Source organism: Schistocerca americana, chromosome 4 (genome assembly GCF_021461395.2).
Source record: "Schistocerca americana isolate TAMUIC-IGC-003095 chromosome 4, iqSchAmer2.1, whole genome shotgun sequence".
NCBI classification, from domain to species: Eukaryota; Metazoa; Arthropoda; class Insecta; order Orthoptera; family Acrididae; genus Schistocerca; species Schistocerca americana.
The window spans coordinates 364,717,336-364,789,424 of NC_060122.1; positions in this window are offsets into that span (position 1 = coordinate 364,717,336).

Genomic DNA, 72,089 nt, shown 5'->3' on the forward strand with positions numbered 1-72,089 from the left:
TAATGTGTTCGCAGAATCCGTTCAGTGTAATTAATTTCACCCCTCTCAGCTAACGCTGTCGCCTTGTCGCCGTACAGAGCCACAACTTGCATGTGTGATCTGGTAAGGGCTCTCATCACCTATCGATTTGTTTGTAATAGTCAGGTGCAACGTGTTAATGCATTCTATCACTCACAAAGTTTGTAGCGTTCTGCAGTGTGATAGTTGTGCCCACTCCTGTAGGCGAATTCAGCCAACATGTCATTACCCAAGTTGCATTGTTCTTATTTACACTCCTGGAAATTGAAATAAGAACACCGTGAATTCATTGTCCCAGGAAGGGGAAACTTTATTGACACATTCCTGGGGTCAGATACATCACATGATCACACTGACAGAACCACAGGCACATAGACACAGGCAACAGAGCATGCACAATGTCGGCACTAGTACAGTGTATATCCACCTTTCGCAGCAATGCAGGCTGCTATTCTCCCATGGAGACGATCGTAGAGATGCTGGATGTAGTCCTGTGGAACGGCTTGCCATGCCATTTCCACCTGGCGCCTCAGTTGGACCAGCGTTCGTGCTGGACGTGCAGACCGCGTGAGACGACGCTTCATCCAATCCCAAACATGCTCAATGGGGGACAGATCCGGAGATCTTGCTGGCCAGGGTAGTTGACTTACACCTTCTAGAGCACGTTGGGTGGCACGGGATACATGCGGACGTGCATTGTCCTGTTGGAACAGCAAGTTCCCTTGCCGGTCTAGGAATGGTAGAACGATGGGTTCGATGACGGTTTGGATGTACCGTGCACTATTCAGTGTCCCCTCGACGATCACCAGTGGTGTACGGCCAGTGTAGGAGATCGCTCCCCACACCATGATGCCGGGTGTTGGCCCTGTGTGCCTCGGTCGTATGCAGTCCTGATTGTGGCGCAAACCTGCACGGCGCCAAACACGCATACGACCATCATTGGCACCAAGGCAGAAGCGACTCTCATCTCTGAACACGATACTTCTGCATTCGTCCCTCCATTCACGCCTGTCGCGACACCACTGGAGGCGGGCTGCACGATGTTGGGGCGTGAGCGGAAGACGGCCTAACGGTGTGCGGGACCGTAGCCCAGCTTCATGGAGACGGTTGCGAATGGTCCTCGCTGATACCCCAGGAGCAACAGTGTCCCTAATTTGCTGGGAAGTGGCGGTGCGGTCCCCTACGGCACTGCGTAGGATCCTACGGTCTTGGCGTGCATCCGTGCGTCGCTGCGGTCCGGTCCCAGGTCGACGGGCACGTGCACCTTCCGCCGACCACTGGCGACAACATCGATGTACTGTGGAGACCTCACGCCCCACGTGTTGAGCAATTCGGCGGTACGTCCACCCGGCCTCCCGCATGCCCACTATACGCCCTCGCTCAAAGTCCGTCAGCTGCACATACGGTTCACGTCCACGCTGTCGCGGCATGCTACCAGTGTTAAAGACTGCGATGGAGCTCCGTATGCCACGGCAAACTGGCTGACACTGACGGCGGCGGTGCACAAATGCTGCGCAGCTAGCGCCATTCGACGGCCAACACCGCGGTTCCTGGTGTGTCCGCTGTGCCGTGCGTGTGATCATTGCTTGTACAGCCCTCTCGCAGTGTCCGGAGCAAGTATGGTGGGTCTGACACACCGGTGTCAATGTGTTCTTTTTTCCATTTCCAGGAGTGTATATTCCATTTAGTATTTGTGCCTCGCAAAATTTTACGAATTCTCGCAATAAATCACTTTGTGATATCATAATCTTTGTATAATTTAGTAGTTGAATCTCACCTTTATTATCGGGGTCCTTTGCCAGATACGAGTGATACGCTATTAAATTATCATAAACAGAATTATGCCAAAGGCTCAACTCTGAAACTGACCCCAAACAGTGCCACATTATAATTTCCTCCATGAATTATCTGTTGCCTGATAGTAACTGTGGTACTTAATGGGGGGTGGCGTTGAGTGTATTAGCTTAATGATTTAGGTGGAACGTCCACCTGTCAACCCCGGTACCTAGCGTTTGGCGAATTGCGCCCAGCATCTCTCCAGTTTGGCTCAGAGATGCAGTCAGCATTTAATAAGGTCAAGTATTTCTCTCTCTTCTTTTATTTTAACTTCGCCACAGTCTAAGAATCTGGCGCAAATTTATTAATCATAGCATTGCTCTTTTTATTTGTCTTTTTTTTTTGTCGTGGACGTGGTTTTATACCACATTCCATGTTTTCTGTATGTTGATACCCGGGGTTGCTAACAGCGTTGTACATGAATTTTGGAGGGGTTGATAACTTACAAAACAAACTGATGAGACATTTATCGAGATACTAGGGAACGTATAATAAATTTTAAAATTTTTAGCCAATGTCGAGCATTACATACACTACTGGCCATTAAAATTGCTACACCACGAAGATGACGTGCTACAGACGCGAAATTTAACCGACAGGAACAAGTTGCTGTGATATGCAAATGATTAGCTTTTTAGAGATTTCACACAAGGTTGGCTCCGGTGGCGACACATACAACGTGCTGACATGAGGAAAGTTTCCAACCGAATCATTTATGTAGATAGAAAACCACAATGGACCTCGTTCCAAAACATCACTTCACAATATAAAACATATTTGAAAATATCTTCCTCACTGTTAAAGTTCACATTTCATAAACTAACTAAAATTGGCGTCTTTTTAACATGACTACCAAAGCTTGACACTCTAATAACCGCTTACGCGCCCAAAAATCAGAGTTACAAGTACGTCAATGATCATAGTGACAAAAGAAAGAATACATATAAGAATAATATCATAGCAATATATACATATCGATGTATCGAAGTACCTCTACATTAATGAAATCAAAACTGAATGTTGTCACAGAAACACAGTAGAATATTGCTGGTATCGAGAGGTTGAGGTGAGGTGCCGTGATGGTTACATAATTCAAGTACCATTACAATCTCCAGTGCACGCTGATGAAGCGCACTGTCGACACTACACTCCTTTCGTGTTTCAGTCTACCATGCCATCGACCGGACTGTAAGCACAGTGCAGTTCGTGGTAAGGAATGTGGACAGCTGTATTTCTAATACAATTCCTCCTCTCCCAGTGAGAGTGAAAGATGAACGATATACGATGAATGACTTGATCTGCAAATCAGCTTTCAAGTCTTTGTCGCTGACTAGTGTTATCATCCCATCCACGCCCCTCTTTTCCTTGCTCAGCACTGAAATAACCATTTTCTTTCATCTCGTAAGATAGCTGTCTGATAATACTTCATTAGCCCATATGAGGTGATGTTCAAAGAGAAAATGAGGCATATGCTGTGTTTCATTCACGACTGAGACACCCACGGAGACTTACTGCAATGGCTGACAAAATCTCCCATAGAGCAGTCTACATCTGATGATCTACCTTGCCACGACGCGAGCCACCTGGTCCGGCTGCAGGTATTCTGTAAATTCGGAACTATACCTGATGCTACGCACTGGTACCTGTCCAAGGTGCTTCTTACGAGGGACAACTGGCGGATGCCTTGCCAGCATCCATACCTCCTCCTAAGAGCGCGATAATCCGACATCAGCTAGCATCCCTGAACCACTGTCACAGAGGAAGAAGACCCGTGTGAAGTGAGTGGAAGTATGAAGTGTAAGCATGTGATATGTTTTTTATTTTGGTACCGCCAATGGAGGGATATCATAGTCCTGGAAAACATAGCTCCCTTGTCAAGACGAGTTGAACGTTCGTCAATCTTGAGATCGTAATAAACTGGGTGTTGTGATGTTTGGTAATCTTGTTATTTTCAAGTTTATCAGTGTGTTACGTAATTTTCCTTTTTAGTTTTTATACAACACAGGGTATTGGAGACACGATACCTTTCTGTGCCTCTAATGCATCTGAACTCAATTTCTTAATTTATTAACTTGACAAGTCTTCTTAAAAAATTTGTCAAGACAGTTCTGTTTTTTACTTAAGCTTTGCTATATCGATTAAGAAGGAAACCTTCAATGGATGGCCCTCCTCGGAGGAATTTGTACAACACTCGCTGTCAAAGCCTTTTTGTTATTGAAAAATGGTTTTCTTTTTGTGTTTCATCCTGGGAGTGTACATTTCTTACATGTATTTGATGCCTATGTAGCAAAATATTTAATTCCGTTGGGTTCTCTGTTTTGATATTGTTTTGATCCTTCGAATTATGTTATACTCTGAAGAGCCAAAGGAACTGGTACACCTGCCTAATATCGCGAGAACGCGAGAACGCAGAAGTGCCGCAACATGACATGGCTTGGACTCGACTGATGTCTGAAGTGGGCTGGAGGGAACTGACACCATGAATTCTGCAGAGCTGTCCATAAATCCGTAAGCGTACAAGGGCGTGGAGATCTCTTCTGAATAGCACGTTGTAAAGCATCCCGGACACGCTCAATAATGCTCATTTCTGGTGGGTTTGGTGGCCAGCATGGGTGTTTAAACTCAGAAGAGTGTTCTGGGAGCCACTTTGTAGCAATTCTGGACGTGTTGGGTGCCGGATTGTCCTGCTAGAACTGTCCAAGTCCGTCGGAATGCCCAATGGACATGAATGGATGCAGGTGATCAGACAGGATGCTTACGTACGTGTCACCAGCCAGAGTCGTTTCTATACGTGTCAGTGGTCCCTTATCACTCCAACTGCGCGCGCCCCATACTGTTACAGAGCCTCCAGAAGTTTGAACAGTCTACTGCTGACACGTATACGCCCATCCGCTCGATACAATTTGTAACGAGACTCATCCGACCAGGCAACATGTCTTCAGTCATCAACAGTCCAATGTCGATGTTGACGGGCCCAGGTGAAGCGTAAAGCTTTGTGACGTGCAGTCAGCAAGGATACACGAGTGGGCTTTCGGCTCCGAAAGCCCATATCGATGATGTTTCATTGGATGGTTCGCACGCTGACACTTGTTGATAGCACAGCATTGAAATCTGCAGCAAATTGCTGAAGGGTTGCACTTGTGTCACGTTCAACGATTCTCTTCAGTCGTCGTTGGCCGCAGCAGTGTCGGAGATTTGATGTTTTACTGAATTACTGATAGTCACGGTACACTCGTGAAATGGTGGTACGGGAAAATCACCACTTCATCGCTACCTCGGATATGCTGTGTCCCATTGCTCCTGCGCCGACTATAACACCACGTTTAAACTCACTTAAATCCTGATAACCTGTCATTGCAGCAGGAGTAACAGATCTAACAATTGCGCCAGACCCTTGTTGTGTTAAATAAGTGTTGCCGATCTCAGCGCCGTAGTCTGCCTGTTCACATATCTCTGTGTTTGAATACACATGCCTATACTAGTTTCTTTCGCGCTTCGGTGTGTAATATTATGCGGCTGATGAGCACACGTTTTGGAAGCTACAATTTCTGGTGTAGACTTGTTCCTGGGGGGACGTTAAAACAATTTTTTGATTTCTGGGTGGCGAGGAGTACCTGACACATTTCCTCGAGTGTGCCATTACTGCCCCGTACCCACCCTCTGTTACACGTTTGGTGTGGGGTGTAAAATCAAATAGACACTTATGTACGTACGTCTAGGATGTGGGATGCACTTACAATAAGTAGTATCCGAGAATGGGGTTGTATCTATAATAGGAAGTATCCCAGGGTGGGGATGCATGCTTCTTAAACTTTAATGTCACGTTGTGTCATACTGCACGACATGACAAATGTCATGTTGGATGACATGGAGTTATGTTATCGTGTTGTATGATATGACATGTATCACGTTACTTTACTTGACAGGATGAATTGTATTACATGACGTGTCTGCTAATACTAAAATGTAAAAAAGCGCAATTATATTAAGATGTTTCGATTTAGATGTCTTTTGAAGCTGTCAGATAAGTCGAAAATCTAGTTCCCATCTTTTACATCTCTAGCTCTATCCAGGAAATATTCGCCTTTTTTGTGCTATTTAGGAGCATTTCTCATATCTTCCTCCTGTATGATGAATATAATTTAAAAAAAAGACTGAGGGCTATTTGTTCGGTGATATAACGTCTGGACCCTTGTTTCAAAGCAGATTCACCCTTTCATTTTCTGAAAGTTTCCTCGTTCTCACGAACATTTTTATCACAGTATTTAGTCAAATTCATCGGTCAACTACTACCGAAAAGTGGCGTCAATCGCCACAATAGACTGATGTCCATGGCACCACAGTTTAATTTTGACGATGAATAATTTCATTAGTGCATGCCGACTCACAGTCGTTTACGATTTTAAAGCTTTTTATCAAAAAAGAAACTGACTTTTATTCATCGTCTGTGGAATTTTCTCTTGCTCGCATCAATATTCGAGCTATGCAGAATTTCGTACTATTCATAGTATGGTGACTTAATGAGAAAATCTTTTATTGACAATCTTTAGAAAGAGGAGGAGGAACTCATCAACCTCACACGTTCCGTATGTACTGACAAGACTGAGAATATTTTGAGGACCATCAATACTGCTTGTCAGTATTTCTGGTATGAAACTTCCTAGCAAATTAAAACTGTGTGCTGGGCCGAGACTCGAACTCGGGACCTTTGCCTACCATCTGAGATACCAAAGCACGACTCGCGACCCGTCCTCACAGCTTCAATTGTGTCAGTACCTCACCTCCTACCTTCCAGTTTAATCTGCCAGGAAACTTCATATCAGCACACACTTCGTTGCAGAGTGAAAATTTCATCCTGGAATATTTCTGATACTGACAATACGTCGATAGGCAACCTCAAACGCTGGATACACTGAGGCGACAAAAGTCATGTGATACCTCATAATAACGCGTTGGACCTCATTTTGCCCTACACAGTGCAGTTGCGCGGCATGAGATGGATTTCTCAAGTCGTTGGGTCTCCCATTCAGAAATATAGAGCCATGCTGCCTCTGTAGCAGACCATAATTGCGAAAGTGCTGCTGGTGCAAAATTTTGTGAAAGAACTGACCTCTAGATTATGTCCTATAAATATTCGTTGGGATTCATGTCGGACGATCTGGGTGGCCAAACCATTCGCTCAGATTGTCGAGGTTGGTCTTCAAACCATTCGTGAACCATTGTGGCCCGATTACATGGCGCATTGTCATCCATAAAAATTCCGTCGTAGTTTGGAAACATGAAGTTCAAGAGTGGCTACAGATGGTCTTCAAGTAGCCGAACATAAGTAATTCCAGTCAATGATCTGTTCAGTTGTACCAGAGGATCCAATCCACTCCACGTAAACACAGCCCGCACAGTGCCTTGTTGACAATTTGGGTCGATTATTTCTACATCTACATCTACATCTACAGGAGTACTCTGCAATTAACATTTAAGTGCTTGGCAGAGGGTTCATCGAACCACAATCATACTATCTCTCTACCATTCCACCCCCGAGCAGCGCGCGGGAAAAACGAACGCCTGAACCTATCTGTTCGAGCTCTGATTTCTCTTATTTTATTGTGATGAACATTCCTACCTATGTAGGCTGGGCTCAACAAAATATTTTCGCAATCGGAAGAGAAAGTTGGTGTCTGAAATTCCGTAAATAGATCTTGAAGCGTCGAAAAACGTATTTGCTTTAATGACTTCCATCCCAATTCGCGAATCATATCTGCCACACTCTCTCCCCTATTACGTGATAATACAAAACGAGCTGCCCTTTTTTGCACGCTTTTGATGTCCCCCGTCAATCCCACCTGGTTAGGATCCCACATCGCCCAGCAATATTCTAACAAAGGATGAACGAGTGTAGTGTAAGCTGTCTCTTTAGCGGACTTTTTGCATCTTCTAAGTGTGCTGCCAATGAAACACAACCTTTGGCTCGCCTTCCCCACAATATTATCTATGTGGTCTTTCCAACTGAAGTTGTTCGTAATTTTTACACCCAGGTACTTAGTTGAATTGACAGCCTTGAGAATTGTGCTGTTTATCGAGTAATCGAATTCCAACGGATTTCTTTTGGAACTCGTGTGGATCACCCCACACTTTTCGTCATTTAGCGTCAACTGCCACCTGCCACACCATACAGCAATCTTTTCTAAACCGCTTTGCAGCTGATACTGGTCTTCGGATGACCTTACTAGACGGTAAATTACAGCATCATCTGCGAACAACCTAAGAGAACTGCTCAGATTGTCACCCAGGTCATTTATATAGATCAGGAACAGCAGAGGTCCCAGGACGCTACCCTGGGGAACACCTGATATCACTTCAGTTTTACTCGATGATTTGCCGTCTATTACTACGAACTGCGACCTTCCTGACAGGAAAAACTGCGCCACTCTACCACTACCTTCAGCTCTTACCAACTGAAATCGGGACTCATCTGATAAGACCACGGTTTTCCGGTCGTCTGGGGTCCAGCCAATATGGTCGCTAGCCCAGAAAATGAGCCGCAGGCGATGTCTTGCTTTTAATAAAGGTCACGCAGTCGGTCGTCTGCTGCCGTAGCCCGTTCACGTTTAATTTCGCGGCACTGTCCTAACGTATACGTTCGTCATACGTCCCACATTGATTTCTGTGGTTATTTCACTCACTAAGTGTTGGCTGTCTGTTGGCACTGACAGGTCTACGCAAACGCCGCTGCTCTTACTCGTTAAGTGAACTCCATCGGCCACTGCGTTGCCCGTGTTGAGAGGTAATATCTGAAGTCTGATATTCTCGGCACGCTCTTGACGCTGTTGGATCTCGGGATTTTGAATTCCCTAATAATATTCTAATTGAAATGTACCATGCGTTTAGATTCAAGTACCATTCCGCGTTCGAAGTCTGTTGATTCCCTTTGTGTGGTCACAATCACGTCGGACAGCTTTTCGTACGAATCACATAAGTACAAATGAAAAATTCGCCAGTACCTGCCTCTCTAGATTTTGTGTACCCGATACTACAGCGATCTGTATATCTGTATGTCGGTATCACGTGACTTTCGTCACCTCATTGTATAATGGTGGTTTGACAGTATTATTGTACGTGTGGAGGCCTCTTTAGACATTCGTGATTCATTGATTACGATGTCGTGGCACTGGCAGGGCGGGCCGTGGGTTTCTGTACGGTGCCGTTAATGCAGATGGGAAGGCCAGATGGAGCCCTGATGAGGCGGCTGATGGCGGCGCTCTGAGGTAATTACGTGGCCGCTGCAGCGGCGGCAGGAGCAGCAGCTGCAGCAGCGGCCACAGAGTTTTTCTGCGGTCGCCGCGGCACAGGGCAAGCTGCGTGCGTCTTTATCTGAGGCGGCATCGCCAGCCGGCCTACTTCCATCTCCGTCTCTCGACAGCAAGATGGCAAGTTTCACCTGTTTTCAGGAAATAATCAACCATAACTGAGCCACTGACTCGGGCAAACATGTAAGTCAGATAAAATCGATGAACAGCATTTTAATGGGTAATATAATATGAAACAATTCCAGTGGCATTGCAAAGTTAGTAATTCGCTAGATGAAAGACTTTAGTTTTTGCAGCATTCCAAAGTTGGCGTAAGTATTATGTCTGAGGGCTTTTGAACAGAGACGCTAATACATCCACGTCAAATGTTGATTGAGTCTAATCTTTGCTGTCAAGTTCTCAATAACCTTAACCCCACTGATCTGGTTCATATGGAGAGCTTGTGCAGGGCATGACTAGAACTCCAACATATGTTAACAGGAAGATACAACTTTCAACTGTTTTCAAGAAAACTGAGTTTGAAAATTTTGGTCGTGCTTATCTACCGGATGGTTATAATTAAACTTTCGCTTTTTAACACGCTGTAACACGGAAACTAATTACAGTATTAGTGCCTAATTTCGTAGCTTACTGTCAAGGACATGGGAGAGAGAAATAATGCCGGCCGGAGTGGCCGTTCGGTTCTAGGCGCTACAGTGTGGAGCCGAGCGACCGCTCCGGTCGCAGGTTCGAACCCTGCCTCGGGCATGGATGTGTGTGATGTCCTTAGGTTAGTTAGGTTTAATTAGTTCTAAGTTCTAGGGGATTGATGACCTCAGAACTTAAGTCGCATAGAGCCATTTGAACCATTTAGAGAAATAATGCAGAATTAATTCAATTGAAGCACTTTTAATGTGCCGCTACGGTATATCATACCATCACATACCGGTACCATTACTGCTACAGAATACGCTCAGTATGGCTCCTAGCAGTGTCCAGAAGAGTCTGAAAGCACAGGACTGCATCCTGCACAGCAGAACGAAGCATGTCGGTAGGAATACTGGCTACCTCTCTTGATATGCTGCGCTTCAGATCAGGACATTTGTGAATGTTCCCTGGTAAACCCTCTCCTTTAGGTAGCCCCACAACCAGAAATCACATTGAATGACATCAGGTGATCGTGCCGGCCTTGTATTGGAAATGATCGGCTGATAATTCGATCGCTTCGAAATGTGTTTCGGGAAAGCGGGTGAACTTCACGAGCGATGAGCGTCGGGGCCCCATCCAGGGTGAAAATTGTTGAGTTCAATGCGTCTCTCTCCTGTAGGGCGGGCATGACATGCTGGCGGAGCATATCGAAGTAACGGTGGCCAGCCGCAATGCATGTCTTTCGTTCTTGAGCGCCAACATATTCAAAAAGAGAATGAACCAATGATGAACGTAGCCGTGAAGCCACACCATACGGTGACACGTTTCCCATACACAGGAATTTCATGCATAGTGACCGGAGGTGAAGATCACCATACTCGGCAGTTCTGTATGTTCACCTCATCCGTCAGAGTAAAATGAGCTTCGTCTGTCCATATGATGGTACAAGGCCAGCCAGTGTCAACTTCCATCCTTGCGAGGAAGTGGAGAGGGAAGTCAACACGTCGTTGTGCATCCTGTGGTGCAAGCTGCTGTACGATATGGTTCTTGTACTGATACCATATGAGAATGGTTCACAGCACCGTACAGTGGACCACGGGATGTTCAACTGTCGCGACACTGCAGCGTTGTCTGCTATAGCAACGGCGATTTCGTCAACCATCTATGGTGCAATCGGTCGTCGGCCTCTTCCCGGAGCGACGCCCAGTTCTTCAGTTGATTCGAACTACTTCATCATGCTCCGCACAGCAGGTATAGAGAGAGGACCCTTCCATAAACCTTTCAGCCGGCGATATTCTCGAAGCTGAGCTGCAGCATTACTGTTGTTATGATAATAGAGCTTCGGTAATAATGCCCTGCTCCTTTTGTCGAAGCTGATGTTCACGCGTCAGCAAGTGCACTGCGACTGGTCATGTGTGCCGATGAATCACATTGACTGATCACGGTACCTGGTGGCCATTGTTGGAAGTGGAAGTTGGCGCTATGACGCACGGAAATCATGCTCTCCATACTCTGGACATTAATGCTGTTGTGGCGTAAAGTCAAACGACGGCTCGCCATTCGGGAACGATAGAGAAGAGATGGCTTTGAGGATACGTCAGCCAATCGCACGCTGACCGACCCCTCTCCAGGACGGCAACGCGACAGCAGCGTCCCCTATGTGAAGAGGACATAAGCGCCGTGACCGACTGGTGACGCACAGTGAAATAGCAACTGGAAGACTAGCGAGTTCTACAGCAGTGTCAACTCTAGCAGCTTCGCTTGTAAACTCTATGCAGCACTGACATGGAACTGTTTGTACTGAAGAAGACACATTATTTTATGTGTCGCCCTTTGCTTGCGACACATTTGTAAAATTGCAAAAGATAATTATTGTAATTATTATTTTGTAATAAAAATCAAAAAAATGATTTGTTTAATTTTTGGTCTAGTGAACCGAGTAACATGTTTCCTAGACACCACATATTTTACGACGAGCATGGAGACATAATAAATGCTACCAAATTTGGTTTTCGTACTGTAATCAGTTTTCATGTTATACCGTGTTATATAGAGAAAATTTAATTATAGCCGCCTGGTACTTTGTATGGGCCCCAGTATCAAGCGGGTAGCAGCCTAGCGAGTAAGCGCTTAGTGTCGTAAGAGCGAGATGTCGGGATTGAAACTCGCTGTCAGTTTTTTTATTTTATTTTATTTTTTATTCCCACGTAAACTTTTCAAGTTGTAGATGGTCTGCCCACCTGCAGCATTAAAGTAATTCCTGCAAAATGTATTTCGCTGGTGCAGTCTTACGACGTTTATTTGTTATAGGCAGGTAAAGAACCTTATTAAATGGCTACAAAACTGCGCGTACATCGTCTAACGCAATAGAGATAGCTTCAAAAGAAGACTGCATAAACATGAAATCAATCGTACGTCATCAGTTACTAATCTGCACCAATACACTTCGACTTGCGTCGTACACACCGAAACTGCGTGATGACCGAGAACCGTATGAACGTAAAGGATGTTTGTTTTGCAATAGGGACACTGAAAAAATCAAGCATATACCAAAACCTGGTGTTCATTAGACGTGCTCTATGTCGCAATAATAATTGTTTTTCATTGATCTGTGATCAGCATCATCCAGGTGTGATAATCAATAAAGTGTGTTGAGCAAAGTTTATATTTTGAACTATAAAATCAGTTTTACACCATTATTAAAAAGGCTATGCAGAGACGGACTCTTTGGGAAACATTTATGGATATTGATAAACATAAATAGGATTAAATAATTACTCTGTTGTTCGCAACAAGGACTGACGTAACTGAAATTCTACGGAAATCTATTATTGACAGTCACCACCACAGCTTAGTTCCTCCAACCGCATTCCCTTATCTATGGAAACATAAAAAGTATGCGAAATGAATTAAGTTCTTTTTCCGATTCTTTATGAGAGTGTACAAAGCTAGTCTTCATATTTTCATTATTCTTAAGCTATGTGTTAGGCTCTAAGACGTAATTTAATTCACGCTAAGAATTATCACTGATTGTATAGCTAGACAAAGTCTCAGTAGGGGTTAATGAAGGGAAAACGTAAATGTCACAACTCAATACTGAGACCCCCCCCCCCCCCCCCCACCGACCGTAATATCCGCTGTGTCAATGTCTAAGCAGCCATGCTTCTCTTTCGCCTTCTGTCCACTGCTGACACTCCCAGGATGAATCTATAAATATCTATTCGATGCTCGAGTAACCCGATTTTAATCTGAGGATGTCTGTTGGTGAAACATTTGTACCCACGGAACGATTCTGCCAAACGACTGTAGAAGTGTACTGCAGTCATAGTTCCCCTCTGTTGCCATTCCACTCAGGGACTGAACGCATGACAAACGATTATGTCTCTTGCAATCTACCTGTTGTCTTTTATGTCGGTTTTACGGCCCATACGAGAGATATATGATGGAGGTAACTTAATTTTTGTACAGCATTTGTCTCTGATGATGTTCGCAGACGACACAGTTTGAATGCAAGGAGATAACGTCGCTGGAAAATTGTTGCGAAACGTAGAAACGCTTTCTGCTTATAGGCGCTTGGTGGACCGAGAGCTGACTCTGAGCACAAGTAAATGTAATGTAGTGCGCATAAATAGACGAACATGTTCGACATCGCTTCACTAACCGGTCTTCGATCAACAAATTTGTTTAAATAGAGGGAAGGACGGCGTTTCGTCAACGACAGAGCACAAACTTGAGTAGTACAACGGAGCGTGGTGACACAGTGGCTGGCACAATGAACTCGTATTCGGTAGGACGTAGGTTGAAATCCGTGTCCGATCATCTATGCTTACGTTTTCCGTGATATCCCTAAATCGCTCCCGGGATGGTTCCCTTCAAAATCTGTTGGCTGATTTCCTTGTGCATCCTTGAAACATTCCCGGCGTGTGCTCCGTCTCTAATGACCTCGAAGTCGACGACAAGTTAAACTCTAATCCTGCTCCCACCCTTCCTTCCTTTCGAATGGCCGAAGGATAGGAAAGGGAAATGGCGATGTCCTATTACACAGGAACGTCACGTAAATTGTGTAAACCAAATATTGCAATCTTCAGACGTAAAAATAGCCACAGTATTTTCAAGCCATTGTGGATAAAGTAATGTAAAAGTAGCTTCCGGCGTGCTCCAAAGGAAAGCAAAATACATAAATGACCGAGTGGACAACTTCGGAAACTCCTTGAGTCTGTTCCTAGATGAGGGTGTTATACGCTGCGCCGGCCGAAGTGGCCGCGCGGCTCTGGCGCTGCAGTCTCGAACCGCGAGACCGCTACGGTCGCAGGTTCGAATCCTGCCTCGGGCATGGATGTGTGTGATGTCCTTAGGTTAGCTAGGTTTAACTAGTTCTAAGTTCTAGGGGACTAATGACCTCAGCAGTTGAGTCCCATAGTGCTCAGAGCCATTTGAACCATTTTGTTATACGCTGCCTCTCCAAACAAGTGAAGCACCGAAAAGGGGTGGAGGAAGAGCTATCAAACTTCGCACATTGAGAGGGTGTGTGATATTATCGAGTCAAATTAGAAAGAACTTGGTAGTATGAGCCCACTTGTCACTATGACGTAGCATCCTCTTTGCCGTGGATGCAACATCGCTTCGTTACTCCATTGTGTCGTATCCTGAGGAAGGCTGGCCCACAACTTTTTTAACTGGTCCTATATTCCTGACAGCGGCACTGGGACGTAGTTGGCGGCCCAGCCGATCCCACACACGTTCTGTTGGGGACAGATCTGGGGATCTTGCTGGCATGCGGCTCTCTCCAAATCACGCAAACAGTTCCTAAACACATTAGTCATGTGTGGACTAGCATTGCTCTGCTGAAAAATGGTACAACGATTCTGTCCCGTTAGATGTAACTCACGTGGACGCAGGACGCCATTCATCGGTGAATACAATGCGGCACCTTTCATTAGTACTCCATGATTCTCAGCCACGGCAGTAGTCTAAACACAGCCGTTTGTTGATGTTAACGGCAGCCTACGAATGGGGCGATAGTTCTCTAGTCCGGCTGCTGTTGTTCTACAGCTAATGGTGCTGGATCACATTGAACGTCGCAGGTAGTTCGTCACTTGGTCTCGGATGACAGGAAACGATTTAGTAGGGTTACGATGTTCTTTGAGTACAATACGGCGATCCTCCTTGTGGTGATCGAACTTCGTCTACCAGCGTTTCAAAATCTGTCAGATGGCTCTGAGCACTATGGGATTCAACTTCTGTGGTCATCAGTCCCCTAGAACTTAGAACTACTTAAACCTAACTAACCTAAAGACGTCACACACATCCATGCCCGAGGCAGGATTCGAACCTGCGACCGTAGCAGTCCCGCGGTTCCGGACTGCGCGCCTAGAACCACTAGACCACCGCGGCCGGCATCTGTCAGATGCTGTCTCACGAGTGTACACGGCATCTCTGTGTCTTTTACGGTTACACTCAACATAGGACGCTATTCACGACCCGCATATATCCCTGGTAAACAACACTAAACACTAACAAAGCAAATGCATTCAGGTGGCCGTTCCACCTGTCACAGAGAATTGCAGCTCTAATCATTTACATATCTACCAAAGGTGTAGACGTGTGCGAACTGTCGTTGACATTTGGCCATGTCTTCTTCACCTTTTTTGCCAGACAGTGTATGCAGGGTGTCTCAGGAGGAATGGTGAATATTCAGGGATATGACAGTAGTAATTGAATTGACAAATGCACATATGCCGATGGCGGTAGTATTACGCACACAAGGTATAAAACGGGAGTGTATTGGTGGAGCTATCATTCGTGTTCAGGTGATTCATGTGAAAAGATTTACAACGTGATTAAGGCCGCACGACGAGAATTGACGGACTTTGAACGCGGAATGGTAGTTGGAGTTAGACGAATGGGACATTTCAAGGTATGTGTTATATTCCCACTGAATATCGTCGCGGCCTCAGACTATACGTACATTTCGGAAGATAGGTCTGTGCCAACAAATGGAAGAGCAAAACCTCACACACAGGCCAACCAATCAATTCAATCAAAAGACCTACTGATACTAAGGACATCAAAAGAGCAGAGTTACCTGCGTATGTCAAGAGCCTTCATGACACAACTTCTGACTCCATTCCAGCTAAACCCAAAACTTTCAAGATTACCATCTCAGGACTGACTACATAGATAAAACTTTTGGAAGAAATATCTTAACTGCCTCCTTAATAACGCTGTTCCAATTGCTGGATGTGCATGCCAATATCTTTGTATTGTTGAATAACATACGGTGACCAGTATCCAAGCAATGTTCGGCAATAGCATACCTACTTGGCTGCTGAATCGTGTCTGCCGTCTACGTTCAGTACATCGGTCCTCCACGGTCCTGATAGTTTGGCCAATATATGCCATGCCACAGCCACAAGGAATGCGATATACTCCCACCTTAGGCAAACCAAGATCATCCTTAACGGAACACAAAAGAACTCTAATTTTAGATGGAGGTCGGAAAACACATTTTACATCATATTCCCTAAATATGACCGATCTTTTTGGAAGTGCAGGCAGTAGATTTAGGTGTCGACTCAGTATTATCATCAACCACCCGATAGTGCAACGCATGTTCAATCAGTCTTTCACTATAACCATTTTGACGAAATGTAGCCTCAAGATGGGATAGCTCAGCTGGCAAAGTTTCAGTGTCGGAAATGACATGTTCCCTGTGTACCAAGGTACGAAGTACCCCCTCACGGAGATTCGAGTCCTCCCTCGGGCATGGGTGTGTGTGTTTGTCTTTAGGATAATTTAGGTTAAGTAGTGTGTAAGCTTCGGGACTGAGGACCTTAGCAGTTAAGTCCCATAAGATTTCACACACATTTGAACATTTTTTGAACCCCTTCACGCTGAGCCGGATGGTGACAACTATTAGCCTGTAAATACAAGTCGGTGTGAGTACGTTTCTTGTAAACTGCATGTCCCAATGATCAATCATCCTTCCTCCTAACCAAAACGTCAAGAAAGGGAAGGTAACCATCCTCTTCGACCTCCATCTAAAACGAATGTTCGGGTGGATCGAGTTCAGATGTTCTAGAAAGGCATTCAAATTCTCCCTACCATGAGATCAAACAACAAAGGTATCATTAATATATCTGAAGAAACAGGTGGGATTGCAGAGGCGTCGATTCCAATGCACGTTCATCGAAGTCTTCCATAAACAAATTTGTCATCACAGGAGATAACGGATTACCCATCGCACTCCATTGGTCTGTTCGTAATACTGGTCACTGAATAAAAAGTAGGTGGATGTCAACACGTGCCGAAAGAGATTAGTTAGTTCAGCACCAAACCTAACCTTAATTAACAGCCGCGCTGCCTGAGGCGTCTTGTCACGATCCGCGCGGCTCCCCCCCCCCCCCTCCCCCTCCCCCGTCGGAGGTTCGAGTCCTCCCTAGGAATTGAGGAGTTGGTGTGTGTGTTGTCCATAGCGTAAGACAGTTTAAGAGTTTAAGTAGTGTGCAAGCTTAGGGACCGATGACCTAAGAAGTTTGGTCCCATAAGATCTTACCACAAACTTATTTATTTATTGATTAACCGCAATGAATCAGAGGAACTGACTTTGGTCATCTTTGGTGGCACTAGGGTTCAGTGTGTGTTTGTTATTTTTCATGCATTAGTTCCAGAACGGAGGTTTTAAATTTGTCTGTATGTCGCCTGTCCGTTGCAGTTTGCTTTGAAAATGGCGGGGTGTGCTCCAGCCGAAATATCTTCAGTTGCTGTTAATGCTACCTGGCTGAATTCCCGTAAGTTGTTCGAAAATTGAATGCGCCAGGAGAAACTCAGGTCTCAACTGATACTATTGTTTTGGACTAAAGTATTTAATAGTGTAATTCTGTATTTATTACTACATATTTAAAACAAAAATATTTAAATTTATCTAAGTCTTTTCTTAATGTATAACCATTTTCATGAACTATCTCACCCAGTATACTGGTCCATCTTACCCATATAACTATGAGTGGGATGAAACACTCATGTATATATTCATTTTATCATATCTCTTATATTTTAAATAGCAGTGTCTCAATAATATATTGTACTTAAGTTTATATGACACTCTACACGAACACGCTACTACAAATAAAAACCGGTTGAATAACACACAAAATTTATGCTGAAGAATATAAAGTGGTCTAATTCCCCCGTACTTACACCACGTCCCCCCACGGACAACGCAGTGGCCAGAGGCCTTCATTTAACGATCGAGAACAGTGGCGGTTGCCTTGAGGTGTTAAAGCTAACAGACAGGCAACACTGCATCAAATAAATGCAAAAAAATGTTCAAATGTGTGTGACATCTTAAGGGACTTAATTGCTAAGGTCATCAGTCCCTAAGCTTACACACTGCTTAACCTAAATTATCCTAAGGGCAAACACACACACACCCATGCCCGAGGGAGGACTCGACTCGTACCTCCGCCGGAACCAGCCGCACAGTCCATGACTGCAGCGCCTTAGACCACTCGAAATAAATGCAGGTATCAATGTGAGACGTATGAGAGCTCATGTACACTGAGGCGTCTGGTGCAGTTCAGCAACTCGACGTGACGCGTTCTCAACAACTTATTGGGAGCATCAGCAGAAATACAGAGCCACGCTGCCTCTATAGCCGTCCTTGTTTGTGAATGTGTTGGCGATGCAGGATTTTGTAGACGAGCTGACTTCTCGACTACGTTCCCTAAATGTTAGATAGTATTCACGTCGGGTAATCTGGATAGCCAAATCAAGAAAAGTGCAGCGAAATTTGGCATTAATGGGCCACAGTAGCAGACGACACCCGAGTACCTTTGCTATTAGGACGAAGTCGGCTGCAGCACCTCTCTTCGGCTCGTGACCACATCGGTTGGAACCTAGGCAACTGAAAAACCTTGCCCTCATCAGATGAGACCCAATTTCAGTTGGTAAGAGCTGATAGTACGATCGAGTATGGTGCAGGTCCCACTAGGCTGTAGACTCAAGATGTAAACAAGGCACTGTGCAAGCTGGAGGTGGTTCCATAATGGTGTGCACTGTGTTTGAATGGAACGGATTGGGTTCTCTGGTCCAAGTGACCCGATCATTGACTGGAAATGGTTATGTTTGACTACTTGGAAACCATTTGCAGCCGTTGAACGACGGAAATTTTATGAATGACAATGTTCCGCGTCAGTGGGTCACAGTTGTTCGCAATTGGTTTGAAGAACATTCTGGTCAGTGCGAGTGAATGCTCTGGCTACCCAGATTGGTCGACATGAATCCCACTGAACATTTATGGGACATAATCGAGAGGTCAGTTCGCGCACAGAATCCTGTATTCCCAACACTTACGCGATTAAGGACGGCTATAGAGGCCATGCGGTAGCGACTTTCAACAACTTAGGAGTCCATGTCACTTCGAGTTGTTGCACTACACCGGTCAAAAGGAGGTCAGACACGATAGTAGGAGGTATTCCATTACCTTCGTCGTCTCAGTGTACATGGGCTCATACCTGAAGAGATATGAGCACTTGTTCATTTTCGACACTGTCAAACAAATCTCTTCTACGGCAAGCTCTTTCCTTTCCATATTTTGCGATGTGGTACTACGGACCAAAACAAGAAAAAAATATCCAGTAAACAAGGGCTCTGTAGTGCATACCTTAAGAACTTTGAGCACTTGCTTATTTTCGCTATTAGGAAACCCGTCTCTTCTATCGAACAAGTAATCATAGCTCTTATGGTAAGCATTTTAGGTCCCATGTTTACCAAATCCATAATACCTAGTCCCAAAATACGGAAAGCAAATAGCTTGCAGAAGATTCGTTTCACAATATCGAATATGAAGAAGTGACCACAGCTCTTAAGATGCGGTTTGTAGAGCCGTTGTTTACTAGGTTTTTTTTTTTTTTTTGCTTGGAATGATCGTCCACGTCATATCCCTGAATACTGACTATTCCTCCTGGTACACCCTGATAGCGAACTCGCACCGCTAAGAAAATTTAGCGAAATGAAGGGATATCTAAGCACATCAAAAAAAGTTTTGGACTCCTAAAGATAGACTTTAACTCTGGAAATTTTATCACAGACACAGTCCCTTTGATTGTTCAGAGATGTCACTAAACCAGCCCAAAGATGTAAACAATCATGCATGAACAGCACCTATTAGACGGTGGAGGTACGACAGCGGATCAGTTCCAGTCATTTCACCAGGGAGGAGGTACACAGCTCTTATTGCCTGTAGTTCAACCATGCCTAAACGGTTAATACCGCGGTTCGATCGCGCCCGCATTGTTACTTTGTGCCAGAAAGGGCTCTCAACAAGATAAGTGTCCAGGCGTCTTGGAGTGAAACAACATGCCAAATGAACCGCTCAGGATTGGCATCACGTTCTCTTCATCAATGCGTGTCCCATATGCCTTCAACCAGACAATTGTCGGAGACGTGTTTGGAGGCAACTCGATCAGAGCGAAAGCCTTAGACACACTGTCCAGCGATTGCAGCGAGGTGGAGATTTCTTGCTTTTTTGCGATGGCATTATGTGAGGCCGACGTACGCCGCTGGTGGTTATGGACGGCTCCGTAACGGCTGTACGATAACTAAATGCCATCTTCCGACCAATAGTGCAACCATACCGGCAACGTATTGGCGAGGCATTCGCCTTCACGGACGACAGTTCGCGCCTCCATCGTGCACATCTTGAGAATGACTTCCTTCAGGATAACGACATCGCTCGACTAGAGTGGCCAGCATGTTCTCCAAACATGAACCCTATCGAAGATGGCTGGGATAGATTGAAAAGGGCTGTTTATGGACGACGTGACCCACCAACCACTGTGAGGGATCTACGCCGAATCTCCGTTGAGGACCAACAGTACCTTGATGAACGCTTGGATAGTATGCCACGACGAATACAGGCATGCATCAACGCAAGAGGACGTGCTACTGGGTATTAGAGGTACCGATGTGTACAGCAGTCTGGACCACCACCTCTGAAGGTCACGCTGTATGGTGGTACAACATGCAGTGTGTGGTTTTTATGAGCAATAAAAAGGGTGGAAATGATGTTTATGTTGATCTCTACTCCAATTTTCTGTACAGGTACCGGAACTCTCCCAACTGAGGTGATGCAAAACTTCTTTTGATATGTGTATTAAGGATGGACGCTAGGTGCAGGGGTTCACAGTTAACTTCCCAAAGAAACAAATGTAAAGTATTTTGCGTTATGAGGCAGAAAGACCAGTAGTTGCTGGATTCCGCGATTGCTGAAGAGTCGCGGGAATCAGTCATACCCATTAAATATATGAGAGTAGTTGTAACGGGCAAGTTAAAGTGCAACAAGTAGTCAAAATTAATCATAGGAAAAGCAGTTTCCAGGCTGAGATTCACTGGAATAATTTTCAGGAAGGGTAGTTTATCGACAATTTTACGTAGCTTACAAGACACTAGTTCAAACTATACTTGAGTATTTCTAGAATGATATTTTCACTCTGCAGCGGAGTGTGCACTGATATGAAACTTCCTGGCAGATTAAAACTGTGTGCCGGATCGAGACTCAAACTCGAGACCTTTGCCTTTCGCGGGCAAGTGCTCTACCAACTGAGCTACCCAAGCACGACTCACCCCCCGTCCTCACAGCTTTACTTCTGCCAGTACCTCGCCTCCTACCTTCCAAACTTTACAGAAGCTTTCCTGCGAACCTTGCAGAACTAGCACTCCTGAAAAAAAGGATATTGCAGAGACATGGCTTAGCTACAGCCTGGGGAATGTTTCCAGAATGAGATTTTCACTCTGCAGCGGAGTGTGCGCTGATATGAAACTTCCTGGCAGATTAAAACTGTGTGCCGGACCGAGACTCGAACTCGGGAGCTTTGCCTTTTGCGGGCAAGTTGTGAGGACGGGGCGTGAGTCGCGCTTGGGTAGCTCAGTTGGTCGAGTACTTGCCCGCGAAAGGCAAAGGTCCCGAGTTCGAGTCTCGGTCCGGCACACAATTTTAATCTGCCAGGAAGTTTTATACTTGAGTATTGTTCGCCTGTTTAGTACCCGTACTAGATTGGTTTGATAGAGGAAATAGAGGAGATCTAATGAGCAGCAACGCATTTCGTCACAGGTTTGCTTGCAAAGTGCGAATACATCAAGGAGATGCTCACCCGACTCCAGCGGTAGTGCCTATGAGAGGTGCTGTGCACGACGGGAAAGTTTTCTGTCAGAATTCAGAGAGGGTATGTTCCTAGAAGAGTCAAGAAATATATTACCCCCTCCAACATTTATTCCACGAAAACACCACGAGGAGAAAAACAGAGATACTGTAGCTCACACCGAAGCTTACCAACAATTGTTCTCTTCGCGCACGTTTTGTGACAAGGATAAGAAGCCAGCGCAGGTGCGGGGTGTGGGAGGCGTTGTGTAGTAGTGCTACACATCACCAGCAGTCACGGATTTTAACTTGACCTGCGAAGTGTGAACGTAGATGCAAAAGTAATTTAAAGAAACCAAAGAAAATGTACATGCGGATAGCCAGACGGGAATTCAGTATCTTTATCAGCATTTCGCCGGAAGTGTCTCACGTCTAGACAACAGATTTGTAATAATAAGTCATCAGTTATAAAAAATATACACTCACGTTCAGAAGAAACAGAACACCTTTAATGACTAGAGGTAGGACATTAATATTCAGAGGACATGTACTTTAGTATATTCTGTAGAAATAATTAGTATTTCAGTCACATCGGTTCAGCATGTGTCCTGTTGCCTAGAAGGCACATGGTCCACCATGCGTCCTAGTAACTTGTGGCAAGCGTGATGGCATCGACGTGCATAAGGCGTCCTGTGGCACAGCCATCTATGCTGCATTCATCTCGTTCGAATGTTGGCCAGCATTGGGTCACAGCGCTGTTCCTCTCGCTTCAACATAACCACACATTTCCGATCGGTGACAAGTCCGATGATCGGGCTGAGTTCTCGAGACACCAAGAAGTCACATGTTCGTGCAGCAGAATGTGGTCGTGCAATGGGTTGCTGAAGAATGATGTCTGCGTTGTTGTGCAGAAAGCATATGGCTACAGGTCGCAGGATGTCATTCACGTAGGTCACACTGGTCACAGTGCCCTGGACAAGAAACAACTGCGATTGTGGTTGTATCCAGCAGCATCCCACTCCATAAGTCTTCGAGATGGCGCCGTATGTCTTGTGCGAATGTTGTCAATGGACGCCGCTCCGCCGGCCGGAGTGGCCGAGCGGTTAAAGGCGCTACAGTCTGGAACCGCTCGACCGCTACGGTCGCAGGTTCGAATCCTGCCTCGGGCATGGATGTGTGTGATGTCCTTAGGTTAGTTAGGTTTAAGTAGTTCTAAGTTCTAGGGGACTTATGACCACAGCAGTTGAGTCCCATAGTGCTCCGAGCCATTTGAACCATTTGACGCCGCTCCCCCTGTCTGCGGTCAAACAAAATGCGGCCATCATTTCCCAACAAACATAAGCTGGACTCGTCCCAAAACACTATCTGTTGCGATTCCTGTCTACAGTGACGTCATTCCGTACACTATTGCCGTCTAGTATGTTTCTGCACACTCGTAAAATGTAGGCAGAGAAGTGGACGACGCGCACGTAAACCACGCCGTAGTAAATGGCGAAGGACTGTCACCCCTGACAGTATATGATGTGTTACACTGTTTCACTGTTGCGCCAGAGCCGAGGAGGACGCAGATCTGTCCTGCAGTGGCATTAGGATCAGGTGACAATCTTTTCAGGGTATGGTTTGGTTGGTGCGACCTCACCCATCTCATCGTGTTCCACGGCCTTCCGTGATTCATTCTGCGCACATCCGTTTCACTGCAAAGACTCTTTGTCCAACACGAGCAGCAATTTCCCGAATGGATGCATCACATTCTCTCATGCCAATAATGAGCCCTCTTTCAAACTCTCTGATTTGACGGTAGGGTTCGTGCATATGTCTGCGTGGCACCCTGCACATCTGCCCAAGTAACACTGATCCCTTCCCTTACCTTCGGTTTATAGCGACAACGAGAGCCGCAGGCACATTTTACCGGTGGGTCGTGTTGTGCCTCGATTCCGATGTTGATTTGAACACGCGGCCGACATGGTATAAACGCTAATCATTTCTGCAATACATAATAACGTATATGTCCTTTGAATATGAACGTACTACCTCTAGTCGTTCTAGGTGTTCTTTTTTTCATTTCTTCTCTTTTTTTTTACATGAGTGCACTTTCAAAGTATTATTTCACTGAACAGATTAGTAATGTCCGGCAGAAATCGGCTGACGCGAGGATCAACCCCAAGACATGCCCCATATAAAGGGCAGTAGATCTTCACCGGCAGGTATAAAAGTGGACGGAAGCCCACCGCCAACAGCCTCATCACGCAGCCAGTATGTTCCTATACTTGCGTTAGTGTTCTCTTTTTGTTTACTATAAACTTCTCCGTCTAATTGGAAGGACTGTTATAAAATCATTCTCTAGCTTCCGAGAGACAGATAGTGGCAGTTATCTTAATTGCATCTAACGTATTTATAGTCTCCGCTTTATCTGGATTGTGTAGTAATTTTTCCAAACGGCAAAGAAATTTGTTTTTTGTAACTGTTCCTTCTGTATTCAGTACTGTCACTCAGTCTGTATTTGCGAAGGACATCTAAATGTTTTCATACGCGATTCCACTGAACTGTGGTGTGTTTCCAGTATTGAAATTATACAGTAATCGATTTATAAATCTTAACGTACCAGATTAAAACGCCTGGTGACGAAGCTCTGAATGATCGTGAAAACATGAGCTATGAAACTATCTCAACCAACCCGAAAAAAATGGATCCACTCGCATATTCTGGAATCAGTTTTATTGTTGTACTATTCTACACGGGCAGTGTTCGTCATCGAGATGAACCTTTGTGGTCATTAGTTACAGAAAGTGGTGATAATCTTGAAACACTCCCGATTTTGTGAATGTTCAAATAATCTCTGGCTTCTCGAGAGCGTTTGAACATTCGGGTTCTCGATTACAAGTGTTCTCCACAGAAGATACAACTTTCATTCCTGTTGTAAGTAGGCTGTTTATGTTTTCTCTATGTATGTAGGCTGTTTATGTTTTCTCTATGTAAGTAGGCTGTTTAGGTTTTTTTATGGTAACGCCGGATCAGGTCACTAACTTATCTACAAAGGTAGATGATGATCTGAATGACACAAGACCTGTAGCCTTCACTGACACAGAAGAGTATGAACAAATTAGGAAATTCAAACAGAATCAAAATCAAATCAAGTCCGGGAAGTACAAGATCAGCTGACACAGGTAATACAAGAATTACGTATTTCAGAGGATACTAGCGCCCCAATACGGGAAGAGGGACACAGAAATACGGAACAGCCACAAAATAATAACACAGGGCATTTCGGAAGTTATGAAAGAAATTGGCAATGTGCACCGAATTTTGAGATGGAGCGGCCGACACGACCTAACAATGACCGATATGCGACTCGCCGACATGATGACTTTGACTATAAGCTGTTCATTACTACACGTAAATTCAAAACATTTAAGAATTCTGGCAACGACATTCATCCACAAGCATGGCTCCATCAATTCTCTCATTGTTTTCCTCCTCGTTGGAACACAGATTAGAATTTATGTGTGGCTACTTAAGAGAATGAACCAGCTGTAAGAATGCGATCGGTCATTCACGACTGCCACAGTGAAGGAGAATTTTACCATGCCTTCCTCTCAGCATATTGGTCTCAAGCCACACAAGACCGAGTAAAACATGGTATCATAATGATGAAACATTTCGAACAATCTGAATTCTCCAGTCTTGTGAAATATTTTGAAGACATGTTGCACAAGAATCAGTACCTGTCAAACCCATACGGCCCCTCAGAACTCATCCGCATTTGCTTAATCAAATTACCTGAACATTTACGACATATTGTTTTGGCAGGACGTTGCAAAGACGACATTGAAGCATTTCAGGGACTCTTACAAGAATTAGAAATTGACACTGACAATCGTGGAACGCGAAACCAGGAACACAACAATTACAGGTCACATCCGTCGCAATTCCGTGATGAAAGAAGTAATAACTGGAACCGACAAGCCTATTCTTATAACCTAAATCGTGACCAAAACAGACACCACCCGTATGACTACCGTTGGCAGAGCAGTAATAATTACAGGGAAAGATCACCTCTCCGCGGTAATGACTATCACAGAGACTATCAGAGAAACAGGCAATATGGGAACCAAAATAATTATTATCAAGGGAGACAGAATAACTTCAGATGCAACGTTCCAGCGCGCAGTTACGATTCAGGGAGAAATTCTCCACCACTTAACCGACAAGAAAGAAACTACAGGAACTACCGACATGACGACAGACGATATATTCGTAACGACAGACCTGAATTGCATCAGAACTGGCGGGATTCAAACAGGGCAGGGCCTTCTCGTCAGAGTGAATTTGTAGAAGTTAGGTTTCCTAATCCCAATAACGGCGCGCGCCAACAAAGAGACAGACAATGACTCGCACAGCAGGCAGCTGCGTGCGCCCGCTGACTCCGAGAAAAATAACATAAGACGCTAGCCTGGAGAAAAATTTTAGCATTCTTTACCGATGTATACAACATGATAACTGCTTTGAAGTTGAAACTCTGTGCACTAGGAAGAGTAAAGGTTTACACCACATTTCACATGTAAAACAATTTATTGAAAGATTATCTGCTTTTTAACTTTGTCTTTGCCATAAATCTTTTCAATTGACGCTACTAGTATGCTTTGTCAGACTTAGAATCTGTTAACATACAACAATGTTTGAAGTTAAATATCCAGTCTAGAACCTAGGGAACATTTTTAAACAGAAATTACGAATGCATTGTTATAGTGAACAGACGACACAGTGTTGTATTTGTACATTCTTGCTTGTTAGTTGCACGATTACGTAACGACTATCAGGCTTACATACTTAGGACACATACTGGTACTGCTAATGAGATTTTAATGCAACATTTTGGTTTACTTGAAAATACATTCTGGGTTTAATGTACTTTCTGTGAGATACCAGACGACACAGTGGTTAGTTTAAGTGACAACTACACGATGTTATCACGACGCTACCAATGAGTGACAATTTACAATGTTGCTTTTGCAGTGTATCTGTTTTATATCTGCACAGTTTTCTGAATTCTTCTAGGAAGAAAAACATGTTTTAGTAGTAACTTTTGTGGTATAGCAACAATGAGACAGCCTTTTTCGTGGCATAACAATATGTTACTGTACAGTACTTTCTTCATCACGCCAATAAGCATAATAACTACGATATCTATACGCAAAGCATTTCACTTTTGTTTATCATGTGGTAAGTACATTGACTTCTGCAGAACTTAGCTTTCGGAGGACGATAACTACGACACTTCCACAGAGATTATGTTGCGACAAGATGCACAGTTTAGCGCTACAGTACACGCATTTGAGTGATTAATCTTATACTTAAAACACTTATTTTTAAATATTTTTTTAATTACAAAGAAAGTTTTCCGTGATACATTTCATTCCATTGCTGTAATTTGTAACACCTGGGAGTATAATTACATTTATCCTCAGGGGGGTACACGCTTACTTTGTGTACCATGTGTGTGGCAACCACAAGGAACCCTAGCTAATATGGTATTTGCTTATACAACTTTACACATCGGTACCATATTTCTCTAACACAGAATTACACAGCTATCTGATCATTTAACTGAGAGATAAACATGTTTTTTACTACGTCAGTGACACATGTTTACGTAATTACACCGTTGGATAACTTCACACTTACGAAATTATATTTTTGTCTGTACTGTGTGAACTCTTCATATTTTTTCGGAACCATTGTGATACTATGAGAGCTTTGAATGATGTGTTTGGTATGGATTCATGATTTTTAAAGTACGTTTGTGGCAGATGACACTTTTGACATGAGCAGAGAATTTTTTTAATTATTGGAGGAAGCTACTACGATTTTGAGATTTGACTGAGGTGTTATGATGTTATTTTTACGACGACGATGTGTATTATGCTGCTGAGGTATGTTTATGATTAATAGGCTGAGGCTATATGAGTTATTTGATTATGCTTCATATTTATAATGAGGAAATATTGACGAGTGTCAATGGATACGTATATGTGCAATAAGGTAAGGAGTAATGAATAGTGATTAGGGACTCTGACTTATGGAAAAGGATGTTGGAAACCAAGAATCATACTTTAGAATTATGAAATGTGTGTACATGTGCGAATCATGTGTGAATGTATCACAATGCCACTGAAAATTTTTTTGGACACTGTTATATTCATAGGATTTTGTTTCTACACATTTGCAGCGTAAATTCTCGACCTGTGAAATTTTGTATATATGACTGTCACTGTAGCAGAAACTGCTGTCGTAAATATTTCCGTAAGAAAGTTAAGTGACCACCTGCACGTAATGCGTCGCGGGCACCCACCTGGGCGACAGCCGCCCGAAAAAAAAAAAGCCATTAGCCTTTCAGCGGCACAGGTAAAAAAAAAAAAAACAAAAGGGGGGGCCATTATACTCGCTATTGACATTTCCTTGTCGAAAGCATACTGTGGAGCTCGTAATTTATGATATTTACTGAAATGCTTATGAATTGATGGGAAATATTCTTACATCTGCAAACCTGATAATGACAAGTGTCTTTCTACGAGAGTTGAGAGCTACTGACTTACGAAATGCCACATAGCTATTAATGATGTTTTTATGCTTTGGTTTGCGTAATTGCTTATTTCATTTGACATCTGTTTTCCAGCTGTGTTGCAGCATTGGTTTCATAAAATAAAATTAAATGCATTTGCTAATGTGAACACTTTTTGTCAACAGATCTATTAAATAATAATTTTGTGATCCACATTCTTTTAAAAAAAGGAGCACTTGGAAAGGAAAGAACAATAAGAAGGGACTAGTAACAGTAACTGGACACACAATTTTCTTTTCAAGTACATGGTAATATTTTTTTTACAATAAGTTGTTGTGGTGCACCACTTTAATTACTTAGACATTAAGATGTGATTATACATTTCCCTTATCTGCATTGTTATCTTTAGTGTACTATTTTTTCTGCTTGAGCTATGTCATGTTTAGATATAAGCTGCTGTTTGCCAGGCATAGTGCTACTGAACTTTAATTTGTGTTAACTCTGCTAAGCCAGATTTATTTTTTGTTTGCTGCGCATTGCCTCATATTAGTTGTAATGTTGAATTGCTTGGTAATTTAGATTTACTGTAGCTTGCTTTGCGATTTTCCATTTTTTATTGCTGTTTATATTAATTGTTTTATGTGCTGCTGCATTGCCTCGTTCCTTAGTTTAGCATCTGAGCTCAGTAGATTTAAGTTAGCTTAAGAGCAGGTAGACTATATAAGAATCTGACTATGGACAATATGAAAAAGATTTGGGCCAAAATGAGTATTGTACACTGAGAAATAATTATATTGAAAGAAATATGAATAGAATACAGAAAGCTGGTATAGATAGGACTTTTTGGGAATAATGATGAATGAAGGGAGATCTCCATGAAGTAAAGAAAGTTTTGTTTGCAAAATACTGCAGTGCAACAAACCCTGTCCTTTCCTTTTGTGTTATCCCACTATATGTTTGTGTACCCTTGTGTATTTGTTTTCTTCCTGTCTCTGTGTAGTTTCATAGAATTTTTTCTTCTTTTAATATTAAGCTACATTCACTATGATGAGGAATACTGTTATCCTCAAATATAATTTGCATTAATAATATGTTATTTACCTTGTAAATATGCTTAGACATTATTTATTCTGGTTTGTTGCTCACATGTGAAGGTGATGTTTCAAAAGTTCTTGTGATCTTTATGTATTTACTTATGTCATAATTCCTGTAACACTGATGTATATGTTATTTCGATTCTTTTGTAAAGCCCATATTACTACAAATGTTATCTGTATTATTATGTTCTTTAATGATGTATTTTGTACCTTTGTAATTGTATTTTCATGTTGTAAATTTATAAAATTGTAATTGACACCAGTTCATCTTATTATTAACTTGTAAGTTACATTTCACTGCACACGTTTCTGTTGGTCATAGTATATGGTCAATAGGTGAGAAGTAGAGACTGTTAGTGTTTGCACGTGTGTTAATAATTCAGCAAGGGACTGGATAACAGCATTGCTGGTTCTAAGGACAATTCCAAAAACTTTGTGAGTGCACAAGTGGTGGTTTATGGACTTGCTATATTCTCCGCAAGACTCTTCGATGGTGAATGTGCACCTGCACAGTCACAACAGATGGCTGCTGGCCATTTCTACAAGGACTACAGTGGGTCTGCACCTTTGATGACCCACCAATACCATTAATTCTATAAGGACTGCAGTGGGTCTGCACCCCTGGTGGCCCACCAATACTGTAATCTCTACCAGGACTATAGTGGGTCTACTCTGTGATTACCTACCTACCAATATTCTTCAAAACTTCGACTGACTCTGCTGTGGGTTTGCTCTGTTGTGGCGCATTACCTGTCTGCATGTCGAGAGTCAGCACTGTCTTTCCGTTGGAAGGACAACACTACTTCTTCAAGACTGCATGGAAATCCACTACTTCCGTGTGCATTTTATTCTACTGCTCAGACTTTGAGAAAAACACTATATTTTACCGTAATGAATGATCAGGACTGTCTTTATGGACTGTGACAAAGTTTTAGCTTTTGACCAACGTTGTATCAATAAGTGTGTGCATTTGATATCTTTGTTATTGTAATTATGAAAAATTTTTTCAAATCTGTATTGGGCACTGCCCAAACCAATTTGTAAAATTTTTTGTGGGGAGCATGGGGGCTATGTAAGTAGGCTGTTTATGTTTTCTCTATGTAAGTAGGCTGTTTATGTTTTCTCTATGTAAGTAGGCTGTTTAGGTTTTTTTTATGGTAACGCCACCTCTGAATGAAAATCACTGGCTGTGCTGTGTGCAGTCTGTGGCTGCTTTGCATTGTTGTAATACTCGCCATTGTAGTGTTAGGCAGCTGGCTGTGAACAGCGCGTAGCGTTGCGCAGTTGGAGGTGAGCCGCCAGCAGTGGTGGATGTGGGGAGAGAGATGGCGGAGTTTTGAAATTTGTCATGAACTGCTATATTTATATATGATGATATCAAGGTAAATACATTGTTTGTTCTCTATTAATATCTTTCATTTGCTAACTATCCCTATCAGTAGTTAGTGCCTTCCATAGTTTGAATCTTTTATTTAGCTGGCAGTAGTGGCGCTCGCTGTATTGCAGTAGCTTGAGCAGCGAAGATTTTTGTGAGGTAAGTGATTTGTGAAAGGTATAGTTTAATGTTAGTCAGGGCCATTCTTTTGTAGGGAATTTTGAAAGTCAGATTGCGTTGCGCTAACAAAATATTGTGTGTCAGTTTAAGCACAGTCAGGTACAATTTTTCAAAGGGGACGTTTCACTGTAATCGATCACAGTGTATCTGAACATCGGCATAAAAAGTACAGATGAGATGGTAATCGATATTATTACTTCCTCAACAATTAAATCAACAGATAAAAGTATCTTCGACTGGTGCAAATTGAAAAATATTATACCAGATATACGGGGCACATCAGTGTAAATTTCATCAAAAAGTAAACAAAGCTCACAACAGCTCACATCCACAATACAGATCATTAGTTCTCAGACGTAAAATATCATCTTGATTTTCCGTAGTTCGAAGACAAGAAACACAACGGATTTTAGAGCAGATGGATATATTTTGGCAACTGAAAAATCAACAAATAGTATAGCAAAATGATTTAAAAAGACTTACGCAAATATTTCTTAAACACCATGTAAGAAAAAAAATTCATCATCTCAGCTCAGATTACTGATTCAGTAATACTGACATTAGTGTTATGTTGTTGTAGTGCAGTTTTTTTCGAACTAGTAACTTCTGACAATAATGTATACAGTATGGGAAATTTATAATCATTGATATATATATTTATCTTATTCTGTAACTATTTGCATAGTGCCATGCCAGAGCGAGCTACGACTATGGCAGACATTACACAGGAAGTAAATACTACCATAATCTAGTTGAAGACTCACTTACCTTTAATATGTTTTCGATTTACAGTAAAAAACATTAAGAAAGCAGAATGCAGTACGCTGCTCAGGAAAAAGACTGGACTGGGTAACGTATAAATGTTTTTATGAACTAGCAATTTAAAATGGAAAGTAATTCTAGAATAGTGTCGTGGTTATCAAATTCTGCAATAATGTCGTGCAATAACAACATCTATAATGTGAATGGTTACAGAAATTCGTGTTACTCATGGCAAATGCTGACATCTGCGTCTACGTCTAAACGATTAATCTGAAATTTACAGTTAAGTACCAGCTAGAGGTTTCGTCGAACCATCCTCAAGCTGTTTCTCTACCAATCCACTCTCGAACAGCGCGTTGCATTTTCTAAATGTTTTGCCAATAAATTGCAGCCTTAGGTATGCCTTCCCCACATCATTACCTATGTGATTGTTCCGATTTGAGTTATTCGTATTTGTAATCCATAAGTATTGAGCTGACCTTACTGTCTTTAGATGCGTATTATTTATAGTGTAACCGAATTTTAGCTGATACCTTTTAGTACTCGTGTGCAGTACTTCACAATTTTCATTATTTAGAATCAGTTGCCTGTTTTCGCACCATACAGACATCTTGGCTACATAATTTTGCATTTGGTTTTGTACATATGATAATTTTACAAGACGGTAAGTGACAGAATCTAGTGCAAACAATCTAAGAGAGCTGCTCAGATAGCTACCTAAATCGTATCTGTAGATCATGAATAGCAGAGGGCCAATAACATTTCCTTGGGCAACGCGAGATATATTACTTCTGTTCCAATCGATGACTTCCCGACAGTTACTACAAACTGTGCCGTTTCTGACAGAAAATCGCGAATCTGGTTGCACAACTGAGACGATAGTCCATAGGCACGCAATGTGGCTTGTGAGAAACGCTATCAAAAACCTACTGGAAACGTGAAAATATGGTACCAGTGTGACATCTCCTGTCGATAGCACTCATTACTTCATGAGAATAAAGAACTGTGTTTCACAAGAACGGTATTTTCTGAATCCGTGCTGGCTATTTGTGAATAGACCGTTTTCTTCGAGATATTTCATAATATTCGAACACAGTAATTGTGTTTTGTGTGTTCTACATCTACATCTACATTGATACTCCGCAAGCCACCCAACGGTGTGTGGCGGAGGGCACCTTACGTGCCACTGTCATTACCTCCCTTTCCTGTTCCAGTCGCGTATGGTTCGCGGGAAGAACGACTGTCTGAAAGCCTCCGTGCGCGCTCTAATCTCTCTAATTTTACATTCGTGATCTCCTCGGGAAGTATAAGTAGGGGGAAGCAATATATTCGATACCTCATCCAGAAACGCATCCTCTCGAAACCTGGCGAGCAAGCTACACCGCGATGCAGAGCGCCTCTCTTGCAGAGTCTGCCACTTGAGTTTATTAAACATCTCCGTAACGCTATCACGGTTACCAAATAACCCAGTGACGAAACGCGCCGCTCTTCTTTGGATCTTCTCTATCTCCTCCGTCAACCCGACCTGGTACGGATCCCACACTGATGAGCAATACTCAAGTATAGGTCGAACGAGTGTTTTGTAAGCCACCTCCTTTGTTGATGGACTACATTTTCTAAGCACTCTCCCAATGAATCTCAACCTGGTACCCGCCTTACCAACAATTAGTTTTATATGATCATTCCACTTCAAATCGTTCCGTACGCATACTCCCAGATATTTTACTGAAGTAACTGCTACCAGTGTTTGTTCCGCTATCATATAATCATACAATAAAGGATCCTTCTTTCTATGTATTCGCAATACATTACATTTGTCTATGTTAAGGGTCAGTTGCCACTCCCTGCACCAAGTGCCTATCCGCTGCAGATCTTCCTGTATTTCGCTACAATTTTCTAATGCAGCAACTTCTCTGTATACTACAGCATCATCCGCGAAAAGCCGCATGGAACTTCCGACACTATCTACTAAGTCATTTATATATATTGTGAAAAGCAATGGTCCCATAACACTCCCCTGTGGCACGCCAGAGGTTACTTTAACGTCTGTAGACGTCTCTCCATTGATAACAACATGCTGTGTTCTGTTTGCCAAAAACTCCTCAATCCAGCCACACAGCTGGTCTGATATTCCGTAGGCTCTTACTTTGCTTATCAGGCGACAGTGCGGAACTGTATCGAACGCCTTCCGGAAGTCAAGAAAAATAGCATCTACCTGGGAGCCTGTATCTAATATTTTCTGGGTCTCATGAACAAATAAGGCGAGTTGGGTCTCACACGATCGCTGTTTCCGGAATCCATGTTGATTCCTACATAGTAGATTCTGGGTTTCCAGAAATGACATGATACGCGAGCAAAAAACATGTTCTAAAATTCTACAAGAGATCGACGTAAGAGATATAGGTCTATAGTTTTGCGCATCTGCTCGACGACCCTTCTTGAAGACTGGGACTATCTGTGCTCTTTTCCAATCATTTGGAACCCTCCGTTCCTCTAGAGACTTGCGGTACACGGCTGTTAGAAGGGGGGCAAGTTTTGGTGAAGTGCAAAGTGGTTTTACGACCTTATTTGTGAAAATACGTGTTATATTTACGTGTGCTTCCCAACACCTCACCATGATGCTGAGAATAAAAGAGCTTCCAAAACTAAAACATGAGAAGCTACCTGTGATAAATAATACGCAAGTGGTCCTGAAAAACGATGCAAACTGAATGTAAAGGCTCTGAGCACTGTGGGAATTAACTTCTGAGGTCATCAGTCCCCTAAAACTTAGAACTACTTAAACCTAACTAACCTAAGGACATCACACACATCCATGCCCGAGGCAGGATTCGAACCTGCGACCGTAGCGGTCTCGCGGTTCCAGACTGTAGTGCCCAGAGCCGCTCGGCCGCCGCGGCCGGCGAATGTAAAGACTAAATAAAACAGAAACCCAATGATGATGGGACAGTGGTGCTGAAACATGTTTGCGAACCTGGCATAAACGATGTTTTGCGTAAGTGGCGGACCTTACATCCTACAATCTCTTTCAGTTTCCTGTCAGATTTCGAGACAGAGTTTCGTTGTGGTAACTACTAAAAGCATCTCACACTGCAGGTCACGCTAAATATCCACGTTCTGTAAAACTTTGCAGATCTTGGGGGTTTTGCGTTCTTTTAAAGTTGGCAAGCTTTTTATCGTTGCTTCTGCAACAGTGCTCTGGCCTGTTTTGTGTACCATGGGGGATCAGTACCTTCTCTTATTCTGACACAGTCACTGGCTTTCCCACAGTCGTTGTGCAATATATAAAATAAATAAAGTTGAACATTACATAATGTGTGCACTGTCAGAGATGATCTTTACGAGAGACTTATTTTCAGACATTTGGTGTGTTTTCAACATTTGTGTTTACGACCAAACACCAGAGGGAATATTGCCCCGCCCCCTTGTGTTAACAGCAGCAGTCTGACAGCGGACGTGTGCGTCAGACGTGGCTCGGTGGGCGTCGACCCCGGCAGTTGATTCGCCGGTATCTGTCCGGCGTATCGCAGCTGGGAGCGGGGCTAACGAGACCTCCCGTGGCTGACTAACGAGCCACTGTGCGGACACGCCCCTGTCGGCAGGCGGCCGATACCTGCCCATAAGCGGCTATCACGTCGCGGTATCCTCGTGCGTATGGCAGCAGGATGAGATACACTAATGCGTATGATGATTCCAATGTCAAGAGACATATATGAGACTGAAATGGATTTTTGCCGCAGTTATTCAACGAGCAATAATGATTGCAGGACTGCGTGTCATCGTTCGCAGTTAGGAGTCAATATGTTGTGAAGTTCCCACCTGCTGCAACCAGAGACGCAAAACGTTATAGAATCCAAAATATCTCCGTACGCTATCTGTGCGAAAGTATCCGGGCATCCCTTTGTAATGCGGAACTTACCGCTAGATAGGCGAACTCGCCAGTAGGAAAGGGTTGAGGAGCATTACGTAACCAATAGATGAGCAGTAACAGGTGACTGTGTCTTCAGGAGAGCTCAGTGACATCGATGTCACCTGACAGATCCCTCGAGGACATTTCAAGCCCCAGTCGACTATTTATGTTGTGATTGTGAAGTGTAAATTAGTAGGAACAATCACAGGTAAACCAAAACTAGGCAGACCGTGTTTACTGACGAACAGTGATCATCGAGAACTGCGGATGCTGGTCGTAAATAATAGTGGCATGAAATTAATGGAAGGAATCACTCGTGACTTCCGAAGTGTTACCAGCAGGCCAGCTAGCACAACGACTGTGCGTAGAGGGGAAGATATATTCGCTCAGCAAGAGTGACAGGATACAAATTTCAAAATACCTCAGCAGTCAGCATCAAATGTTCGGTGACGATGACTAAGATGTGGAGAACAAATGGGAAAAAAAATCCAGGGGCATCGTTCAGTATGACCTAAACATGTTTCGAGTAAGATTTTAAGGGATGGGAAAGACCCACCATGGTTTAATAGCCGTGGTAGAAATGCGCTACGTAAACAAAGAGCACTTCATCCCAGATTCGTGGGAAGTAAAATCCTAGCTAACAAACATAACCTGAACAAAGCGAAAATGAGCATAAGGAGGGCAATGAGAGAAGCGTTCAGTGATTTTGAAGATAAGACGTTGCCAACCGACGTGAGTAAAAACCTTATGAGATTTTGGTCGTACGTAAAATCAGTAAGAGGGTCAAAATCATCTATTCATTCTCTCAGCGGCTACACCGGCACCGAAACGGAAGATAACAGAGATAAGGCCGAAATACTGAATTCGGTCTTCCGAAGTTGTTTCACTGCGGATGATCGTAACTCTGTCTCTCCTTTCAATCGTCATACGAACGTCGAAATGGCAGATATCGAGATAACAGATCGTGGAATTGAAAAGCAGCTAAAATCGGGTAGTAGTGGAAAGGTGTCAGGACCAGATGAGATACCTATAAGAGTCTATAAAGATTATGTGAAAGAACTTGCTCCCCTTCTAGCAGTAATTTGCTAAAGCAACGAAAGGTAATTAACGTCTGGAAAAAGGCGCAGGTCGTTCCCGTTTTTAAGAAATGCCGTATGACAGATCCACACAATTATAGACGTAATATGGTACATGTTTTATGCTCAAGAATTATGACGTCGTCGAAAAATGAACGTCTCATGTATAAAAATCAACATTGATTCCGCAAACAGAGATCCTCCGAAACTCAGCTCGCTCTGGTCCTTCATGAGGTCCACAGTGCAGTGGACAACGGCTTTCAGGTTGATGCCGTGTTCCTTGATTCCAGTAAGGCATTTGACACCGCCCCGCATTCCGATTTAATTTTTAAAAATTCGAGCTTACGGAGTATCGGAGCAGAACTGCGATTGGATTCAAGACTTTCTCGCAGATAGAACTCAACAAGTCGCTCTAAACGGAACAAATCAACAGATGTAAAGGTAATATCCGGAGTACCTAAGGGAAGTGTGGTAGGACCATTGCTGTTTACAACATATATAAATAGTCTAGTAGAAATCGTCGGATAGGGGATGTGTGGTAGGACCATTGATGTTTACAACATATATAAATGATCTAATAGAAAGCGTCGGATGCTCTTTAATTCTATTCGCAGATGATGCAGTTGTCTATACCAAGGTAGCAACGCCAGAAGATAGTAATAATTTACAGAACGACCAGCAGAGAATTGATGATTGGTGCAGGCCCTGGAAGTTGACCCTGAACGTAGATAAATGTAACATACCCGCATACATAGGAAAAGAAATACATTACTGTACTGCTATACCATTGATGACTAGCTGCGGGGGACAGCGTCTGCCGTAAAATATCTAGGCGTAGATATACAGAGCGACCTTAAGTGGAATAATAAAACAAATAGTGGGGAAAGTAGACACGAAACTCGATTCATCGGAAAAATCTTGAGGAATTGTAACTCATCCACGAAAGAAGTGGCTTATAAGGCGCTTGTTCGCCGGGTTCTTGAGTATAATCCATCTATCTGGGATCCCTATCAGATAGAGGAGATTGAGAAGATCAAACGAAGAGCGGCGCGTTTCGTCACGGGATCGTATGTATAGTTGGCGAGAGCGCATTACGGACATACTAAGCAAACTCTACTGGCATACGTTACAAGAGAGGCGATGTGTATCACGGAGAGATATACTAATGAAATTTCGGGACAGTACTTTTCAGGAGGATTTATTTGTATTTATTTATTTCATTAACAGTACAGAGTAACCCACCGCCTTGAAATGTATGGTGGGTCGGATGCTTCTGAATCTAATAGCAAAGACTTCCATGTTAGAGTCTTATTGTTATATAGTTGTTAATGCTTTTTTAAAATAATAGAAAGGAATATAATACATAAAGATTTCTCTGAGATTAAAGTGAATTGAATGCTTAACAATTGTTAAAATGGTTCCATATAATTTGTTACTACCTAGCTGATAAGAATATAATTTGTATAACGCAAATGTCAAAGAAAAAGAAAAAAAGAAACTGTAACACAATGAGCGTGGTGTACATAATTTGTAGTATGTAGACGGAAGTGATATGCTGTATTTGGATGTGTAATACAGTCTAAGTAGCATGTTGGTTAATAATGGCCTATTTCTACCTATTTCAGATGAAAAGGTCTTGGTACAACCTTGAGGTATTCTCATCTGAAATGGTTTGTGCTAATGTATTATACAGATTAAATGCTGATCGAGCACTTCATACATGGAATACATGAATTTTAGCTTCACATGATAAATACACTTATGTTTGTAACTTGTTAGTTGAAATAGAATATAGTTCATTGCTATTTGAATGCATTATTCCTTGAATAACTTAATACCTTTCTGATATATAAAATTCATTGATTATAGCTTTGGATAGAGAAGGGAATATACTTCTGTCTGCACACAATAAGACGAGCAATACATTACTGCTTGTGTGCTGTATACTTTAAACACTATGCAGGATGTCATTAGGGAGGAAGAGCCTCGGAATAAAAGTTATTCGAGCCTTCTCCTCCCAAGCAACATTACCTTATTACTACAGTCTTAGTATGTGGTGCCGGCGTTTATTTGTTTTATGATTGTTGTGTTGTTTGTAACTGTGTTGTGGCATGCACTGTCATGTATTGTTGGTTTTGGTCCCTTAAACGTTGATACCTTCTAAGTTATGTTCACTTAGTGTTCCTTCCTCAATTTTGGAATCTGTAGTCGTGTTTGTGTCCTCCCATGTGTTTTGTTGTTTTGTTTGTGCTTGTCTACGCCTCCTTCCTTTCAAGAGGAGTCGGTCAACATATTACTTCCCATCACATACATCTCGCGTACTGACCACGAGGAGAAAATTCGAGAAATTAAAGCCGATACAGAGGCTTACCGCCAATCATTCTTCCCACGAACTGTTCGCGATTGGGACAGGGTTGGAGGGATCAGATAGTGATACTGAAAGTACGCTCCGCCACATACCATTAGGTGGCTTGCGACTCAATCTGTTCCTCATGAGCCACACATTTCTGTAGTCACTGCTAAGCGCGCTTGAGATGGTGTAAAGAGCGACGCCACGAGACAGTGAATGCCTGGGAATGAGTGATTTAGAGCGGGGAATCACGCTACACCCTTTGGCAATCCGATGTAACGGTTTTGGATGGGCGATGCTCGGAGAACGTTACGTGTGATTTCTACTGTGAGCTCCGAAGAGGCTGGTATTACGGTATGGGGGTGTATTTTGTGTGCTGATACAAACATATTTTACAGGATTTTCTATTGCGTTCAGAAGAGGAACAGTTCGGAGAGGATGATTGTTTATTTTAGCATTACAATACACCCTGTCATAAAGCAGCATTCGGGAGGCAATGGTTTGTAACAATAAAATTTCTAACATGGACTGGCCTGCTCAGAGTCCTAACCTGAATCCAGAGTCATACCTTTGAGGCGGCTCACAACATCGACTTCGTTCCATATTAAGGCGTCCAATAGCACTGCCTTCTCTGGTTTCGACTCTAGAGGAAGAATGAGCTACTTTTCATCCACAGTTGTTCCCTCACTGAAAGAGTCCCGGACGGAGTTCAAGCCGTCATGAAGGCGAAGGGTGGACACAAGTCATATTAATGCCTACTAATAGGTGTCCGAATTCTTTTCATCAGATAGTGTATGTCCTTCGGAAAATTCACTGCGTGCATTTTGTGTGCGAAAACAAACAGCACCAAGAGTAGTCGCTGGGGCAGACTGCACCAGTTGGCTGGATGCCGGAAGTAGCTTCTGATGTGGCAGTTGGGTCAGAAGCTGTCGTAACTGCTCACTGAAACACAAGGCAGTTAGAAGAGGGTCAGAGCAGATGCCTGAATTGACCCCACACGTGTTCACTTGTGGACGTATTGAGAGGCCCTGCGTGAGAAGACGCGTGCGTTACGAAAGTGGGCTAAGGGCATACGTAGGGCAGCACACCACACGTGGATGGGCGTAGTCCCGTTCCTAGTGTGTACCAGACTGTTTAACGCGACATGAGAATTAAAGCGTTGTATAACTGCTGCAATATTACACTTCCTTCCCGTTGCTACCATCACTTAGCCATTGATTCTACAGGTTGTTCAGATTTTTAACTCCAAAGGACACTAATATATCTAGTAATTGATGGTGTATGTTTTGCATTTTGTAGCCTACATATAGCTATGTAATATGATAAATGTGAAATTATTTAATTGTTTTTATTTACCTCTTGGAAATAGTGCTGCATTCTGTAGTAAGAACGTAAATCGGTGTGAGTCGACTGGTGTGGAATGAATGTTATCTTGCGAGTGCGTCGTTAGAAAGCGTGGGGAATTTGCCACACGCGCCACGGAACGACAACAGACTTAAATTAGTTCGCATTAGACTTTCAATGTTGCGATAACTAACTACAACCAGACATCTTAGCAATTCGCTCTCGGCCGCGCTGGAAATTGGCTTTAAAGCCTCTGTCTCATCCAAAAATCACTCAAAAAAAGTCTGATTTTCGGCTAAGGCAGGGCTCTCCGACCCGGGGGTAGTTACACTCTAAGGAGTAAGATGAAATTTTTTTGAGGGATAAAAACAAAAGTGGTCCATTACATTTCCGCCACGAAACTTAATTATTTTTAAAAGATAATTGCTAATATCTCTGTTTCATAATACTGTAATACTGATTTCTTAAATTACCAATAACTGAATTTTTTAACAAGTACTAGCATTAACGCTTTACACAATGTGGTGGACGTTACAGCTGGTGAAACGAAAGTATGAACGTCGTCTTCCTCACACAGTCCGCTCAGGGTACATAAACTTCTTTATTCCATGTATCTGTTACAGTAAACGTGTGCCACATAATAAATGACAAATGTTTAACTGTCTCACAGAAATGCCTTCTACGAGTTGGAGGTTGATCCCGAAATGCAGCCGAAATTGCTTCATTATTCACTTCGGCACAGATAATCGAATCAATTGAGAGCAAAACACGACAGTGTCTACATAAAGCTTACTACTGTGGCGTATGGCCTACACAGTGTTATTATTATTGTTATTATTACTACTGGAAATGGTCACACACAAAGCATTGGCAGCCTGAAATCTTCCAGCTTATGCCGGATCAGAAGTGAGGCGCCCATAAATCAAGTGGTTTGCAAACAGTAGTCCCACGCATAGTGCACAATTTTTAACTTGTTTGATTCTGAATGGGGTTGCGGTGCTTGGGTGACGCAAGTCTCCCCAGAGCGAGGAGTAGTGCAGAAGAAGCATGTCTTGTGACGAGTGTCTACGCTCAGTGCGCACATTTACGTTTCTTTTCTAAGACAATTCACATAAAAATGCCTCTGAGCACTATGCGACTTAACTTCTGAGGTCATCAGTCGCCTATAACTTAGAACTACTTAAACCTAACTAACCTAAGGACATCACACACACCCATGCCCGAGGCAGGATTCGAACCTGCGACCGCAGCGGTCGCTCGGCTCCAGACTGTAGCGCCTAGAACCGCACGGCCACTACGGCCGGCCAATTCACATAACACTCACGATACGGAGAGAAGTTCTTCATTGTTGTATAAGAAAAGCCTGTTAGAAATAAGCAGAAGCAGTTGTCTAATTGACTCACTAGTTCTTGGTTTAACAATAAATCTACAATTACGAAATATAATTTACCTTCAAGCATTTTGATGGTAAATTTTTCAGAGAATATTGTTTTTCTTTCTGTGGTTTAGTTAGGATCTAGTGTTCGTGAGGTTGGGTCAAGGTCGGGGATGAGGGGCAACAAGCTAACATCTGGTTACACTGAGGGATAATGGTCTCACAAAGACTGGGAACCACTAACGTAAGGTACAGGTCGCTATAGTGTCCCCTACGGCCCCTCTTCTGACTACTTTCATAGTGCATCGTAAGGCTGAACGTTACAGGAATCTCATATAGCTAAAAGCTCTTTGTGGATCGACGCGCACAATGTTTTGCGCAACGAGCGAAGCATCACAGTAGGAAACGAAAATGCCAGCATTCATTGTTGCGTTGCTAACTGGAGCAAGAGGGCAGAATGCTAGCTGTCAAATGCTAACTAGTTTAAGTCAGCTATATTTCCACGTACAAAGGGTAAGAAAACCTATAATTAGATCTTTTTGGATATCTTCTTCAAAACGACATTCTTAAGACGAGAACTGACACATATCAGAGGAACTGTGAACAAAATTGGATACAAAGGCACCTGATTTCGAGAGAGTACAACCGGAACCCATAGTTCTCATGAAACTAGCCAGAAGTGTACGGACTGAGACTTTAAAATTTAACTGGCACACTCGCTAGGCTCTGCGCTGATAAAACAATATGCCGCATTGTCAAGAGAATTAGAATGTACACTGAAGTCGGAGATGGAATTTACTAAAACCAACTTTGAACTTAATCATTTGATTTTCTTAAAGAGCTGCTGTGGCAATTTGTTTGGGTTATTTTGTAGCACCAGTGTCTCTGTAACTAATAATAATAGGACGAATATTATATGGAGCGTTTATTTGGGATTAGTGTATACTACCACCTCTTAAATATTCACTACGCGTGAAGAACCGTCACGTAGCTGCTCAGCTATGTAACATGGCTTATTCAGGGTGGGGCAAATAAAAGCGACCGGACGAGTGGATACGACTGGACGTAAATGTTGCATACAACCACAACCAGTGAGGCGCCCGTCACGTGATCCACATCGGTTCAGAGCGTAGTGCGGGCTGTATCTGTGTGAATGTGTAAGTAGGCTGTTTGGGTTTTTATATTGGTAACACCTCGTAGCGCTCTGTATGAAAATCACTGGCTGTGCTGTGTGCAGTCTGTGGTTGGTTTGCATTGTTGTCTGCCGTTGTAGTGTTGGGCAGCTGGATGTGAACAGCGCGTAGCGTTGCGCAGTTGGAGGTGAGCCGCCAGCAGTGGTGGATGCGGGGAGAGAAATGGCAGAGTTTTGAAATTTGTAAGACTGGATGTCATGAACTGCTATATATATTATGACTTTTGATGATTATTAAGGTAAATACATTGTTTGTTCTCTATTAAAATCTTTCATTTGCTAACTATGCCTATCAGTAGTTAGTGCCTTCCGTAGTTTGAATCTTTTATTTAGCTGGCAGTAGTGACGCTCGCTGTATTGCAGTAGTTCGAGTAACCAAGATTTTTGTGAGGTAAGTGATTTGTGAAACGTATAGGTTAATGTTAGTCAGGGCCATTCTTTTGTGGGGATTTTTGAAAGTCAGATTGCGTTGCGCTAAAAATATTGTGTGTCAGTTTAAGCACAGTCATGTATAATTTTTCTAAGGGGACGTTTCAAATCGAGCAGTGCAAACGAGACGACGGTACTCACAATGGAGCATCGGGTAATCATTGTGGAAAGTAACGTGACAACAGAGCCGTGGATACGGTGTGGTCAGTTATCTGCTGAGAAGTTTAATCGTGTCAAAGTGCCAGCAAACATTGTCATGCAACTCTTAGTCAGAAAATGGCGTCAGACAGGATCTGTTTTGAACAAGTCAAAAAACATTCCAGAATGTGCCGGCACACCAGTAAATGCGGTTGCAGCTCAACAGAGTTCTACCAAATCAACCCGACGCCTGTCGCAAAAGAACGGCTCTGATCATGGCCCTAGCTGGCCATCAAGGTCACCTAATCTCTCAATGTGCGATTACTTCGTGCGTGGAGACCTCAAGTCTAAGGGGTATCGCTACAACCCTCGTAGTCTTTAAGGACTGCAGCAGTCCAGATTCGATCCGCCTTCAGCAGCTTGCTGACCAGGGCCCAGAAGTATCCAGAGATGAATGGTGGTCATTTTAAACACCTGCTACAACACCTGTTTCCTTTCCTCTGCTTTGTTTCCTTGTACCCTGGAACTCTGTTCTCCGGCCCAATTTTATTTATCAACCCGGTATGTCTTGTACTGTAACATGAGTTATCAGAAATTTATCTTATGACAGCAGCAAATCGTCTGATGGGCCATAGAAGACGCCGATTGGTCAGAAAGACGGATTCTGGAATTCAAGAAGTATGGTCGGCCTGGTCACCGTAATGTACAGCTAAGAATGTTGAAACAGTTAACTTGAATCTGTTTGAATCAGTAGGTCCTAAATGAAGAAACCTCAGAAACTGACAGAGTCATAAAAAATTGTTTAAGAGACCCAAAAAATTGTAGAGTTATCATTCTGGTGTCTTTGAAATTGAAGATATTGGATTTATGCTCTACCAAGTATGTCTACATTAAATGGTCGATGACTGGGTCCGAATGGTTTTAGATAAATAAGGTATGTGAATTCGAGCACTGTACGTAAATACGGTTGGTTAGTTATCACAGCTGAAAAGAGAATTTTATTTCTGGTGCCAGAACTGTCAGGAACTACTGACTGATGAATTACTCCCTGTATGAAAGGAAATCAGGATACACGTTAGCTAAAATTGTGAACTTCAAACTTATTGTGGACGCTATTGATTGCCAGACATATGCAGAGGGCATAAAACGTGAGAGTTAGCGTAATGGATAAAATTCTGTGTTCTTTGTGCTACGAAATGATTAAACTACATAGTATGATGGAAAACTGCGGCAAATTAATGTAAAATGAGATATAACATATAGTTGATCATCTGCGAAAGTGTACTGAGACGTGTAAAACTTTTACACGTGATTATAATAACAGCTGTATGTAATTTGACTGTTCCCATGGGCATCTTGTCCTTCTCCAACAGAAAAAATAAAGAAACAACATTACAGAAATTTTATTAACCTAATAGAGAGAGAATGTAACAAATTACGTAGCGTCTTTGACTTACGGTTCACCAGATTATCACTGCTCTCAGGTGGATGCCATCGGCTCTTACCTGAAAGAGAAGAACAATTTTTACTGATTTTCATACACATACAGAGCACGCTGTATGAAAAGTTACGCGTTTGGCATCGCTGCAGTTTGAATAACTAATGTGTTTTGCAAGATAAAGGCTTTTATGGTAATGAATATGTAGCACATTGCTTAACAAAGTCTGTTTCCAAAAATATCGTGTTAATTGCTGCTTTTGTTTAAAAATTGTAATGAGATGCATATATTTCGTTATTATTTTGGACGCTAGCGATGGAAACATAAAGCACGTGACGTTGTTAAGCTAATGGCCACTTCATATGGTAATCTGCCGTTCTTATCTGTCGCTTCACGTGACAAAATTATGCAGGTGTTGAGCTTCACTGCATAAATTCAGTGATGTGTCAGTTAATTGCAACTCTTTGCTACTATGTAAACTTAATTTCACGTATTTTTCTGCCACAACAATGACATAACTAATGTAGTTGTTTTCGGGAAAACTAATTACATGTTTTATAATACTTGCTTATGAGGGTGAAAGTGAGAAATTTATTTCACTATATTCATGATAACTAGTGGTAATTAGAGGCTCTTAGAGATTAAAATAGCAACTAATTACTGTGGATATTAATTAACAATTTACCTACAGCACATTTTTTACATTCGTGTTTAGTTTCCTTACAAACATGTTCACCGCTTACTGTAGAAAAACGAAATAAGCTCAATAAATAACGGCAAAATTTTTAGTCAACTGACATTCAGTCAAGATGGTATACTCAGTGATGAAACAAAGCAGTAGGCTGTGCCAGAAATATCGACTCTAAGACAATGTGTCTAATAGTGTATTTTAACATGACAGTTTGCCATCTTAGGCAATGTATAACACTTACAACACTTGATAATGGCACTTTGAAGCCGAAATCATGATTGTGTAAGTGTAAATGTAACACTGTAAATGAACAGCAGTCTAATGGCGGTACTAACTTTAACGAAATATGACTGTGGCCCTGCATTGTGAAAAAATTATTGAAAAAAATTATTAAATTTTTTAGAGATGTGAACGTTGCTCCGGATTCGATGTTCCTTCACCATGTGAGCGAAGTTTCGATCAATTCAAACTGAGGGCCGTAGTGAACTTTCAAAGTGGCATCTACGCAAGACACAAGTTGCAAGCAACCTGACGTAATTGAATTCCTAGCTGGGGAAAAGGAAACCATGGTGAACATCCGTAAACATTTGTGTGCAGTGTGTGGTAATGATGCAGTTGATAGTAGTGCTGTCGAGTGACAGGTAAACAGGGAGAAAGCGTCAGGAAATGCAGAAATTGAGCGATGATCAGTCACGTTCGGGATGTCCTGTCACGGCCACTGCTCCCGACATGGTGAGTCGCTTGGACGCCATTATTTTGTACAGAGCGGCGCATCACAACTCGACAATTGGCTCTGAAGCTGTCGGTGAGCATCCGAAGTACGTGGACAATCAAGACGTAACACAACGTAACACAAAACTCGAACAAAAGTCATTCCATTTGAACTCTTGGAGCAGAGGGCTTCCTGAAATGAATTATTACATGTGACGAAACTTGGGTGCCTTAATTTCAAACTGTTACAAGAAAGGTTGTCACTGGAGTGGCACCATCCACCACCTGCAAACAAACATACACCCATAAAAACAAAGGAATTCAAGGCTGCTCATTCTGTTGAGAAGTCATGATGTCAGTTTTTAGGAACCGTTGATATGTTGCCATAGAGTCAACCACTAACTCAGAGACACATGTGAAGGGTCTCAAGAAACCCAAAAACAGTTTCCGAAGTGTTCGGTTTGACAAGCATCCAAAAGAAATATTGCTGCAACACGAAAATGGACGCTCACACGGAAGTCTCAGAAGTCGGGAAGACATTGACAATTTGAGTTGGACGCCACTGGTTCATTCACTCCATAGTCGACACCTGGCAGCCTCGAAGTTTCATGTGTTTGAATGACTTAAGGAGTCTCTCAGTTTTACACATTTTCAAGATGGTAACAGCATAATTAATACAGAGAAAGCGCGGTTACGAGTATCGGATAAGAGTGTTTCCCAACAGGGACTACACGCTCTTTCACAACGCTGGCTTACGGACAGACCACTATGGACGTCATGTAGAATAACAGGACGGGTAAAAGAATTGATATTGTCACCAAATTCTGACTTAAGGGGATACGCTCGTGAAAATGAGCAAAAATTTGATAAAAAGTTTCTTCGTCTATAGAAAAGAGCATTTCATGCCGATTTCTAAAATTTAGAGTTTATGGGCATTATCATTTTCCGTTCGTTCTAAAATTGAATTTGAGCGTTATGTTGCACAGGGGCCACGTCCACCTGTCAGTTTGAAGTGCGTCAGAATACGTGATGCATTATTTTGTTCTTCTGTTTTTCCGTCTTTAGTCACGGATGTCAACACAGATGTATTCTAGACGGCACTGACTCCCCGAAGGCTATGGTTCGAAAGTAAACTAAGATCTGGGACTATATGATTTCGGAATTTCATACGCATGTGGTTTTGTAATTATTGTGTGCTGTTTTGTTTCTGTGTGTTTCCTGAGCTACAAATGCCGAGAGTAAAGAATCAGTGGCAACCAGTTCCAAACACAAACGAATAATACACATCAGTTGCTTCAAAACTCGCCTGCGGAAACTGTGTCTGCAGGCAGTGCTTGTAAACGTAATATTTCGCTTTCTGAATGTAATACGAACAAGCCTAGTAGTATTTTGAGCAGCAATAACGACGGAAATGTTATTCTGAACCTAAATATGCTGTCAAGACTTTTGAAGGGTGCTGTGAAATGTAAGTGCTGCAATTGTGAAGATAGTATTGACGTTTCTGGGGATATTTGAGCAAGGAAGGGTCTTTCAAGTCGGTTAGTGATTACCTGTAACTCGTGGAAGATTCACAGTCATACTATGACATCGCCAGTATCTGATAGTCGTCATTACAGTGTGAATATACAGCTTGCTTATGCAATGCGATGTGCTGGAGGGGGAAGGAGAGCTGCCCAGACTTTTTGTGCAGTGATGGATTTGCCTCCACCTCCAATGAGGTTTGACAGATACATAGTGCTTTATGTGGTGTAAGTGAACATTCAATGAAAAGAGCAGCAGCAAGAGCAGTAGCCTTGTCTGAGAATACTGACATTGTAGCAGCATTTGATGGATCTTGGCAGAAGAGAGGTCATACTTCTGTGAATGGGGTTGTAACTGCCACATTTATTGAAACTGGTAAGATACTAGATTATGAATGTCTGGCAAAGCACTACCAGGGTTGCTCAAATAAATTTATTGGCACCCATGTTTGTGTAAAGAACTTTAATGGCCCAAGTGGAAACATGGAAACGAAAGGAGTTCTAAACATTTTTAGTAGATCAGAGGTAAGTCGTGGTGTGAGGTATGCAGGATACTCTGGAGAAGGAGACTGTAAAGGACACACTACTGTTGTTAATGACAGATCATATGGGGACACTCTGATAGAAACGCTTGAATGTCTTGGGCATCTACAGAAAAGAATGGGACCTCGGCTGAAAAAAAAAATGTAAAGACTTCAGTGGAAAAAACAACTGTCAGACGGAAAACACACAGGTGGTCCAAGTCGTCTTACAAAAATCGAAATTGATTCTTTTACTCAATATTATGGATTAGCAGTAAGGAGAAATGTAGGAGATATGAAAAACATTAGACGAGCTGTTTGGGCAACATGGTTTTCAGAGTTTCAACAGATGAAACCCCACAGCATGGTTTGTGTCCAAAAGGGGAAGATTCGTGGGGCAAGTACTGGTTGAGCAATGCTACAGGCATACGATATACCCACAAGCATTCCTTACCACTTGCTGCAATGGAGGCAATGAGACCTATATATAGGGATCTGGCAAATAAAAATCTACTTAGAAATTGTATGCATGGTCTCTCTCAGAGTGCAAATGAAAGCTTCAACTGCTGTATATGGGAGAGAATACCCAAAACTGTATTTGTTGGGCTGAAAGTGCTGCAAATTAGTGTAATGGATCCAACAAAAACATTCAATGATGGTGCAACTTCAAGGATTAATGTTATGAAGGAATTGAACTTCCAGATGGGAAGGAATACGGCTTCAGCTCTAACTGCTATTGATAAGCGGCTGGTAACCGAAGCAGAGACAGCTGCAGAAGCTGATACCAAAGAGTCAAGGATAAAGAAAACAATGAAGAGAAAGAGTAAGGAGAATAAGGAAACAGGAGAACAACTGGAGTATGTAGCTGGAATCTCCTAAACGAGCATAGTGGTAAGTTAATAAATCTGTTAATCTTCTTTTGCGAAAACTTGAATTTTCATCATTCTGGTACACTTTTACCCTAAATGACTGCAGTTAAACTCACAAAAATTGGTACAGGTATTTAGAACGACCTCCTCTACCTCCCTTGCCTACTATTTCCTGAAAAATTTATAACACGATGATGATGTCGGTGATATTTGAGATACATTTTAAATATTTTTGTTGTAGTAAAATAAATTACTTGTATCTTTCACAGATGAGCATCAGGGAAGGAAATTGGAGGCATAAAACACTTATGTGAATGTTGTCTGTACTCTGATTGTTTTTCCAAGGTGTGGAGTCAGTGGTTCCAAAGAACAGAAATAGTGAAATAGTGTTCCGTTTTTTATACTATTATAAATATTGATGTCAGTACCGAAATATAATAATTATCTCAATGATTTTTTGGGAAATGCTTTGACAATGAGCTATCTCTCATTTATAGATCAGTTGCACTATGATGGTTAAGATAATGCTAAAAATGCCGCCCGTTCCTTAAAAACGAATACATTTACAGAAAAAAATTATAGACATTTCGTATCGAACGATGCTCGTACTATATTTATTGATAAAGATGGACTTATCCTGTTATGTTATTTTAAACAAAAAAAATCCATAAACTCTAGGTTAAATAGAAAATAACAATGTTCCGCGTTGAGAATCAAAGAAAGCGTCACGCTCAAGCAATGATTTTCAGTATTATTTTCTATCGGGATTATAGTTTTACTTCGGATGAATACTATGTACCAACATCTACAGTCTTTTTATCACCTTACAGCATGTGGCGAAAGTTTCCTCTGTTACTAATGAATTCACGGAAGCCTTACTAGGTTAACAGGATAATACGCATGTATAGTAATTTAAAGAGCTGGAGTCACACCTTACACACCACCAAGAGACCTAAGGGAGTACATCTGGAGGTTGACGCAGAAAGCTGTAGCATTTGTTGCGATAAGGACAGTCAGGAAGACTACACTCGAAAATAATGGCATGTCTGGTTTCGTTAGTTTTCGTATTATTTGCCATTGTAAGGTATACCGACGAGACAAATCTAAATAATCATATCTGTTTAACGGCATATTTCCAACGCAATACAGCAGAGATCTTGCCTGACATAGATTCGGTAAGTCCTAGCTAGATCTCTAGATGGATGTGGCAACAGACGTCTATACGTAGGTCAATCAGTTTCCTTAAATTACGAACCAGTGATATCTGGGCACGGAGCTAGCGACCCTTAACCTCCTTCATGTGTTACGTCGGGATCAGAGAAGGTACATAAGCTGGCCAAGACAGCTTCGAACGACCGTGGCGCGATTCTGGCCTTCTAATACGGGCAGTTATCCTACTGTAACATGTTACTGCGATCAAATAAGTCATCAAGCATGAACGGATGCAGGTGCTCCATAACAGTGTTCACGTATTCCTTATCTGTCCCGCTGCCTTCAGTTACTACGATAGCCCCCATGGAATCGCACGTCAGTCTCTCCCTTAGTATAACACTGCTCCACCGGCCTGCGTCTATGGTGCGGAGTATTTCTCGAACATATTTTCGCTTGGGTAACGCGGTGTCCGGGCACAACTATCGACCTGGTGCCGCTAAAAATTTGATCAATCTGACAAGGCGAGACGTTTCTACTGATTCAGTCTTGATGAACCCGTGCTCACCGCAGTCGCAATTGACGATGTCGTTGTGTCCAAAATTCTTGAGCCTGTGCTAGTATTGCACTCTGACTTCAGATCTGCCACAGTTCGTCTCCTATCCGGCTTCCCAGAGTGGCCAAGCTTCCATACAGCCGGCAGGTTTTGTGATAATACATGGAAGTCCAACAGATTGTCACCTACAAGTTGTTTCAGCGGTCTTTTTCTATATGGGTGCGCCCAATTTAAGAACGAAACTAACTTTCGTTTGATGTGTCACTACCAAGATTTGGAAAGCAATGAAACTAGGACCATACATAGAAGAATAAAATACGATGTAGTACAGAAGGTAACGGAAAGAAATAGACAATGAACCAGAAATGTCACTTTCATTCAAAGATAATAATTATGCTGAAGTCACTGAGATCTATGCTGGTCCACTGGACATAACAAAAGCCAGAACATGGTTCTTAATAGGGATGTGATCACCACGGACAGCAATATGTGCCATGCAACGTCCTCCTATACTGTCCACAAGACTGGTAAGGAGGTATTGTCATAGGGCGTTTCATTTCTCTACTACCAAGTTTAACAACTTCTGGATGCTCATTGGTGAATTCGGACGTGGTGCAATACGTCTTCCCAATGCATCGCACACGTAATCTATGGGATTAAGTTGGGGGGAACGGATAGGGCAGTCTATTCGCCGAATATCCCTCGTTCCAAGAGCACCTCCATCTGCACTGTTCGATGCGGTAGCGCATTGTCGTCCACATGAATGAAGTCAGGGCTGAATGCACTCCTCAAAAATGCAGGTGGGGAAGGAGCATATGTCACAATAACATTAACTGATAAGTGTACAGTGCAGAAAAATCTGAAGATCTGTACGCCCACGAAACAGTATAGATCCCCACCCCCTAAAACCTGGACCACCATAACGATGATGTTCTACAATATTCCTGGGTGCATTATTTACTGTCATATGGCTTGAGGTGGACTCGCGTATCTTAAATATAAAATGTCACCTGTGTTCGTCTCACTGTCTATTTCTTTCTGTTACTGTCTGTACGGCACTGCACCATTTCCATCAGCATCTTCACTCTGAATTGGTTGGTTGGTTTAAAAGAGTGGGGGAGGGACCAAACTGCTAGGTCATCGGTCCCTCTTTCCGATTCAAATAATTCCACAAGGGTGGAGCAAGCAAATTGAGACATAAAAAAGACTGCTGGAAGAAAGGAAAAAACCATAAGGATGACAAAAGTGCAACAAACACTAAAATGGACAACTTTGGGCAAGAAACCACAGTGAGACACAAGAAACAGGTAGAATGGATAAAAACTAGAAATCAGATTACCATGGCTGGCTGACCATAAGAATAGAAGCCAGCCACTCTACAGCACATTAAAACCTCCATCTTAAAAGCACTAGGGTTGAGGACACAGAGGGACAAATGACAAGCGCTAACACTCAGATCAAATGATAAAACTCACCCTCACGAATAAAACGTAATACTAAATCAGCCGATGAGGCTTTGTCAGCTAAAATTAGCGGCTACGAGTCCGGTAACCGAAGATTTCGTAGCGGGCAGTCAGAGTGCGACAGTGCACCAGGATTTGGGCCACTGTCAACCGCGCGCAACACCTACACTGAGGCGGGACTTCACGGCGCAGGAGGTAGCCGTGGGTCGCCCAAGCGTGGCCAATGTGGAGCCGACAGAAAACCACAGAGTCCCTGCGAGAGGCCCACATGGAGGACTTCCACACATTCGTAGTCTCCTTAATGACACGCAGTTTCTTGTGCCATTCCGTTTTCCAAAGCCGAAAAACCTGGCGCCGTAATAATGAACGCAAGTCAGATTCAGAGATGTATATCACCAGAAGCGGTTTCCGCATAGCGTGTTTGGTCAGCCTATCAGCAGGTTCGTTGCCTGGGATTCGGACGTGTACCGGGGTTCATACAAACACCACTGAACGACTGGACCTTTCCAGGGCATAGATGGACTCCTGGATGGTCGCTGCCAAAGGATGGCGAGGGTAGCACTGATCGATAGCTTGCAGGCTGCTCAAGGAGTCAGTACACAGAAAAAACGACTCCGCAGGGCATGAAAGGATACACTGAAGTGCACGAGATATGGCCACCAGCTCTGCACTGCAGCCATCGGGCAAGGAATGCCGCTCAATATGGCCTCAGTAGACGTAGCGAAGCCAACTTGATGGTTCAAATGGCTCTGAGCACTGTGGCACTTAACATCTGAGGTCATCAGTCTCCTAGACTTAGAACTACTTAAACCTAACTAACCTAAGGACATCACACACATCCATGCCCTAGGCAGGATTCGAACCTGCGACCGTAGCGGTCACGCGGTTCCAGACTGAAGCGCCTAGAACCGCTCGGCCACAACGACCTGCGCCAACATGACCATCAGCCTTGGAGCCATCGCGTAAACCACTTCCGAGCCCCGAAACATGTCAGAATCGAGGGGAAGTGACAGTGGAGAGCCGCGGGAGTAACTGAGTCCTTAGGGTCATGCGCAAGGTCCAGACGAATCTGCGGCCTAGGTGTAAACCGTGGCGGTATATGCGGATGCATCTGGATGGGAGGTGGTAAAGGGAAGGACTCCATTTCAGATCGAAGGGATCGCACGCAAACTGCAGTCGTGAGCCCTGCCCCAGGCCACGGATGCGGGAGATGAACCGCCGGGGGTGGGGAAAGGAGACCCTAATTCAGATGAACGGGAGAACTGCCAACGTGTGCAACGTAACTGGTGAGAAGTTGTGCACGCCTAACCTTCAATGGAGGGACTCCAGTCTCCACCAGGACGCTGGTCACCGGACTCGTCCTAAAATCACCCGTCGCTAGGCGCACGCCACAATGGTGCACCGGGTCGAGTAAACGCAATGCGCAGGGCGCTGCAGAATCATAAATCTGACTCCCATAGTCAAGGAGGGATTGAACAAGGTCTCTGTAGGGCTGCAGCAGCGTAGAGCGATCCGCACCGCAGTTGATGTTGCTCAGGGAGCGGAAAGGCATTGAGGTGTTGCCAGCACTTCCGCTTCAGTTGACGAAGGTGAGGAATCTAAGTCAATCAAGCGTCGAAAACCAGTCCTAAGAATCGATATGTCTCCACTACAGTGAGTGGATAGTCATTAAGGTAAAGTGCGGGTTCCGGATGAGCGGTACGACTTCGACAGAAGTGCATAACACATGACTTTGTGGCTGAAAACTGGAAGCCCTGGGCTAGAGCCCATAACTGCGCCTTATGGATGGCTCCCTGTAGGCGCCGCTCAGTAACACCAGTACTGGAGCAGCAGTCGTCTGCATACAGAGAAGGTGATACGGACGGCCTTACAGCTGCCACTAGGCCGTTAATGACCACTCAAAATAGAGATACACTCAATACAGGGACCTGCGGGACTCCATTCTCCTGGATGTGGGGGAAACTATGGGAGGCACTAACCTGGACACCGAAAGTACGGAGCGACAGGAAATTTAGGATAAAAATCGGGAGTGGGCCCCAGCGACCCCACTCATACCAGGATATGATGTCGCCAGGTCTTGTCGTACGCCTTACGTTAGTCAAAAAGACGGCAGAAAGGTGGTGGCGTCTGGAAAAGGCTGTTCGGGCGGTAGACTCGAGGTATACAAGATTGTCAGTGGTAGAGCGACCCTGGCTGGAACCGCCCTGGAATGGAGCCAGTAGGCCACGTGGCCCCAGGATGCAGCCCAACCGCCAACGCACCATACGTTCTAGCAGCTTACAATGAACGTTGGTGAGGCTGATGGGCCGATAGCTATCCACATCAAGTGGGTTTTGCCGTATTTGAGCAATGGAATGATGGTGCTCTCCTACCACTGCGATGGAAAGACGCCATCGCATCAAATCCGGTTGAAGATGACGAAGAGATGTCGCTTGTAGTCAGACGAGAGATGTTTAATCATCTGACTGTGGATCCGATGTGGCCCAGGAGCTGTGTGGGGCAATGCGCAAGGGCACTGAGGAGCTCCCACTGCGTAAATGGGGTGTTATAGGGTTCACTGTGGCGTGTAGTGAACGACAGGACTTTCCCTTCCAGCCGCCGTTTGATAGTGCGAAAGGCTGCGGGGCAACTCTCCAACGCAGAGGCTCGGCATAGTGCTCAGAAAAGTTCTCGGCAATCGCGTTTGCGTTGGTAGATAACACGCCATCGATGGTAACACCAGGGACACCTGGTGGAGTCTGGTAGCCAAAAACACGTCTGATCTTCATCCAGACGGGGAAAGGTGATGTGTGGCACCCAATGGTCGAGACATAACTCTCTTAACACTCATGTTTCTGTCTTTTTATAAACTGGCGAACGCGGGTACGGCGCCGTTTAAAGGCTATTAGATCCTCTAGGGAAGAGTACCGCTTATGTCACTGTAGAGCTCGCCGACGCTCTTGAATTTCCTCAGCGACTTCCGGCCACCACGAAAGTACTGACCTACGCCGGGGCACCCTAAAGAACGAGGGATCGCGTTTTCCTCCGCGAAAACGATCGTTGTAGTGACCTGGTCAACCACAACATCTATGGCACCATGTGGGGGAGATTCAACGGTGACAGCATCACTCGGAATTATTTAGAGCAGTATGTGAAGAACAGTGTTGTGAGTCGATTTAAGCAGGAGGAGGTGATACTGGCAATAATGAAGTTAAAGCCAAAGAAAGCACCAGGACGTGACATAATACTGGCAGAGGTGTTGCATCAAATAGTGGATCAAATTGTGCCATATATACCAACGCTATTAGACGATTGCCTTTTGCAGGGTCGGGTGCCCATAATCTGGCAAATGTTGCATATCACTGTACCAAAAAAAAGAGGAAGAGAATGACCCTAGGGATCGAAATCTTACAGGCCGATTTGCTTGGTAAATACTCTGGCCAAAGTTTAGAAAAAGACTGCGTTTCGCCGCCTGAGTGACCACAGACATTAGGTGCAAACCCCTGCAGTACGGTTTCAGGAAAGGGAAATCCACCGAGAATTCGATAAATCACGCAATGAATATTGTGAAGACCTCAGTGAAGTATAGTATAGGCTTTGATAAATATTGCTGGGCCGTTTGATAATCTGTGGTGGCTTGGCTACTGAAAAGACTGAAACGGAATGACTGTTCCAGGTGTCTCTGCAACAAGAGATTATTGCACAAACAGGCAGTTACGATTAGAGTGTCCTGCAAAGAAAATTATGAAAGATATCATCACAGGTTGCCGGCTGGGCTCTGTTTATGGACCAGAGTTCTGGGGTGTTGGTATAAAGCCATTACTGAACCAGCTTCAGAGTATAACAAAAACTATAGGTTACTTCGTCTACGCAGACGATCTGATAATTATAGGATCTGCTAACACAAGGGCTAAATTAGAGGAAAACAACAGGATAGTTCTTCAGAGACTAAGCAAGTGATATGCAGAAAACAAACTAACGATGGCAGCGCACAAAATGTTCCACATGTTACCAAAAGGAACATTATGAAGAAGGAGAAATGCCACAATCAGTATAAATGACCAACCTTTGAAAACTAAAGAAATACATTGGTACCTTGTAATTAACATCGAGGAAAAGTAAAACTTTTATATACATGTAGAAATCTGCTGAAAGAGAGGGATTAAAATCCTAAGTAAAATACGAACAAGAGACCAAAGAAGTTTTCAGTTGCCACTGAGTGCAATAAGAACGTACCGCAATTCAGTCTTGCTTGCTATTGTGGGCTACGGGTGTAGCGTTTGAGCTCACAGAGCCGGAAATGTAAGGACAACACAGGTTCTACCGCGAGCACAGAGGTATGAACTCCTGCGCCTTACAGGGGCGTCTAGAACAACACCAACTGAGGCGCTGCTGGTGATATTAGGCCTGCTACCTCTAGACCTAGGAGTAAGAAAGAGAGGTGCACAAAACTGGCTAAAAAGTCGAGAATATGATAAGACAAAGGAAATACTGGGCACAAGAGCCGTATCGAATAAGGAAATAAAAGCATGCACTGGTAGAGAATGGCAAGAAATCTGGGACAGGGCAGAAACAGGGAGGAGAGCCTTTCAGTTTCTTCCTAGCAGAAAAGAAAGAACAACAAAGACCTACTTCTTTCTGACAAGGGAGTTATACACTACCTGTCGGGACGTAGTTTGCATCCCAGCTACTTACTAAAAATACGACAGCACACCAAAAACACTTGTGAATGTGGAGCAGTCAGTCCTCCGGATCACGTCGTATGGGAGCGTGCCGTTAGACAAGATGTTACAGACCAGGACAGTAACGTATTTTGGAGTGCAACAGTTTATAATATAATACGGAATGAGGAAATGTCGTACAAGCTGAACTCGATTACAGCTAAAATACCAGCTTATGAACTGCAAGCCTACATGGCTGAGCAACAACCAAGAAGAGGCCTTACATCATGATAACGAGACACCTCACGGCAGAACACCCACCTACAACAACCTTCTGGAAGCAGCGCGGAGACGAGCCTCGGGGAGAACTTGGAAGGACTTCCTGAGACCCTGATACCCATCTCTACACCTTGGGTGGCACAGCTGCACAGCCCCTGTAAATACTTAGCTGCACCTCAGCGCGCTGGGAGCTAACCATCCAGACAAATGAGAGATCCACCTTGGTTCTAATACCAAGGACACAAGCAAAGTAGTATAGTGTGTAGTATAGTGCTGTGTAGTATTGTGTTGTAGCAGCGTAGTGCAGAATTACAAATTACAAAATTTGTGACCTACTAATGCCGCATAATGTAACAGACCAGTACTGTGTGCCTTCAGTATTCCAGATGAAAAACTATCCGTGTGCCAGATGGCCAAATGGTAGTAAGCAGTCATTTTTTAGTTATTATAATTTTTTATTTTACTGTAGTTATGACATGTGGAGTTTTCCCCATAAACAGCATAATGCTTAGTTATTAGTGACACATCTGAAATTATATTAAAATTGTATGTGGTTTATTCATGCCAATTCGTGTTCAACATACGGTCTGCTCTTTTATATCGATAATGGACTAAAAGAAAATAATAAATAAACAAATTAATAGCTGTAGCAGTTTTTCTATGTATTATCTAAATTAAGGAAAGGCAAACCTACGTTCCTAGCATTTGTAGACTTAGAGAAAGCTTTTGACAATGTTGACTGGAATACTCTCTTTCAAATTCTGAAGGTGGCAGGGGTAAAACAGAGGGAGCGGAAAGCTATTTACAATTTGTACAGAAACCAGATGGCAGTTATAAGAGTCGAGAGACACCAAAGAGAAGCAGTAGTTGGGAAGAGAGTGAGACAGGGTTGAAACCTCTCCCCGATGTTGTTCAATCGGCGTATTGAGCAAGCAGTAAAGGAAACAAAAGAAAAATTCAGAGTAGGTATTAAAATCCATAGAGAAGAAATGAAAACTTTAAGGTTCGCCGATGCAATTGTAATTCTGTGAGAGACAGCAAAGGACTTGGAAGAGCAGTTGAACGGAATGGATAGTGTCTTGAAAGGAGGATATAAGATGAACATCAACAAAAGCAAAACAAGGATAATGGAATGTAGTCGAATTAAGTCAGGTGATGCTGAGGGAATTATATTAGAAAATGAGACACTGAAAGTAGTAAAGGAGTTTTGCTATTTGGGGAGCAAAATAACTGATGATGGTCAAAGTAGAGAGGATATAAAATTTAGACTGGCAATGGCAAAGAAAGCATTTCTGAAGAAGAGAAATTTGTTAACATCGAGTATAGGTTCAAGTGTCAGGAAGTCGTTTCTGAAAGTATTTGTATGGAGTGTAGCCATGTATGGAAGTGAAACATGGACGATAAATAGTTTGGACAAGAAGAGAATAGAAGCTTTCGAAATGTGGTGCTACAGAAGAATGCTGAAGATTAGATGGGTAGATCACCTAACTAATGAGGAAGTACTGAATAGGATTGGGGAGAAGAGGAGTTTGTGGCACAACTTGACTAGAAGAAGGGATCGGTTGGTAGGACATGTTCTGAGGCATCAATGGATTACCAGTTTAGTATTGGAGGGCAGCGTGGAGGGTAAAAATCGTAGAGGGAGACCAAGAGATGAATACACTAAGCAGATTCAGAAGGATGTAGGTTGCAGTAAGTACTGGGAGATGAAGAAGCTTGCACAGGATAGAGTAGCATGGAGAGCTGCATCAAACAAGTCTCAGGACTGAAGACCACAACAACAACATCTAAATTTCATTGTATATGTTACTTGGCAGTGATACATCATGCGAAAGTTTCTTTCGCCCTCAAGTTTTGGATACCCCTGTTCCTTCTATAGATGCTCACCACAGTCGAGCGCTTACAGTCGACCATCTTCGCCAGTCAAGATTTTGTTCCTAGGCTCCGGGCCACGTCCCTCGTCCAAGCCGCTGCGCTTTTAAAGTTTCCCTCACCACGCCACGCTCCTCCAAAGCCTCCAGATGGCATTCAGTCTAGTATTGGCCAGTAGTAATAATGTTTTAGCTCTTCAATGTTTGTCCTACACACTCTTCTGTAGATAAATTTCTTCCAAATTCAGTGAAAGGACTTTGGTCCGCCGTTCCTTTCTGTTGGAGGTACTCCTCGTTCGTGCCTCTATAATGCTGATATAATGTTACTGCACCCCGTGAGCCCTTCACCAGCTAGACAGCCGCCGACTCTTCCCCGTTGCATTGCGACCCGGCCCCTTGCGAGACATTTTTCACGCGCCGGATCCTCCGCCTCCTAGACTAGGAGACGCCGGATGGGAAGACGCGGAATGACAAATCAGGCTCCGAGTCGGCAGCGCCGGCTTCGCATTCGGCCCAGCATCCCAAGTCGCGAGATAAGCCTGCTGGCGGCACGACGAATGGAATACCAAAGTTTCTTTTCTCTGAGGAGACGTTCGCTCGAGGATGGGGTGGCTACGGATCTGAACACACGGGAGCGTTCCATACGTTTTGATCTGCTGCAGCGGTAACTCAAAGGAGCAATATTTCGAAATGTTTTATCGTGACACTACCTTCTCCTCCCCGCTGCCTCCAAATCGGGATCATCGGACCAAAACTCATCACCCCAGCAGGCAACACACTAATACTGTGTAACATCGTTCGTAACAATAATGACGTCAATAACGTCGTTTGACCGTCGAGTTGATTCCGTAAGGAGCAGATAATAATCTGCTTCCCTGCCTTTGAGAAACAACTGAAGAGTTGAAAACAAAAAAAGTCGACATTTCAAAACGGAATCGCAGTTCGGTTTTACAAAGACTACTCTACGGCATTGGCCCATTACCTAGATTCAATTTATCGCGAATCTCTCACCCATCGCAAAGTCCCAAGCGAATGGAAAAGGCGCAGGTGACTTCCGTATAACAAGCCGGACTGGCCAAGTGGTTCTAGGCGCTACAGTCTGGAACCGCGCTGCTACTACGGTCGCAGGTTCGAATCCTGCCTCCGGCATGGATGTGTGTGTTGTCCTTAGGTTAGTTAGATTTAAGTAGTTCTAAGTCTAGGGGACTGATGAACTCAGATGTCAGGTCCCATAGTGCTTAGAGCCATTTGAATCATTTGAGAACCGCTATTATTTTCTCCATACATAAATGATCTGACAGACAGGGCGGGCAATGATCTGAGGTTGTTTCCTGATGATGCTGTATTGCACGGGAAGATGTCGAAGATTAGTGACTGTTGGTGGAGACAAGATGACTTAGACAAAATATCTACTCGGTGCAATGAATGACATCTGGCTTTAAGTTTAGGAGAATGTAAGTTAATGCATGAGAGTAGGAAAAACAAGCTCGTATGTTCGGTGTAGTATTAGTAGCGACTTGCTTGACACAGTCACATCGCTCAAATATCTGGGCGTAGTGTTGCAAAGAAATAGCAAATGGAACGATGATGTGAGGACTGTTTAGGGAGAGCCAATGGTCGATTTCGGTTTATTGGCAGAATTTTGGGAAGGTTTGCTTCACTGTAAAAGAGGCCGCATATATGACGTGTGGTGCAACCTATTCTTGAGTACTGTTCGAGTTTTTTGGATCCGTGCCAGGTCGAATTAAAGGAAGACATTGAAGCATTTTACGGGCGGCTGCTAGATTTCTTACTGGTAGATTCGAACAAAACGCACGGAACACGGACTCAGCTACACTATGTCGGCGATTGCTGCGCAAACAAGTTCTCTATGTACGCGTATACCACGCAAACATAGGGGTTATACTCGTCTTGTGTGAGACGTTCACTGCAGGGTCCACCGGAGGTCGAACCGCACAATAACCCTGAAAGAGTGGTTCGGTGTGGGGCGACGGAGAGGACAAGTGGACTGCGGTAGTCGTTGTTGGGTTGCGGACCACTGCGGCTGCTGCGGGGACGGAGCCTCTACGTCGTTTCTAGGCCCTCGGTTAACATACAATACAATGCAATACAATGCGGATCACGGAGATGCTTAGGGAACTCAGACGAGAATCCATGAAGGGAAGGTGACGTTCTCTTCGAGGAACGCTATTGAGAAAATTTAGAGAACAGGTATTTGTAGCTGACTGCAGAACGGTTCTAGTGCCGCCAACATACGTTTCGCGTAAGGACGACGAAGGTTATTATACGCGAAGTTAGGGCCCACACGGAAGCATATAGACAGTCCCTTTTCCCTCGCTCTGTTTATTTTGAATTCAATTTTCAAACTGAAGCATTCGGTCTTAGCATATCCCCTTATCAGTACCTCATTCTCTTCAATGTCGTGTTTATGTAAATAAAATGAAAGTTTTCTAAGAGGAATCCTTTTTCAGTCGGAATCAAAATAATATTAATGCACCAGAAACAGAAAAGTGTCAATGTATGCAACAGTTTTAATGCAGACAGTATTATACAGTGCTGAGTCAGTATCCAGTATTTTCGCTGAACATTTGCAACATTATTCATTTATCATCCTATCTAATGATATTATTTGTATGAATCTATTTTACTGCCGGCATTGCACTTTGCTGCACCAAGTCTGAATATTTTCAGTGCCTACTGTGGAGAGAACAGAATACAAAGATTACATACGTTGCGACTCTAGAGGTAAGGAAAATTTATTTCATTGTTTATTTGAACAGGGAATTTTATCAGTTTATTGTATAACACCATAGAACTCGGTGCTCACGAGACTGGGTAAACTTCGGAGCGATTGATTTCAATATGGCAATTGCGTACTGGTTTCCCAGATTAAGTTGTTTAATTCTTTTTGATTACAGTAAAACTAATTAAGCACACCATTTGCTCAACAACACATCACACAGTAAATCTGCATATCAGAAACATTACGCATTTCATATTCATTGGCAAACAAATACATATTTTTTAAAAAGAAAGTTACAATAGGAAAGGCTGAAGTTCGAGAGATTAGTCAAGAATAATCAATACGTAAATAAGTGTGATACAGAAGTACTACGGAATGAAGAGATACGCTTGAAGTTTTCTGAGGCTATAGATACAGCAATAAGGAACAATTCAGTAGGCAGTGCAGTTAAAGAGGAATGGTCACTCTAAAAAGGGGAATCACAGAAACTGGAAACAAAAAACATAGATATAAAGAAGGTAATTGTAAAAAAATGGTTCAAATGGCTCTGAGCACTATGGGACTAAACTTCTGAGGTAGTCAGTCCCCTAGAACCTAGAACTACTTAAACCTAAGTAACCTAAGGACACCACACACATCCGTGCCCGAGGCAGGATTCGAACCTGCGACCATAGTGGTCGCTCGGTTCCAGACTGAAGCGCCTACAAGCGCTCGACCACACACGCCGGCGGTAATTGTAAAGAAACCATGGGTAACAGAAGAAATACTTTAGCTGATCGATGAATGAAGGAAGTACAAAAATGTTAAGGGAAATTCAGGAATACCGAAATACAAGTTGCTGAGAGATGAAATAAGTAGGAACTACAGGGAAGCTTAGACGAAATGGCTGCATGAAAAACGTGAAGAAATCGGAAAAGAAATGTTTGTCGGAAGGACTGACGCGCATATAAGAAATTCAAAACAACCTTCAGACACATTAAAAGAAAGGGTGGTAACATTAAGAGTGCAACAGAAATTTCACTGTTAAATGCAGAGGAGAGGGCGGATAGGTGGAAAGAGTACGTTAAAGGCCTCTATGATTTGTCTGACGTATTAGAAGAAGAAACAGGTGTCGATAGGAACGAATATGGGATCCAGTATTAGAATTTAAAAGAGCGTTGAAGGACTTAAGAATAAATAAGGCAGAACGGATAGATATAATTCCATCAGAATTTCTAAAACCGTTGGGGGAAGTGGCAGCAAAACGACCATTTACGTTGGTGCCTAGAATGTATGGGAACATATTATCAGACTTTCGGGAAAATAAGATCCACACAATTTTGAAGACTGCATTGGCTGGTAAGTACGAGAATTATCGCACACTCAGCTAAATAGCTCACACATCCATGTTGCTGACAAGAATAATGTACAGAAGAACGGAAAACAAAACTGAAAATGTATTAGGTGACTATCAGTTTCGCTTTAGGAAAGGTACAGCCACCAGAGAATCAATTCTGACGTTGCGGTTGATGATGGAAGCAACACTAAAGAAAAATCAAGACACGTTCATAAGATTTGTCGACCTGGAAAAAGCGTTCAGCGATATAAAACGGTGGAAGATATTCGAAATTCTGAGAAAGATAGGATACGCTATAGGGAGAGACGAATAACATACAATAAGTACAAGTGCCAAAAGGGAATACTAAGAGTGGACGACCAAGAATGAAGTGCTCTAGTAACAAAGTGTGTAAAACGGGGATGTATTCTTTCGTCTCTGCTGTTCAGTCTGTACAACGAAGAAGCAATGATGGAAATAAAAGGAGGGTTCAAGAGTGAGATTAACATTCAAGGTGAAAGGATTTCAAGGATAGGATTCGAAGATGACTTTGCTATTCTGAGTGAAAGTGAAGAATAATTACAGGATTTGCTAAATGGAATGAACAGTCTAGTGAGTAGAGAATATGGACTGGGAGTAAATCCAAGAAAGACGAAAGTAATGAGAAGCAGCAGAAATGAGAACAGCGGGAAACATCACATCAGGTTGCTGGTCACGAAGCAGATAAAGCTAAGGAATTCCGCTACTTAGGCAGCAATTGAAGTCGTTTTGTGATTTCATAAGCTCATGAGCCGTACTTGACCATGGTGATTGATGACCCATTTTTCTTCATAATTACCTGCGGAAGAATACAGATTAAATTTATATTGTGAGCCTGAATCCCAATTCATAATCAGACGTGGATTGGTGAGGCAAAGTGTCATCGTTCTGTGAACTTGTTTTAATGGCATTGTCAAACTGGAGCTCACGCTCAGTGACGGCTTGTGGCCATGTAAAAACTGAAACTTAATTACACATTTTCGTTATTTCCTTGATGAAGTGCAGATCTGAAGAACTCTGATCACTGGCTGTAGCCGACCCTGCACGGGCTGCAGTTGACTGGATTTTTGGAAGCAATAATGCAATGGACCTCGTATCTTGAAATACAGTCTTTCAGTACCACGGGTAGGGATTCCCTGTGGTCGCTAGTAGAGTGGTGTAGGATTATTGGTGTGTATCCGTCCAGAGCGGGAAATACACACGCACATCTGTATGGTTGCAAATCTTCTCTTTAATATGAATATAGTAGCACGTTATACTTAGGATTGTTCTCCAAGGACACGTGCAAGAGTGAAGTTCAATGGAAAATCCCCAGCAAGTGTAGTCCTCCATGGAGGTAGTAGCTCAAAAAACCCTCCTTCCACAAGTACTTCATTGTTGCTCGTCAGTCTGGGACACCTTCCTGATAAGTTTGATAGAGAACATACAATCCCAAAATGAGTAGCCAGTTTCGTCGTAGACTACTTTGGTAAGAGCAAAGGGGTTACGCAAATGCTACACTATATGATAAAAAGTATCCGGAACTACCAAAAACATACGTTTTTCATATTAGGTGAATTGTGCTGCCACCTACTGCCAGGTACTCCATATCAGCGATCTTAGTAGTCATTAGACATCGTAAGAGAGCAGAATGGGGCACTCCGCGGAACTCACAGACTTCGAACGTGGTCAGGTGATTGGGTGTCACTTGTGTCATTTTGTTGACTGACAGAGACCGCCGGCAGTTGAAGAGGGTCACAATATGTATTAGGCAGACATGTATCCAGACTATTACACGGGAATTTCAAACTGCATCCGGGTCCACAGCAAATACTATGACAGGTAGGCGGGAGGTGAGAAAACTTGGATTTCATGGTCGAGCGGCTGCTCATAAGCCACACATCACGCCGGTAAATGCGAAACGACGCCTCGCTTGGTGTAAGGAGCGTAAACATTGGACGATTGAACAGTTGAAAAACGTAGTGTGGAGTGACAAATCAAGGTACACAACGTGGCAATCCGATGGCAGGTTATGGATATGGCGAATGCCAGGTCGACGTCATTTGCCAATGTGTGTAATGCCAACAGTAAAATTCGGAGGCTGTGGTGTTACAGTGTAATCATGTTTTTCATGGAGAGGGGGTTGAACCCCTTGTTGTTTTGCGTGGCACTATCACAGCACAAGCCTTCATTGATGTTTTAAGCACCTTCTTGCTTCCCACTGTTGCAGAGCAATTTGGGGATGACGATTCCATCTTTCAACATGAGCGAGCACCTGTTCATAATGCACACCCTGTGGCGGAGTGGTTACAAAACAATAACATCCCTGTAATGGACTGGCCTGCACGGAATCCTGACCAGAATCCTACAGAAGACCTTTGGGATGTTTTGAAACGCCGACTTCGTGCCAGGCCTCACCGACCGACATCGATACCTCTCCTCGGTGCAGCACTCGGTGAAGAATGGGCTGCCATTGATCAAGAAACCTTCCAGTACCTGTTTGAAGGTATGCCTGCGAGAGTGTAAGCTGTCATCAAGGCTATGGGTGCGCCAATACCATATTGAGTTCAAGCATTACCGATGGAGGACGCCACGAACTTGTAAATCATTTTCAGCCAAGTGTCTGGATAATTTTGATCACATGGTGTAGTCAGACTCTGGTGGTAGACGACAAAGGAAAGATACTGTGCATCACAGTGTGGTTTACCGTTAAAATCCCGTGATCTTACATTTATAGAAGAATAAACCTACGCTCCCCATGCGTATATTTCGGGAAAAAATCATGAAGGTAAAAGTAGAGAGATTGAAATGGAAGCTCACATGGAGTCTCAACCGCAAACGTTCTTCTTGAGGAGCCATCCGCTTCCGCATGGTCGAGTCACATTGATGCTACCACCGGCTATGTTCGACGTCACCCTGCGCTAACCACTCACAGATGCCATGTGGCAGTACTAGCAGTGGGGGAGGGGTGTACAAATCATCTCGAGCAGATACCGTATGAAGTACAGTCACTGTCATATTGGAAACGGAACGATTTATCTGACATCCAAAAGGACATGATAATTGGCTTTCGGCCCTAGGGTAGAAGAAATTCCAGGAACCCTAGGTTTGTAAACTGTTCGCATGAAGCCCTAGTAAAAGTATAGAAGTAGTGGCACAGCAAAATGGTGCTACCCAAAACCGGCGTAGTGTTCTGATCTCTAGCTGTTGGACGGCCATACTGTTAAACACACACAAACAAACACACACACACACACACACACACACACACACACACACACACAAACAAACAAACCGGAGCTGCAGTAAATGTAGCGAGCCATGGGCTATAGATGTCAGAGGATGACCGACAGACGAATGTACTTGCAAGTATACATCAACTGCCCCGATGAAATAAGAGGCTACTAACAGAGTCCCTCGATGACAGTTCAACGAAACTCGCTGTGTGTGGGCACCCACAACAGGCGCCTGCTTCATGCACCCATGATGACTGCTGTTCACTGGCGTGGAAAACTGGAAATTACATGTCAATACTGCAACCGGATGTCCACTGAGGGTGACAGGTGATCTTTTCAAATGATTTACGTTCTTTTAACTCAGTCAATGTGAAATGTCAGCTATCTTTATTGCATCAAAATATTCAAGGACTGAATTACTTACCTGCACAGATGAATTCGAGTCTTCAAACCAGCTGTCGTAATCTGCCTCTCTGAACATCATGTGACCACTGGTATAGAACTTATAAGTGCTATAGGGTTTAGGTTAGAATCTCACTTTTGTGGAGCAGACGTAGAGAAAGGAAGAGTTGCCACATTCATCAGGAACTGTCATAAATTTAAGAACCTAGACATTCACAAATTTTGCCTAGAACAGCATATGGAAGCTAGTGCAACAGAAGTAGAATTTCACAAAAAATCCTACATAATATTAAGTGTATATCGAGCATCTGCTGGTAACTTTAATCTGTTCATAAACCACCTTGAAGTTGTACTGGCCCATGTAACAACCAAAAACAAAGAAATAGTGATTGCTGGTGATTTCAATGTAGATTTCCTTAATGACTCTGCCAATAAGAACTTATTTGAGTTAGTAACACTATCATTCAACGTAATTCCCACTGTAAAGTTCCCCACTAGGGTAGCCAATTGCTCACAAACAGCCACTGATAATATCTTTGTAGAAAAGTCCAATGAAGAAAATTATATTACAAAACCAATAATCAATGGCCTCTCAGATCATGACATGTCGTTTCTTCTGTTAAATGTTAATACTGTACAGGATAGAAAATCTGTCAAATCTGAGCTCAAGAGGGTAATCAATAAGCCAAAAATTGATTATTTTAGGACAATTCTCAGAGACATTCACTGGAGTGATGTTTACAGTGCTCATGGCTTGAATGAAAAATATAACACTTTTGCCAATTAAGTGCTTACCTTATTTGAGCACTGTTTTTTCCCAAAACTAACCAAGGTTAGAGCAAAGCCTACAAAGAAGCCATGGATTACCCAAGGAATAGGGTTATCTTGTAAAACAAAAAGATAACTGTATCTGTCAATCCGAAACAGTTCTGGTGTTGATGCTATAGTGCATCACAAGTAATGCTGCAAAATATTAAAGACTGTAATACGAACATCAAAGCAAATATATTACTAGGAAAAGATAGTCATATCAGATAACAAAATAAAGTCAGTATGGGATATAGTGAAGCAGGAGACGGGGAGAACCAGACAAGATGAGGGACAAACAGCATTAAGAGTAAATGATACATTGATGACAGATGTGTATAGTGTTGAAGATCTTTTTAACCAACATTTTATAATTGTTACTGAAAAGATGGGATTGTCAGGTTCTGAAGATGCTGCTATGGAATACCTCAGACCAGACATTTCAAGTATCTTCAATAATTTGAATTTGATCCTCACTACCCCAGAAGAAACAATGTCCATCATAAAACCTTTAAAATCAACAACATCTAGTGGATATGATGCAATATCAACAAAGTTAACTAAGGAATCTAATTCTGAGTTAAGTAACATATTAAGCTATCTGTGTAACCAGTCGTTTATCAGGGGAATATTTCCTGAATGGTTGAAATATGCTGAAGTTAAGCCACTGTTTAAGAAGGGAGATAAAGAAATAGCATCAAATTTCTGTCCAATTTCACTTTTGCTAGCATTCTCAAAATTTTTTATACTCATCTTATCCCAAATAACATACTGTCAAACTCTCAGTTCGGATTTCTAAAGGGTTTTGATACTGAGAAGGCTATCTACACTTACAGTGAAAATGTGCTTAAATCATTAGACAAAAAATTGCATGCAGCTGGTATATTTTGTGATCTGTCAAAGTCATTTGACTGTGTAAATCACAATACCCTTTTAAGTAAATAAGAATATTATGGTGTAATAGGAAATGCTGCCAAATGGTTCAAATCTTATATCTATGGCAGGAAACAAAGGGTGTTATTAGGAAAGGGACATGTATTAAGCTATCAGGCATCATCCAACAGGGAACTAATTACATTTGGGGTCCCACAAGGTTCCATTTTAGGTTCCTTACTTTTTCTTGTGTATGTCAATGACCTTTCATCATTATCATTACCAGATGCTAACTTCGTTTTGTTTGCCAATGATACAAACATTGCAATAAATAGTGAATTCATTTTTGTGGAAATTAATCACTTGTTCCTAGCCAATTATTTGTCACTAAACTTTGAAGAAACACACAACATGCAGTTCAGAACTTGTAAGGGGTGTCCCAGGAGTATATGCCTAACATACGATGGCAAGCAGATAGAAGAAGTGGACAGTGTTAAATTCTTGGGATTACGGTTTGATAATAAATTCAGCTTGGAGGAGCACACCACAGAAATGCTGAAGTGTCTTAACGAATCTCAATTTGCAATGCGAATTGTGTCAGACATAGAGGACATAAAAATGAAAAAAGCTGGCATACTATGCTTACTTTCATTCCACAATATAATATGGGATTATTTTTTGGGGTAATTCATCAAGCCTAGCTAAAGTTTTCTGGGCACAAAAACATGCAGTAAGAGTTATACGTTTTGTGAACCCAGGAACATCCAGCAGAAGCCTGTTTTGGGAGCTAGGGATACTAACTACTGCTTCCCAATATATTTATTCCTTAATGAAATTTGTCATTAAAAATATATCACTTTTGCAAACCAACAGCTCAATTCATGGAATCAATACTAGAAATTGGAATAATATTTACAAGGATTTAAAGTCACTTACTCTTGTACAAAAAGGTGTGCATTATTCAGGAACACACATTTTCAATAACTTGCCAGCAGACACAAAAAGCTAAACAACCAATGAAATTCAGTTTAAGAGAAACCTATAGGATTTATTGGCGGCCAACTCCTTCTACTCCATTGATAAATTTCTCAGTTGAACCAACTGATTTGTATATATACACACAATATAACTTCTGCACCATTTCAGTGCAGTAATTTGTTCATTGTAAGTAAGTATTGTAGTAGATCTAGTATATTATCTTATAAATAAATAAAACTTTTTTTATTTTAAATTCAGTGCATTACTGTTTGTAAAATGATTCTTTCATATAGCGTTCATTAAAAAAACGACGATTATTCCACTTGGGATCTGTGGAAGGTACATTAGCTTATTTGTTTCAGTTGTAAATATTTGTGATTTATTATTGTTTTTCTGACATGTTCTACAACCTGGAGGACCTCCTCACTACGGATCAATTGGAATGAAAGTAAATCTAATCTAATCTACGCCCCATCCCAAAGATGGCCGTCGGCTCGTACGGTGTGAAACGTCTGAAAGTAAACACCCAGCAACAATCATCGGGAGGTCGCAGTCCGGAGGAAGGATCGTTATGGTCTGTTAAATGTTTTCGTAACATTCCCTACCTGATGTCGTCTTTATGGAAGGTACAATGAATCAACACAAGTATGCATCTATCCATGTGGACCATGTCCACCCACACATCCACTGTGTTTTTCCTAGGCACCCTGGCATTTGCCAGCAGGACAGTGCAACGTGTCATACAGCTCACAGAGTGTGTGGATGGTTCGAAGAGCACCAAGATACTTACTGTACTCCCCTGACCACCAGATTCCCCGAATTTAAACGCAGCCGAGAATCTGAGGGACTACTTTGATCGTGCTGTACGCGCAATGTATCCTCAACAGTTAAACCTAGCTCACTCCACATCCCTATTGTTACCTTTCAGAACGTCACTGACTATCTTCCTGCGGTCCACTCTGGAAACGAACTATGCGTTTTATACATTAGCGTACAGTGTGGCTTCCTTTTCGTTACCTCTATGAGCGTGATGGCATAGAAGTGAAAAAACCTAGGAGAACAGAGTCTCGGCAAAGACGATGGTCTCTGAGGAACAAATAAGAGGAAGGTAACGGTTTGACGTGGAAGGACAGGTCAGATCATCATGTATGTGGTACGAACAGAGAGTGCTATTAAACATTCCTCCGATAATGCTAAAAACTGTAGCCTAATGTAGTACAGGAAATTATATGTACAGGAAGAAAATTGTGGACATCGATGCGATAGTTAGGCGCCACTGTTACTGCACATTCTGATAAGGACACCTTAACACGTCATTAATGACCGTGTATACCACTAGATATGAAGTAGAAGACTAAGGAGTACCGATGCTGGAGGGTAGTGTTAGTGAGATAAGAAAGAGCAAAGTGTCGGGTGAGAGAGGTGCGTGTTCGCCCGCAGAGGGCTGTGGTGCGGTAATAATAACTGCCTGCTACAGGTGCGAGTCGTAAAGCTCGCCGTTATTAAGGGTTGGGACGAGTTATTGCTGCCATTAAACGCTTTGACTCGCCAGACGTTTACGGCGCACAGATGAAATGGACACCTGGATCGGGGCAGCCGTGAAAGCTGTCCCTCAACATGCAACCGAAGCGAATGTTTAACGTCGTAATTACTGCCGAACGGCCGCCGGGAGACTGTTATGACAGTACAAACGCAGTAAATCAGAGAAATGCTCTATTTGTATGCAAGGGCTGAGAATGGCGAGAGGGAAAACACTGCTTCCTGGAAAGCTTTTGCATACTGGGTAGCAAACTGACGGCGATTGACCGGTTAATCTCTGGTCATTACTGATGTAACACTGAAGCATAGGAGAGGAGGTGGTTCAGTAAATTGTTTGCAACAGCGGGTGTAGTGTGATCTCTCCAGTTTTCCACAGCGTGATTGAATAATAATTTGCTCTCGGATGGTAAGGCGTTTTTTGTCACATCTTATTGGATATTTCGATGTCCGATAATGTAATCTTCTTCAAGTTCTGCGAGCTATGCTACTATGCGTAATCATTGCCTGGTCCGATATCACTTTGTGATTCAGTTTTGGTATGGAGCCTCTGCTTGTAACCGAGTTCGTCTCCCGGCGCCCGCTAAGTAGAGATAAGAAAAACCGACCAGTTCGACAGACGCCGGTACTTTAGTTCTGAGTAACCGGTATTTTTTGGTCTCGGTTATTAACAGGTTTTTCTCATTTTTAGGAATATCAGTTTAACATACTAGCAGTGCAGTAAGTAAATAGATTTTTTTAAATAAGTAATGTGTATTAATG